This window comes from Stegodyphus dumicola, chromosome 1, assembly GCF_044657685.1.
Source record: "Stegodyphus dumicola isolate Sdum_Otavi_A_Nest chromosome 1, ASM4465768v1".
Taxonomy (NCBI): domain Eukaryota; kingdom Metazoa; phylum Arthropoda; class Arachnida; order Araneae; family Eresidae; genus Stegodyphus; species Stegodyphus dumicola.
Window position 1 is genome coordinate 65,446,528 of NC_140768.1, and position 59,575 is coordinate 65,506,102.

At 34.1% G+C, this 59,575-nt stretch overlaps 3 protein-coding genes across 3 annotated transcripts; all 3 read left to right on the forward strand.

The window, feature by feature from the left end:
• The first annotated feature begins 9,844 nt into the window (after positions 1-9,844).
• Positions 9,845-15,114, forward strand: LOC118187917 (uncharacterized). Its single transcript, XM_035358208.2, has 3 exons — positions 9,845-10,512; positions 13,050-13,198; positions 14,600-15,114. Exons 1-3 carry the CDS (start codon positions 9,854-9,856, stop codon positions 14,746-14,748), a joined length of 957 nt encoding a protein of 318 aa, XP_035214099.2. The 5' UTR covers positions 9,845-9,853; the 3' UTR covers positions 14,749-15,114.
• Positions 15,115-26,036: 10,922 nt separating this feature from the next.
• LOC118187913 (uncharacterized) lies at positions 26,037-33,593 on the forward strand. Its single transcript, XM_035358203.2, has 3 exons — positions 26,037-26,775; positions 29,080-29,228; positions 33,006-33,593. The coding sequence occupies exons 1-3, from the start codon at positions 26,117-26,119 to the stop codon at positions 33,152-33,154; spliced, it is 957 nt and encodes a 318-aa protein (XP_035214094.2). The 5' UTR covers positions 26,037-26,116; the 3' UTR covers positions 33,155-33,593.
• Positions 33,594-35,039: 1,446 nt separating this feature from the next.
• LOC118187914 (uncharacterized) lies at positions 35,040-53,730 on the forward strand. Its single transcript, XM_085815853.1, has 3 exons — positions 35,040-35,739; positions 37,448-37,596; positions 53,237-53,730. Exons 1-3 carry the CDS (start codon positions 35,084-35,086, stop codon positions 53,368-53,370), a joined length of 939 nt encoding a protein of 312 aa, XP_085671979.1. The 5' UTR covers positions 35,040-35,083; the 3' UTR covers positions 53,371-53,730.
• Positions 53,731-59,575: the final 5,845 nt, after the last annotated feature.

The window sequence follows — 59,575 nt, forward strand, 5'->3', positions numbered from 1 at the left end:
AGACGAGCCAGATTTTAGAAGCTGGCAGACTTTTGGAAAAAATCTGTAAACTCTTCTGCCGGTGGTTTCTGTCTCCCACAGATGTTACCAACGTTTGAGTAATTCTCTCTCGAGCTCAGCTTTTAAGAACGAACCCGGGAGAGGCACGTCAAGTGTGCGAACGTGGGGGTCAGTTGCTGCTCTTTTGGCTATTGCATCTGCAATTTCATTACCCAGTATTCCAGTGTGGGCAGGTACCCACTGGAGTTCAGGCCTATAGTATTTAGGTGTTCTTAGTAAGAGTTTTTGTATGGCCCTGACGAGTGGAGTTTTACTACATTTGCCTTGGATTGCCTGGAGGCTAGAGGCTGAGTCCGAATATATACTGGAATAGTTTTTTCCAGTGCGTAGACAAGTGCAGCTTTTAATGCAATCAGTTCAGTCTGAAAAACTGAGTTGTGGTGCTTAAGCTTTCTTTCCCAGGTCATTAAGATCTGGTTCCCAAGTAGAACACAGTATCCGCTACCGGTGCCACATTCTCCTTTGGAACCATCGGTGTAGATTGCAGTGGCGTTGAACCACGTTGGTGACCTGCAGTTAATCGAGATATTGAATTCGGCCGGGTGGCAAGGTGGCTCGGGAATGCTTTGCTCATAGTCAGTATAAACATAAGTCCTATCCCATAAACTTATTGTCTCTTTGAGCCGGAGCACTCGCACTGTTGCACTCTCGCGCTGCGTTAAGAGATGCAGAGGCGGTAGTCCTGAAATCACGTTTAGAGCATTAGTGGGCGAGGTTTTATATCCTCGGGTAATGCTCAGGAGGAATGGTCTTTGTGCTGAGCGTAGCAGATTCTCCATTTTAGTAGTAATCGTTATGCCCCACATGGAGGCTCCATATAGTGCAATACGTTCAGCAACTACAGAGTCTCGTCTACAGAGTCCACGTCTTAAGCATCCTCGAAGAAACTCCCCATGTTGGTGCTGCTGTTCTGAGCATGGAATGAAATATCCTGTGAAGTCGTGCCTTGACCTCCTTTAAATGTGGCATCCAAGTCAATGTGTCGTCAATTATAACTCCAAGGTACCTCAAGTTTCTGACTATTTTAATATTTTTCCCATGAAGGTTGATGCACGGGGTTCTTCGATGGCGCTTACCTGGACAGATAAGCATACCTTGTGTTTTTGAGTTGGCAATAGTTAACTTATGGTCATTGGCCCATTTGGCCATCTTGTCCATTGCTTGTTGTGCCCTAGTCTCATATGCGTTGCGGCTGTGCCCTTTGGTTACCAGCAAAAAGTCATCGGCATAAGCCAGTATTTCCGTGTGAGGATCTGTGTTAAAGAGAGTCAGCGCTGTGTCCGCTACAAGATTCCAGAGCAGTGGACCCAGACAGGATCCTTGAGGACAGCCTCTATTGATGGAACGTGAGTGCACTCCTGCGTCCGTAGTGGCTTGTAAGCGGCGATCACTTAGGTAGCTGTAAATAAGGTCAAAGAGAATCTTAGGGCTACCGATGTCCTGTAATCTCTTCAGTACATCGGGCCACCACAACGAGTCGAAAGCGCCCTGTATATCCACAGAGATAATGAGACTATGTTGATTATTTATTCTGTTATTTGCTCTTAATTTTCGTAGGTGCTGCAGCGCGTGATCCACCGATCTGCCAGGAATGAAGCCATATTGTTTGTCATTTATGCTTTGTCCAGACAGGATATAGTGTTTAAGTCTTTGAAGGACGACTCTTTCTAGTACTTTACCCAAGGCAGGAAGAAGGCAAATAGGCCGGTAAGACATTGGTACATTAGGGTCTTTTTTCGCTTTGAGGAAGAGCACCACCTCACCAAGTTTCGTGCCGGCTGGGAAATATCTGTTGCGCCAACACGCAGTGATGTAGGCATGCAGTAACTCCGGATGCATACTGTTAATGGCTTGCAGAATGCCATTATCTATCCCATCAGGACCTGGTGCTTTATTGGTGTTTAACGCTTTAACAATGTCGCTTATTTCTTTGGCGTTAGGCAGTGGTTCAAAATCTGTTTTCTTGGTATTGTAATATTGCTCAACGCTGGCTCTGATATTTCTTTGTGCGGGATTATCTGTGTCTGCGTTATCAGGTCTAAAGATATTGTCCAGAATGTGCGCAACTACTTCTGTGCTAGTTGCTGCTCCGTGGCTTATTGTGGCAGTAAGTTTAGTAGGTGTAAACATCTTGTCATGTGCAATACGGAAGACAGTTCCGAACTTATTCGCAGTGTTGGTACAGTACTCTTTCCAGGATGAAAACTTCGCTTTTGCAATCTGTCTTTTGTAAGCAGCTCTGTGCTTTCGAAAAATTAGCGAGTGTGTCTCTCTTTCTAAGGGATCCTTGCATGCTTGCATTTTGCGCCTTAGGGCACGGACTTTGCTGCGTTCAGCAGTCAGCGTGGTGCTCCACCAAGGAGTGCATTTCGGGGCTGCGTAATGTTTCCTTTTCAAGACTTTTTCGCACACTGAGAGCAGTGTTTGCATAAGATCTTCATGCATGGCGTCGATGTCTTTACTACTGTTGCAATTGTTACATTGTGCCACGAGACTTTCAATATGGGTTGAAAGTGCATCTTTAAATTTGTTCAGGTTTATATACTTCGTCTTCCATCTGTTTTTTGTTATAAATTGGTGCTCCGAATCTATTCTGAACTCAATGTAGCGATGGTCACTGAACGAGGGAGTTTCGCTAACCTTCCAATTGTGAATATTATTAAGAATACCAGTGGTGGCTAAAGTGATATCAGGCCACCCCTGAGCCCTGGTAGTCCAGTATGTAGGAGGGCTGTCGGTGGGGTTGACGACTGCAAGGTTATGAGAAGTGATGAAGTCAAGGACAGGGCAAGCACGCCTGTTTTCCTCTGGCGCACCCCATAGAGGGCTAGCAGCGTTAAAGTCCCCAGCGATTATCTTATTCCTAGTCGGAATCATCATGACTTGTTCCAGCTCCTGGAGTGCAGTGACAATGTCGTGCGAAGGAGGGAAATACACGCTGGTGATGGCAATCTGACCATAAGGCCCTTCCAGTTGTACAGTAACTGTGTAATCTCCTTTATGCATTAGCAGGGGCGTGAGTGGACCATTGTAGGCGATGGCTGCTTGATTGCCTACTGAATGGTAAGTTTTGAAGTTGCTGAATCCTGTGATCCTGTTGTTAATGGAATGAAATTCTTGTAGTGCGGCTAGATCTACATTGTTTTCTAGAATAACCTGGGCTGCATGGACAGTTTCGGCTTGGCTGCGTTGCAAGTTGCTTTGAAGAACTGCAAAACCATGTACTGTTCTTGGATATGCAATAGCCTGCTTTTCATCTACCACTGCGCCGTTGATTTCATTCTGAACAGTTCTGCCTTGTAGGCTTGACATTGTCTTGCACTAGACGGGTGTGTGGTGTCGAAGCTAGTGCCTTTGGATTTATTGTGAGTTGCGCAATTGACGCAGTGTGGAGTCTTTGCTTTGCAGTTATCCTGGCTATGAGCTTGTCCACAGTTTACACAGGCCAACGCTGCTTTACAAGAATGACTCAAGTGTCCTAGCCGCTGACAATTAAAACACCTTGCAACTTGAAAGTATTTTCTGAAAGCACAAGAGCTGAATCCTATAAGAATTCTTCTAAGGTCCTTAATATCCTCGTACAGATTCTGCTGTAGGTCGACGATCCAGGTGAGGCCGATAGTTGTGCGAATAGGATTTCTTGGATGTATTTGTTCTTCTCTTGCTGAGGGCACCAGGCTCGCAAAAGCTTCACGTATGTCGTCTGCTGTTGCGGATGTGGGGGTACCAAAGACGATTATTGTGGACTTTCTGAAAGAGGGCTCTCTGAGCGTGACTGCTGCTGAGAGTGAAGGCTTTTCCTCAATCGCTTTCCTGAGTGTTTCTATATTTTGTCTGTGGCTGCACCTAATTAAAAGTTCATTAGAGCGTGTGAGCCGCACTTCTTCAACAGTAATGCCCAGTTCCCTGGCGCTAAGTTCAGTAGTCAGTTGTGTTCTGATTTGTTCTGGAGTTCTATCTGTTTCTTTTGCTTTTAATAGGAGGACGTGGTCTGATAACTGTTTGTTAAGTTGCGCAGTTCGTGCTTTTCTTTTTCTCTTTTTGACTTCGGTAAATGGGGTTTCTTCTGTTTCCGTCTGTTCTGGAAGGTCTTCTGGTGTGGCCGGAACTGTTAAAGAACGATTATCATTCACGCTGAGTTGCTGTTGCAGCAGCTGAATTTTTCCTTGCAGACTTGCACAGTACACTTCTTGTTCTGCAAAAGTATTGCGGATAGAGGTAATTAATGAACCAAGCAGTTTTTTCTCGCTCACGCTGAATTTGCGGCTGTCTCTTGTTTGCATTAAAAATGAATGTAGCTGGTCGCTAAGATGATTGATGGTCTCGATTCTGGAAGCTGGTGAATTGATAGTAGTGGTACGCGTCTCAGCTGGAGGGGAAGCGTTCACATTAATCATAGCACCATCTGAGTTTGCTTGGGATTTTGGAGTTTGCGAGCTCATTCTAGTGACTAGAAAATATCTTGCATAAACAATACAAGTAGGTTTAACTCAGCAAGTAATATAATACAAGTAGGTATAACTCAGCACTAGGATGGTAATTGCGTAGAATTATATGCACCGTCGCACTGAGAAATCCTCTCAGTAGGATACAGAGCCTCGACCGCCAGCCCCTTTAAATAAGCATAAACAGGTAATCTAAGAATTAAACAGTTGGAAGTAACTTAACTGAACACACTAAATACTATTAAAAAAAATTGCACAATAAGTATGAGCTAATAGCTCAGAACAAAACATAGGGGAAATGCACAGCGTTAATAAATTATTAAACAGCTACATATAAGATAACCCAATACCAAAAAAAAATATCAAAACAAAGAATTAATTCAATTATACAAAGTACAATGAAATGAGAGAAAACTACGGAGAACTGAGATACACAAATTACACTCAACACGTACTCAACTCGTGTTATTTACACGAGTATGTTAAAATTATGATGGGCAACATATGCTAGGAATATTCAAATAATACAGAAATTAAAATTATAATATTCGATAGGCACAATGTTTGAGAATTGAAATGTTTAAATTATGATGGTTTCAGCGTATACTAGGCATATTCAAATAACACTGAAATTAAAATTACGATGACCGATAAGCACAATATTTGAGAATTAATATGTTTAAATTATGATAAGTGCAACATATACTAGGAATATTCAAAGAATACAATAATTAAAATTATAATATTCGATAAGCACAATGTTTGAGAATTAAAATGACTATGTAATGTAGAATAATAAAGGTACAATAATACAAGACGGACGAGACCACTGAACGTACGTTGCGGAGTTATTGCAAAATTTGCGACACTGTAGATTTTAGCACAGAGATAGTAAACTGTCGCATGCAAGATGAAAACTCAAAAATGCTCCAATGCAATAAACAATTTTAAAATCCTACCTTATGATAATATACATCTATTCTTCTCTTCATAAGAATCCACAGATAAAACACGCAGATACAAATGTTAACACTGAAAACACAGACACTAATGTAATTACCCGAATTGACTGGGTATTATCTAGTAGCGGAACACGGGATGGCCTTGCCTAAATTCACTCTATAACGCTGTACATACAGATGTAGTCACTAATTTAACTGAAGTTTATTAGTTGTATGTATAGATCGGCTTGCAAAATTCAGACTAGAACACTCTTCCCGCGCAGATGTAAACGTAAATTTAGAAGCGTTGAAAAATAATTGCTTGTCATTGAAAAATTTGCTTAAATCACTAAAACCAATTAACTTACTATTTCGTCAAATTTGAATTTTGAGTTGGTGGTGTCCTTCGCTGTGTAAAAAGTTCGAACGAAACTGTATAAAAAGCTAGACTTGGAGTTTTCGAACTAACAGTCCGAATTTCTTCAACTTTAGAAACTTTGGTTCCACTCGATATGCTGTTTATGGGAAAATTAGCTTGGAGGCGCTAAAGTAATTAGCAGCGGAGATATGACTTTGAAAATAAACACACACTTCCATTTGTTATCTCTCCTTATTGCAACTCCATAAGTTCCCTTTGCAGGGGGGAGGCGGGGAAGGTTGCACTGCTGCTCTGCGAAGGTCAAAGTTCACGGGTGGTAGCTCGGACCTATCGAACGGCAGTGCCGCTTCTAGGGAAGTTGTAGCTCCTTGCTTTACACAATGCACGTAAATGGAGATACTTTAATATTCCTTAATAATTTTCATAAGCGTCACACGGTCAAAATCGTTAATCAACATGTACTATAGAGCTTGCTCTTTGCGATGATACTATTTTTGACTATTGTCACACACTATATCTGCATATACACGGCTTTAAGGCGGAGCGATAAAAAATGCTTGCTACTTCCGTTGTCCTATTACTGACTTCTCAGATTACTGGACCGACACTTGTGTCCGGATATAGTAACTGCTGATTGCTTGCAATTCAAATATAGTTACTGATTGCTTGCATCATATATTCCTTGCCAGCGAAGTAATCAAACATACAGAGAGCTAGGTTCAACATAATACCTGTGCAAATAAAACCATTTTACCGCATATATCCATTCGCATCTTATTATTCTACTTTCGCCATCATAAAATCATACATATCGCTCGATGATGATTTCTCATTATTTAGGTTGGGCGGAACAAAAAACACTGATTGATTTTGAAATTCAAACAGTATTTAAAACTCTGTACAAAGTTTTAAATTCATGCTTTGTATAGTTGGAATAACGGTTACATCTCAATGTCACCGATTCGAATCACATCCAGTTCATTGCTTAGGCATTTTTTTTTTTTTTTTTTTGTTGTTGTTGTTGTTGAACTTATCCATACTTGACGCTTCTGAAATATAACTGAAAACTAATAGAGAGCTCTCAGAACCGCGTTAAAAACCTATTTGAGAGAACAGCGGGCAATGGCCTAATGTTCTGATTGTGTTGTGAGTAACTTATAACACTAAAAACTATTCGCTTGTCAAGAGAATGCTCAGTTATTAATACTGATGATGTTGATAAATTTTTAGGGCCTTACTTTTGAACTCTATTTCCAACATCTTCAAGAAATTACAGAAACAGCTTCTTTGTGCTTTTCAGCTGGACAAATGTAAGCACGTCGTTGTAAAATGCAACATGTGGACCAATTCGCGTACTAGTATTACTCACTAACTATGAGAACTCGTTCCATGTTGCAAAGGAATAGTAAATTGAAGAATGTCAAGGAGGTTGGTTATCTCTATTAGCAGACTGAAACCTGTTTTATAATGATACACGGCGTGGATTTAGAGACCACTTTAGTTCAGCCTACAGCTGAAGTTAGCAAGTGAACCGAGCTTCTATAGTCCACTTTTAGAACTAAAACTTTCTTTTAGTGAAGCCAAGACATCTAAGTATGGATGCGAAATTCAACTTCCTTCTCAATTTTCGTAATTCTGTTTGTTTGTAATGCCTACTTGATAATCATTGGTTTATTGGAGAAGTCAAACAACAAGAATCAACTTAAGTTTTGAAAATTTTGCAGGACTAATTTCGATATTTTAAATATAAAACCATATTCCACAGCTGCCTAAGCACAAATGAAAAATCCTAAGTGCAAAATTCATTTGCGCTTAGGCAGCTGACGAAGAAGTTTCTATACATAAACCATCGAAACTAGTCCTGCAAAATTTTACAAATCTTACGCTGGTTGTTGTTGCTTGACTTCTCCAATAATCATTATTCGACGAGTCATTTTAACCTCAGTCACTGACTTCTCATACAAATAAGTCTTCGCAATGCGAACCTCGTTCCTACATATTTCATTGTTACTATTTTCTAGAATAAAGAAAGTGTAACATATCCATGACATCTCAATTCTGTATTTTCTCCTATGTTAATGTGCGTTCCAACAAGACAGAAAATGTTTTTTGTTTCCGTTCTTTTCCTTAAATTTTACAACTTTGATTGGACTAGCTGATACTTTAAGTATTACTTGGTTTCTATCATATGGCAGGCAAATATTTTAAAAGAAATACCTGAATAAACAACTCTTTCAAAACAATGCTTTACATAACAGTATTTTTTTTTTTTATTTTAAACGACTACACATCTTTTACTTCTCATGAAGATTATACAAATCTCCTCTTGTGAAGCTACTGAAAGACAAACCTTGCATTTGTTAAAACAACAATGAGAACGGAAAGCTCAATAAAGTGTATATAGCATAAATTTTAAATTTTATGCTTTAAAATTATATTTAAAAATACTCATCAAAATTTTATCAAAATGCCGTTAAAAACGGCAAAGTCTCCTTTTCAAATAAAAATCCATCATTATATCCTTCCTTATAACTAGAAAACAAAATTTAAATTAATTCCTCATTGATAATGAAATAGTACGTATTCTGACTAATAATTGTATTAAAAAATAAAATGGCAGATGTGAAAAACGCACGTAAACATCCTTTCTACGACTTTTTCATTTGCTTAACCGTATCTCAGTCTCGCATCTGGAACTCAGTACTTCAGTCTGAGTGTGATCACAAATCAACTGATAAAAAAAAAAAAAAAGCTTTACAGAGCTAAATAATTACTGGGTGCTGCAGCATTGTAATTATTAATCTAACGTCAAAATTACAAAGCAATTCCGTTTTCTTCTTAGTTCCTAAGCTGATCTTTATTTCACTCCAAAGGGGCTTTGTCCCAGAAGGACTATTGTTTTCGTTTTGCGATTTTGCGTCGGTTCACTATAAACGTCCGTTTCACTTTTCAAACTGTTGCCACCAAATGTTACAGTCCTGCTTTATATTTGAAGAAATTAAATAATAAAAAATCTGGTACATAGAGCCATCGAATTTTGAATGACGTAATCCTCCTACAAATACGGACATGTGGAAGCCCAAATTTGAAAATTGGAATTTGTTTTATTATCAATTTCCTATTTTGTAAAACTTTAACGAATTTTTGATTAACAAACTGAAAGATTTCAAAGCGAGCAATGCCAACGCTCTAAGGGAAAAAAATTTTATCTCCAGTACGCGAGACTCTGTATCGTAAATTCTAAAGATATTGTAATATCTTGTTATTTAATAAATAAGTATAATTATTGTTGAAGTGGCAACGCCATATTTGTATCAAACCGTTACTCAGTAAGGAGAGATATTGTTTTAAAAAGATTTAGTATTCTGAAGATTTTGCCAGCTAGGAGTAGTATTAAAATTTTGCCACTTAAGAATTGTATAAAATTTGTCTATCACCGAGAACTAGAAATAAAATTTATGTTCTACTAAGAAGATTGTCTGTTTTGTAAATTACTGCAAAATACATTACAATATGCTCAATTTAAAACTATTTTCCAGTATTGCTCTTGAACTGGTTTAAGTGCGAAGAACGTGATATTTAATAAATAAAGGTAACAGACAAAATGTTAAAGAAGCGCTTCTTTAGGCATATATTAAAATCTGAAACCTTTCAGACTTTTCTTTTTGAAATTATTGAAATTGCATGATTATTGGGAATCGCATTATTATTGCATTATTATTATAACTTTCTTATATATTTCATTGAACTTGTGATATGAACAGATATCTGCTCCTGTAGCTGCAATCTTTTTTCTAAATATTTTAAAATGGAGCTCAGCAAGTTTTATTTGAAACAGCTTTTCCCTTTCTCGAGCTTTTAGCTTATCAACTACCTCAAAACTGTTTCACTCGATAGATAAATTCGGTCCACAAGGCACAGATAAACAGCAAATACTACCTAACATAAATGCTGCCCTGATCATTCCCTCACTAAGAGTTCCAGCAATAAAGATACTTTCTGAAATTTTCAAAGTACGTTCAACGGCAATGTTGTTAATTCGAATAATTTCTCTTTCTGCGTTATTCATTGCTTTTGCTTCCTGCGCTATTATGGTTTGCCCTGCTAAGAAATATTTGGAACCTTGCCATTGCAGACAAACGACATATGGTCTCTTTCTCGTATGTACCAATTTCAATTCCAGTGCCAGTCTCTTAAAAGCTTTTAAAATCATGCGCGAATACTACATGACTACAGTCCTTTTTCATAATTTATACATCACTGACGTATTACCGAACGATTTGTTTCATGGCACTTATATCATCGGAGTAACAGTTAATAATTCCACATTAAAGTTCTCACAACCGGCTTTTACAGGCTTAGATGATACTTTGAGGTACTTGTATGTTTTCGAACATTCTGTGATCAAAAGCAAAGATGATTTCATTTTGGCACGCCTTAGTAAACTTGAAGAGTTTAGAATGAAGTTCAATCACCTGCCGAAGATCTACGATACATGGCTGAATGGAAAAGTACCTAATGTTCGTACTCTCGTCTTAGATAACAATGGTATAACCGAAGTGGAAATAACTGCATTTTCTACACTGTCACAATTGAAGAGTATATCTATGGCTAACAATCAAATCAGGAGTGTTAGCAGACCAATGTTTTCGTACCCAGCTCAGCATCTGGAAAAAATCGATCTAACGTAATTTTTTCTCGTTTATCTAAAAATGCTCTGCTTTGAATATGCATTAAATTTAAATGTTTGATTAAATTTCTTGAGTTTGCTACCAGTTTTTAGAGCTGACAGAGTATAATTGGAAATTAGTTTACAACTTTCATCTTGTAATATTTATTTATTTATTATGTATTTCCTTAATTATTATTATTATGATGATGATGATTATTACGTGCAGATTTTTCATATATTAAATTACAAATTTTTTAAATTAAATTTTAAACATAATAGTTATTAATTTTATGAAACGTATATGCTACAAAAGAAAAATATATTCCTTTCCACAAAAAATCTAAATTTCATGTTAGAAAATATTTGATAACGTAAATCATAGAGGTGAGAATTCAGAATTATAATTTTAGCAGTATCTATGCAACGCAAGGAAAAAACAAGAATCTACACATAATTGAAATATACTTCTGATTATTTATCGTGTGGATAAAAATATATTAATTTAAATGCAGAACCTTATGTACTGATATAATATGCGATCTATTGCTCTTAATTAGCTATATTTCTCAAATATGCACATTACCATTAAAATACCAAATTAATTAAAATAATACCAATCAACGAAAATCTCAAAAATTTATATACCATTAAAACTCTAATTTTAAATATGAAAATAAATACAACTAATTTAGAACCTATTAATGTAAATTATTCCACTAATTAATTTAATAACTTACTGAATTTTTAGTTCAACTAAATTTTAATCGCTTTCAGTTTTACAAAACAAAAGCAGAAGTGACTTTTAAAAGGGGCCATTTTTATGAAAAATATACACTATGAATGTAACGCTGAAGGGCTAAAAAATGGTCTTCATTTTCGTTTAATTGTTCTCCAACGGGCTTATACGAGATAACATAAAAGCATTTGCGCCGTGGTGTATAATTGGTACAATAATACTGAATTGTGCAAAATCTTTAGCTTCAAAATCCAATACCGTATGCAGGATTGATAAAATTCTTTCATTTCGAAAATCGCATCTACGATATGAACGCAAAAGCAGTAAACCGCACGCTATATCATTAACGAATCTTAAATTAATTTGTATGATTTGAGTAGTAATTAACTTATGTAACATGTGCCTGCTTTTTTCAAAATTTAAGACAATACTCATACGAAACTTTTTTCATTGATTTATACCAGCCCTGTAGCTGTTTTGTAAGACTAATATACCATTAATACTTATAAAGTAATGAGTTACTTAGAAGAAAGTGCTTTTTTACCAGTGATAAGAAACCTCATAAGATTTTTATAGTGTACTATTTGAATTACATATATTATGTCTGTAGAGCGATATGAAAAGGACGTTAGTCGTATAGAAGTAAATTCAAATTTGTTTTGCAACTAAAATTACATCTAAATTAGCCTCTTTCATTATAGAATTTAAATTAATATTCAGTACTCATCAGTTATGTCAGTAACAGTTTTGTATATTTTTTATTCTTTAGAACAGCTCTGAAATATTTAAATAGCAGAATATGTAAATAATAAGCTATAGACATTTTTGATGCAAACTACTTGATAAATTTAGTCACAATCTTCATTCTTTTAAATATGGATCCTATATACTTTTTCTCACTTACGAATTTATACAGAATTTTTTTAATCAATTTTAATACTACATGTTCTGTAAATGTATTTTTGAGTGTTGCCCGATCCGCATAAATTAATGCATTTCATTAAATAAGCTACTCGTGATGCTTTTTCCGCATATTTTATAATTTTCCTCAAATTTCGAAACTGTATTAGAGAATATATTACTGATCTAAATAGGATCTCAAGGTCCATTACTGATCTAAACTTAATTCTTAATCTTTGCGATTAAATTCAGAAAACTGCTCATCATACGCTTTGGACATAAATGGTGCCGTATGCAGAAAAAAAACTGGCATTCGTTTCAAAATGTGTATCTGGTTCCATCAAAGAGATATGCGGCATTTGCATGTAAATGTAAGAAACAGTTTAAGTTAACTTGTTAATGCATCATGAATGTTTTATTAACTAAAATCATGAATGTTTTATTAACTAAAATCATGAATGTTTTATTAACTAAAATCATGAATGTTTTATTAACTAAAATCATGAATGTTTTATTAACTAAAATCATGAATGTTTTATTAACTAAAATCATGAATGTTTTATTAATTGTGTATTGAAAGTGTTACCGTAAAACTTCGTACAATACTTTAAGAAAATTTCTAATTAGAAACGCGCATATTAAGAAACTATTAAAGAAATAAATTTTATAGCTTCTCTTTTCCAATGTACTGTGTAATTTACAGTTTATAATGAGAACAAATATGAATTACAAAACATGAATTTTTTATTTTCTCTTCTATCTTCTAATACACTGTGTAATATTACACTTTAAAACGAATACAAATATGAATTATAAAATTTGAATTTGTTATTTTCTCTTCTTTTTTCTAATAGGCTGTGTAATATTACAGTTTTGAAATGAATATGAATTATAAAACTTGAATTTCTTATTTTAGTAACAATGAGATTGAGACATTGCCATTTGACTTCTTCTTTTATATGCCTTCCTTGAAACATGTCTTTTTGGCTGAAAACAACTTAAAAACCTTACCAAAAATGACATGGTTACCAGTGTGGGAGAATCTTTCTGATGTTATTCTGACAGGTAACTGCGAAAAATATTTGAAAATAAATGCACTTTTTAGACTTTTATCTTATTCTTATATATGAAATTAAAATTATTGATACATTCACGGATTTTGGTATCTCTTGAATTTAGCCAAATTGCAAACAGAAAAGAGAATAATATTTTTCCTGATTGTATTACTTGATTAGATTTATAGTTTCAAAATATATGATCAAAAATTGATATTTTTTAGGAGTATATGATGTACTGTTAAGTATAGTATCGAAGCGATGCAATCATCGGTCCTAAAGAGCCGTATCATTCCGTAGCCCTGCAGGAACACTTAGTTGATAAAAATATAAATCTTCTAAGTGCAAAGATACTTGCAGATGTCCTTTTTTAAACTCCTAAGAAAATTTTAAATATGAATGAGGAATGCGTGGTTACTATTTTGAACTAGTTATCATTTAATTTTTAAAGTATTATTATAATAGTAATCTTTTAAATTAAACGTAAGGGTGTAGTATATTAGGTTTCTTATTAAGCAAGAGAGGTGAAAATGAGCAATGCCTTCGCCGGGATTCGAGCCTGGACCTGTCGAATACACGTCGAGTGTGCTGCCGTTACAACACGAAGGCATTCTGAAAGGAGGGAGAAAATACCTTAGAAGAGTAAGAACCAATACTTAACGCTGATACAATTTTTTAGTCCTTAGCTGTACTGAAACTCTCATTAATTATATGGGAATGGTTCATTCAGTTAATTTCTTTCAGATCAAATGCACCTTATACTGTTTTATATTAACGTTGCTTTGAAATTAAAAGTGTGCTTAAATGTAATTAATAGAATAGAACATATTCAAATAAACACGGATTACAAACAGAAAGGACAGAAAGAGTCAATTTTTAAAAATAATATTTTTCGTACTCCATCCAATATTTATTTTTATATCCAGGACATTTATTTTATATTTGGAGAAACTAGCATTTTATTTTTAAAGAATTCACTTCTAGCACCCTTTTATATATAATATATTTGAGGCTAAACAAACCTTTCGTTCAAGGTTATTTAACAAAAGTTTGGAATTAGTAAACACTATTTTCTTCAAATATATACTATATATATACAATCAAGAGATAATAATTAAATCGGGAAGGAATGTTAATTAGTTCAGATAAAAGACCAAAGAATTTTAAACTAGTTCTTATATTATTATTTTCCTTTTATCGTTTGTTCTCATTTCAAATTTTATCTGTGCTCTTCTAATTAGCTACTTAGCCACCCTTTCTGATTTGATTATCGTCCCTCATTTATTTAAATCATTTCTCCGCATACTCATAATTAATATTTAAGTGATAATCTAAATTTGAAATTTCTTACTTCTTGTTTATATATATATAGCTGTGTACAAGACGTAAAAATATGTCCTTTTAATTTCAGGAAACAAAATAGTGTGTGATAGGAAATTGGAATGGCTGAAGAAGATTCGTCGAGTCAATAACTTCAAAGGTGACTGCGTTGCTCCTAAAGAAGTAGCCGGAAAACCAATTTGGGAGGTATATTATGGATGGGACAGTAACATAATGTAGTGCTTCCATCATCCAATTACTTTATTTTTCGATCGCAATGAGAGTAAATATTTGTTGATTACTTTCTTCGAAGTATTATTTATAATAAATTCCTTGATTATTATCAAATATTTTGCTATTAATTGCATTTTCTTTCAAATCGTTGTAATTTACACGTGATGCGATATTACAGCCATCATATTTATTAAATATATTTGATATAAAAATGATTATACGTTTAAGACTTTGTAACATGTAAATAGATAACACTGATTGGTTTTTTTTATATTGGAGTATATGGTATTTTGTATAGAGGCTAGGAAAATTATTTATAAATTGTAATCTTGTATACATTTTTTAAATAAAGTATCTTTATTATTTTCCTGATTTCTGAAAACCATTTCCATTTAGACATACACAGTCGGCTAAAACTTTTTAATCAGAATTCATCAAAACCTTTGTTGAGGAAAACAACACTATCCTTGCATAGCCATCTACATACAGTATTTCTGACGCTGTATACTTCTTAAAGTATTAATATAATTTATAAATACTTGTAAACTGGGCAGCTGAAACACTACTTAATTTGTTTGTAAGGTGTTCATTACATTTCGAAATGCTCCCAGAGTTTTGTCTTTTAGGACAATATTTCACTTTAAAAAGGAGAAAATAATCTGATGCCTTCAAAGCATTAAAAAGTTAAATTCAATAAATCCAAACTTGTTTTATATTTTTATATCTGATATACAGTCACGCACAGTAATTCTGAAATAGACTTAATAGGGATCAAAAACAAAAAGGTAAGAAAAACTAAAGCTTTTTTTTAATAGTATGGTATAGATGACTTATTCCAAGATATTATTAATTTTAGATCTTTAGTGGTGGGCTTCTTCGCTCAATGAATAATACGAACGTCCATGTTAAAATCTAATTCTAAATTCCTTGTATTTGTTTAATGAAAGAAAGGCGGCTCTATCAAAAGACCACAGAAACAACAGAGATAGTTCTTTCTGAAGACACTGCTGGTATTTGTTGCTAAAGATTCGCGTATCGAGCCCAGGAAGTGTGGATTGTTTGTTGGCGGTTTACCTTTCATCTGTGTATATAGCCCTGCCCGTCATAGAGAGTGTACAAGATTATTTACATAACGATAAATAACATATAGTTATTTATTGATGCATTTGAATTAACTGTAATTAAACTCTCTAAACTGACTTTGTAAGACGAGGCAATTCCTGTCATAAGTACATTCCTGTCACAAGTGTCTGTATGTAAACTCAAAATGTTAAATCTAACATTATGGGAGCAAGCCGTTTTTAAGAAATATTAAGTCAGAACAAAAACGCTTATAACTGTACACTAAGTCTTTATTTCGACAAGGAAAATCTGATGAATTGACTCCTGCATGAGAAAGATTCAGGACTTCTAAATGTCAGAACTTGTAATATGCAACATTTTAAAAATTCAATTAGGTAGTAACTCCTGGTTTGATATCTTGTCCATTAAAATAATTTTTTTACTGTTTTAGGCCTATAAATTACAGATGTAGTTAGTAATATGAATATAATAGCATAATCACAATTCACAACATTATTCAATTAATATACACTGGTGTGCAAAAATTAAGGACGAAGTCGAAAAATTAGCCTATCAGCTGAACAAAGAGGCAGAGCGGACAGAAAGACCAATCAGGAGATTAAGTAAGGTGATGCACGGTAGCACATGCGCAGATATGCAGGTAGACGTAATGGGGGAGTGTCTGAGTAGTATAAAGCATGTTGTCGGTGTAAGATCAGTATTTCTGGCAAAGAGATTGCACGCCGTATAGCAGTTAAAATCACACCGAGTTGCTGCCTCAGCGAGAAATGGCGAATAATAAATCTGTTAGACGACATCTGGATGCTTTTACCCGAGGTCGAATCATTGGGAAGTTGGAGGAAGGCCGCAGTGTGACAAATGTGGCCGCAAAGTTCGGAATTGCTCACAGCATCGTTTCACGTCTTTGGAGACAATTTCAAACTACAGGAACAGCTATCCGGGGGTTTAGTAGTGGTCGTCCACGAGAAACCACACCCGCAGATGACCGGTATATTGCCTTACAGGCCAGAAGAAACAGGCGGCAGAGAGCGGGAGAAATCGCTACACACACGACACAGGCGACTGGACGACCGATATCGCGTTTTACCGTGGCCAGAAGACTGCACGGTGGTGGTCTGTTTGCACGACGCCCTGTACGGTATAACGCCTGCCCATCGGAGAAGGCGTTCTCTGTGGTGCCGGGAACACCAGAATTGGAGAGACAATGAATGGGGACGAGTACTCTTTACAGATGAGGGCGGATTCAGTCTGAGTAGCGATTCTCATCGCATACTCATCTGGAGAGAGCGGGGAAGCCGCAATCATCCCTCGAACATCATTGAAAGGGACAGGTATGGAGGTGGCGGTGTTCTCGTTTGGGGAGGCATCATGCTTGGTAGTCGTACAGATCATCACATCTTCGACGCAGGTTCAGTCAACGGGACCCGTTATTGTAACGAGACTCTTCTTCCATATGTGCGTCTTTTTAGAGGCGCTATGGGTCTGCAGTTCCTTTTCATGGACGACAATGCACCATGTCATCGCACAGTAGCTGCCGAACAGCTCTTAGAGAGTGAGGATATTGAACGTATGGATTGGCCGGCACGATCTCCGGATCTCAATCCCATCGGGCATGTATGGGATTTTCTAGGCAGACGCTTGGCAGCTCGTACCTTACCACCAGTAACGATTCCGGAGCTTCGATTGGCGCTGCAAGACGAATGGGCAGCAATGCCTCAACAACTCATTGACACCCTCATTCTCAGCATGGGCAGACGCTGTGAAACCTGCCTAGCAGTCAGGGGAGATCATATCCCCTATTAAAGACCGAATGTTTCTTGCTGGACACCCATCACAGGGATGTTTCGGCCTTCAGTCGCATTGCGCTCCATGCTACGTTTTCAATAAAGCTTCTTTTTATCCCTCTGATTTCTCTTTTAGTAAGTGTTGCTTACATTACTCATGTCCGATTTGGAAAGCTTTTGTACAAAGTTATATTGAAAAAAACTGTCTCGTCCTTAATTTTTGCACACCAGTGTATATTGATATTTTACGGAATGAAAAGTTTACTTTTATAAATCATAACGCCTACGCAAAAGATCCTACTTCTCCTTTGCGAACGGAATAAAGAGCTTATGAATATGTATTCAAGTACTAAACTTCAACTGAAGTTTTCAAGCAAAAACTGAGAGAATCTTATATCAACAAATAATTAAACTTGTGTTTATGTACACATATTTTGTCAAGCCTGCTATATCCTGAAATACTAGAAAGCACTAAAAGCTCTACAATCCAAAGAGATAAAGGTAACCTTGAACGAGCATTTATCTCCAAGAGGTTTCAGTTTCCATCATAAGGTATCATGTCATCGTGGTGTAACTGGAAGCACACTCGACGCGTGTCAGGAAGTCCGGAGCTCGAATCCCCGTGAGAACATTGAACATTTTTCACGTCTCCAGCATTAAAGAATCTAATGACTCTAAAGTGGAACCCGTGCTAAAAACGTGGGGCACGATAATTCCTCACCATCACAATCTGGCGGTTGGGTCCCTTCCTCCGCAATCGCCCTTTAAAAGGGGGAGTGCATAAGGTATTTTTCTCTCCTTTCCGCATGACTTCATGGTATAAGTGGAAGCGCACTCGATGCATGCCGAGAGGTCCGTATTTCGTCCCGTGAGGGCTTTGCACATTTTTTCAGTCTCCAGAATTAAAAAAAAACCAAGTGACTTTACAGCACCTTAGTTTAAAACTTCAAGTTATCGTCAGCTGAATTCTGATAACAGCTTAGAATTTTTGCAGAAATGTGAAATCCATAATAACTAGAAATTTGGAGGCGAAGGCAGATTAAATCTTCAGTTTTATTTTCAGCAATATATTGCGGCTAAACACAAGTCGGCACATTAAATGGGCCTGTTCGAAAAGGCTTACATTTTTGATAACTTTGTAGCAAGAAAGCAGCAGTAGACAGATAGTAGTGTAGCTAGGCCAAAGCGTGGAAAGCAAACGGAATTTAAACGGCTCAGAGATGTTAAAAATCCAATCCACAATGAATAAGAATTTGGCGGTCGAGATAGATTTAATTCAACTTTTATTTCAGCAAATATGTTGCGGTAACAAAGTTGGCATATTAATTGTGCCTATTCCAAAAAGCTTACACTTTTGATAGATTTGTAGTAATAAAAGAAGGATCTGACAAACTGCAGTCCTAAGCAAAGCGTAGAAAGCAAGTGCGTAATGTTCAGGGTGAAATTTTACTTCAGACTGAGTTAGTTTTGGTTCTCAATGCATTTTGATTGGATAGTTAATATTGCTATAAAATTACTAGAGGCTGCTTGAGCTTTAGTTCCATTTACATCATCAAAATTATGTAAGAGTCATATGACATGGATTAATCACGAAATGACGCAGTGCAAATAGTGTTTACTATTTTGAGAATACAGAAGGGAATTTAAGCTGTAGATTTAATCTTTTATATATTCTTTAATTTTCTTACGTATACCTTGATGGATTACCTGCCTTGCAAGGAGCATACCTGTACAAAAGTTCGAATTTTGAGCTGACTCTGCATGTAGTTGTTGTAAAAACTAGCTACCAAAGGAATCTTTTGTGTCTTTGAGATATCCTCGTCAAGGAGAGATGCCGTTAAATGTGTAATGCCAATTTCTGTTTCTTCTTACAGCTTCACTAAAAAAGCGTCCGTATCAAACAACATAGGTTTCTGTTACTGAGCAATACCATCCATTGGTTTTCTGATATATTTTATGGGCAAGATGTATTTATCCATATTTATATAAGAATGTTTTACTATTTCTATTTACCTTGCTAGATTTATGCAATGACAATCTTCTTTGCTTGATCTCAATGGTACCAAACACCGACTAGCTGGCACTAGGAATACGCTTCAAGTACCTGGTAGTTAAGAATGGGAGATCGAATAATTCGAGCCTGTTGGCCGTTTAAGTTATTGCTATGTTTTTTTATTTACTTGATCCTATTAAGTAGTCTTCTCTTGCATTTGGAATGTAGAAATGTGCAACGGCGAAGAGAGGCAGAATAAATTTCCAAGAGTACTTATTTTAACTAAACGGCAACATTAGTTTCCTGAAAACTGAAGTCAAAATGCAAAACAGACTATATCCCTCAAAGCGTCGAAGCTGGTCTCCAGATTAGGGAAACCGATATTTTTCTATATGCTTAAAAGGTTTTTTTCTTGACTTTTATTGGATTTGACAGGTTGTGCAGGCTGTCATCAAGCTTGTGCCAGCCAACATCAGCAGGAATCATGCTAGATTACACAGTTAAAATATTAAGGTAAACGCATAACATTGTGTAACTTGAATAATCAAACTTCTGTCTTGATTCCCTTTATAAAACTGCTTGCAAGCCTTCGTAATTCAGAGATGAGTGGAAAGTCTTTTACACCTATTCCAAATACCAGCCTAGGTTTTTATATTTTAGATTCAGTTAAAAATGAGATTAAGCAATCGAGCACTCTTATAGAGCTTCAATCCATATGTTTATTTTACCAATATTTTAGATTTATCAAATTTATTCTTTCTTTGGAATAGCATATAATATTACATAATTAACTGCACTTATTAACGATATGATGACAGTAGAGTCTGATCAAGTTAGAGGCCGCTAAACTCAGATTTGGGTGCCGAAACAGACAGGGCGGCCTGTTATTAATGTGGCATTTAGGAATTAAAATATCTGGATGTTCTTTGAGAAGTTTATAACAAAGTAAGGAAGGGAGTGAATATCGTATTCCTCATCCCCAGATTTCAAAATTGTTTTGAATTTTGTGCCTTCGATGCATCGAAAATTCCATCCAGTAAACCAAACTTCTGTTATATTTTTTTATGTATTATATTTTTTATATATAATCAAAGCTAAGCAATTTCCATAAAGTAAAACATATACATAACGATAAATCACCCAAAATAATTAGAAAAAACATTTTAATTAATTGTAATTAAACTTTTAAAAACTTAATTTGGAGAGCGAGGCAATTCTGTCGCATGTACAGTATCCTTTTGTAAATCCACAAATTGAATCTTAACAATATGCGAGCAAACAATTGCTAAAAAATGTCAAATAAAAACAGTTAATACCTATAACTGTATACCATTACATTATGCCGCCGGAGGAAATCTAATGAATTCATTTCTGAATAAGGCATTCATATATACTAAATGTTTTAGCAGATCACTTAAGTTGTGATCATTCGTATATACTAAATGTTTTAACAGTTTAGAATTTCTGTAAAATTTCAGTTATCTAGAAACTCCTTGTTTAATATTCTGAGTATTAAAATTAATGCTTTACTGTTTTTCTGTGCTATAGATAACGAATGTACAGAGTGATCAGCGAATAAGCCCTGATTTCAAAATTAAATATCTCTACAACAAAAATCGGTAGAATTATGTGATAAACAGTACATTTATTAACAAAACTATAAAAATGGTGTACAAAAGTTTAGAAAATTTAGTTACAAAAATCGTTAATAGATGGCGCTCTGCACTGAAAATTCTTTCTCTGAAAGGAGTCAAAAAATTAATTAAAAAAATAAAGTGAAGCAGCCTTTGCAATCAAAATACAATTTTTTCAAAATGTTCACCGTTCGAAACAATGAGGTGGCGTAAACGAACAATGAAATTTGACATCACATCTTGCAATGTCTCGACGGAAATGGAATCACTTGCAACACCAATCAACGATTCAAGCTCATTTAGAGTAGCAGGATTGTTTCCATAGACAGCGTCTTTCAATGTGCCCCACAGAAAGAAGTCACAAGGACTCAGATCGGGAGAATATGGAGGCCAAGCTATTCCTGTGTCAGTAAATTGAGGATATTTTAACGCAATTACTCTATTCCCAAAGTATTCTTGAAGAAAGTGAAAAACTTTAATTGTTCTATGTGGTCGAGCCCCATCTTGCAGAAACCAGTCGATACCTGGTCGATCCTCCAACGCTAGTTGAGTGCTGACAAATTGTTCCAAAATTGTAACGTAACGTTCAGTAGTTATCGTTTCTCGTACGAAAAAGGGTCCGATAATGCCTCTGGCGCATACCGCAGCCCATGCCATAACTTTAGGCGAATGCAGTGCTTTTTCTTCACACAAATGAGGATTTTCGGTACCCCCAAATCTCAAGTTTTGTTTATTAACGATTCCATTCAAATGAAAATGTCCCTCCTCTGTGAACCAGATGCAGCTCACATCAAATCTGTCGTTGTCGATCATTGTTAGAATCTGATTCACAAAGTCAACCCTTTGTTCCACAGCTTTCATGGGTCTTTCATGGGTCAGCCCTGATGACTTTGGATTTTGTATGGAAACAGCCGTATGCTATTTTAAAATATTTTTTGTGTGCCCGTGTACTTCAAACCTGTCTCTGATGCAATCCGTCGGATGCTTTTCCTAGGATTTTGCTGAACAAATCCAGAAACTTTGGCTGTATTTTCAGGAGTGACTATAGTTTGCTTAGACCCAACATTTCCTTTTCGATCATCAGCCATGCTGCCAGTCCATTCGAATTTCGCGAAGAGCATGCGAATGGTTTTCGCATCGGGTCCAACTGGAACATTGAATCGGTTTTGAAAACTGTGACGTGTTGCCGTAGGCCTATGTTGTAATCGGGGAAATTTCAGAACCAAAATACACGTTGCTCAATGGAATACATTGTTTCACTTTTTATGCTAGTCTCTTTTCACTAGCCAACAGTTGTACTGATCGCTTTCGACTTCGAAGCACATTTTAAAGGCTATTGAGAGTCATTGCAATTAGAGCGCCATCTGTTAAAGATTTTCATAACTACATTTTTTAAACTTTTGTACACCATTTTTACAGTTTTGCTAATAAACGTACAGTTTACCGCATAATTCTATCGATCTTTGTTGTAGAGATATTTAATTTTGAAATCAGGGCTTATTTGCTGATCACCCTGTAAGTAGTAATATCACTAATAGGAACAGTCCGTAATAACACAGGCAAAATTTTTGATATTTTGCTGAACAAAAAGTTTTACTTTTAAAAACAGTACTGCCTAAGTGCTTAACAGCGACCAAGCGGTAAAGTCGCTGAACACTATCTCTGTGAGCGGGCTGCTTGCATCGCACTTGTCGTGAATTTCTCAATGTGTACCGTGTACACGAGCCAGTTTCCCTTTCAACGTTCCCCTCGAAGGCATCCCTGTTCTTAGGCAGATAGTCCTCGAGTGCTTTGCCATGATCATTTAAACTCAACAAATCATATTGGCTGCGCAAAAGATCTCACTTTACCCTTGGGAAAGAAATAAAGAGCTTATTAATATATATTCAAGTAATAAACTTCAACTCAGCTTTTCATGTAGAAGCTGGAAGAATCTCATACCTACAAATAATTAAACTTATGCATGCAGTGTTTGTCAAGCCTTTCATATCCTGAAATACCAGAAGGCACTTAAAGATCTACAAACCAAAATGCTGAAGTTAATCGTGAATGACTTGCTAGAGGCTTCAACTTGCATCTTAATTTAAACTCCAAGCTATCGCCAGCTAAATTCTGATAACAGCTTAGAATTTTTGGAGAAATATGACCAAGTCTGATATGATATTTAAATTGGAATCAAGTAATATATTTTATAATACAATGATGATAAACTATAAATAGATAGTATAGAGAGATACATCGTAAACGATAATTATACATGCATAGATAATTTTATCATACACGCATACATGTATATATTTTCGAAACTGGATCTAAATATTATGATTTGATATAAATTATCAATCTGGTGGAATTTTCCAAATTATTAACTTTGTATTATAAATAACTAAATTTAAATTATTAATAATAGAAATCTTAGTTGCGTTTGAAGGCAAAAGAAACCCATTTCATGTTTTCTTATTTTATTATAAATCATATAAAATTAATAATGATTTATATATCCCAAATTTGACATATTTCTTTTTATTGAATTTTTAAATTACTCAGAAACAAAAATAGAACAAAAAAGGTCTAAGTATCCTGTAACAAATCATCGGTAATAACGAACTACTTTTCTGTTCAAACTCATTTCTGTTCCTAAGCAGTTCTGGCAGTTTGTGGTTTCAGCCGGATGAAAACTGAATTCATTATGTCTTGAAATCTGGGAGTAAATATTTATTGTGAATCTTTTGCCATCAACAGCGATGCAAGGAAAAGTATCTGATTTTCCCGCAAAAAAAGGGGGAAAAATTTATGAAGGCATCAAAGTGAAGGGAGCGGAAGAAACAAAGAAAATCAATGATCTTTCTGGAAAATTTTGAGTTTTGTCTTATTAAAATAAGGTATTTTTGACATCGTAAAAGGAAGCTCATATTTTGTAGAAGATACAGTAAATATCTTCGGTAGTCTGCGGTGGAGAAACTGGAGCTTCCAGAGAGCAAAAATATTTTTCTTTCTATTCGCGAAAAGTCAATCAAAAGCTATTTGGGAGCGAAACAGCAATGAAAAGATACTGGTATGTTTCAGGCTTATAAAATAAGGAATTATTCATGACAGTATATCAGGGTGGAATTTGTTTCTTTTTCCAGTTTCTTTTTAAATATCTAACTTTTGGAATTCTAATATTTGAATTACAGGAATGACTGAAATACAGTTTTAGCCATTAGAGCCACTTTCTTAAATTAAATGCCATTAATTTATACGAGTTTTAGCAATTTCACGCAAGGTTGGTGCTTTTTTACGATGTATATAATCTTAGCAGATGTAATCTGATTACCCAAACTGTTAATCTTTTCCTAACTAGCAAGAAAAATATAATCTATATGTAAAAAATATAATCTAAATACCATTCCCACTTAATCGCATGCCCTTCCCGTCATCCAGACAAGTTCATTTTAAAAAATGTGGGTATGATCATAATGTTTTGGCTCGTCAGTTTAATACAGCCTGCTTTATATTACCTCAAGACGCAATTCACAAATGTTTTAATTATCTGTTCTGCTTTCAATTATCTACTCCTTTATTTAATAAATTTCATGTTCTTCGCACTTAAACCATAAAATTCAATTCAATTCAATAGCAATATCACAAAATATTTAAAAGAAAATATCTTTAGAATTTCCGATTCATAGTCTCGCGCGCTGGAGTCAAAAATGTTTTCTTTTCGTACAGTGTTGCCATTGCTCGCTTTGAAATCGTTGAGTTTCTTAATCAAAAACTCATAAATGCTTTACAAAATATGAAAAAGGTAATGAAACAAATTCCAAATTTAGGCTTCCAGATGCCCATATTCCGATGGATACGTACGTAATTCAAAATTTCATGGCTCTATTTACCGTTGTTTTATCATAATGCGAGGAACATACGTACATTTATGCAGATTCTTCATTATTTAATTTCTTTAAATATAATATAATACAAGATTTTAATATTTGGTGGCAATAATTTAAAAAATTAATAACCGTTTACAGTGAATCAATGCAAAATGCCAAAACGAAATTAATAGCCCTTCTGGGCTAACGCTCTTTGGACTAACAAGAACAAAACGCTAACAAAGTATTCTATAATGACTAGCATAATTCTATAATGATTAGAACAATTTTGTAATAAACAAAACCACAAATTTTTTATTATTATTAGATATATATTGTCTAAGCGTCGGTGAAGAATTTAAAAAGGGTTTCCTAAAAATCAGCATTTTGTACTTGCATGCAAAAGTCTTATTTTTCACAGGATATTATATTAACGTTATTATGCACTTTCTAGTAATTTACTGTATTACTATTCATCTAAAACTTCAGAAAATTTTATTAAATTAAAAAATGTGTAGAAACATTAGGATTTTTTTGGAAGCAGGAGATGTGAAAAATGAGCAGTGCCCCCGCCAGGACTCGAACCTCGGACCTCTCGAATACGCGTCGGGCGTACAGACCACTACACCACGAAGTACTTATTTGATTTATTGAAATTGCACTATTATTGGGAATCGCATTATTATTATAACTTGCATTCATATTCCATTGAACAAGTGATATGAACAGATTTCTGCTCCTACAGCGGCAATCCTTTTTCTAAATATTTTAAAATGAAGCTCAGCAAATTCATTTCAAACAGCTTTCTCCTTTCTCAAGGCACATTTAGCTTATCAACTACCTCAAAATTGTTACACGCGATAAATTGCATTATAATAAAAACAGAATACAGAAATTTTGACATCATCAGATAAACCTTGTGTGCAAGGCACAGATAAAAAGTACATGCTAGCTAGCATAAATGCTACCCTCACTCAGGTTACAGAAGTAAAGTTACTTTCGGAACTGTTCAAAGTACTTTCAAGGGTGATGTCGTTAATTACAGTATTTTCCCTTTCTACGTTATTCATTGGTTTTGCTTCCTCCGTCATTATGGTTTGTCCTCCTGAGAAATATTTAGAACCTTGCTATTGCAGGCGAGTGGCATACGGTCTTCATGTCGTATGTGCCAATTTCAATTCCAGTTCCAGTCTCGTAAGAGCTTCTAAAATCATGCGCGAATACTATGTGACCAGAGTTCTTTTCCATGGTTTAAACATCACTGACGAATTGCCGAATGATTTGTTTCATAACACTTATATCAACGGATTAACAGTTGAAAATTCCACATTAAAGTTCTCACAAGAAGCGTTTACAGGTTTGGATGATACTTTGCACTCCCTGTTCGTTGGACAACATTCTGTGATCAAAAGCAAAGATGACTTCACTTTGGCACGCCTTAGCAAACTTGAAGAGTTTAGAATGAAGTTCGATCACCTGCCGAAGATCCAAAACACATGGTTGAACGGAAAAGTAAATAATGTTCGTATACTCGTCTTAGACGACAATGATATAACTGAAGTCGAAATAGCTGCATTTTCTGAACTGTCACAATTGAAGAGTATATCTATGGCTAACAATAAAATCAAGAGTCTTAGCAGATCAATATTTTCGTACCCAGTTCAACATCTGAAGACCATTGATCTAACGTAAAATATTTTTTATCGATTATTTAAAACAGCTGTACTTTGAATATGTATTAGGTTTAAATTTTTGGATTAATTTGTTGATATTGCAACCAGTTTTTTTCATCTGACAGAGTGTAATTGGAAATTATTTAGAATCTTTATATAGTATTATTTATTTATTTACTTACTTACTTAAGACTTTTATCATTACTATCATTATTATTTTATTATTACTATTATTGTTATTATTATTATTAGTAGTAGTATATACACATTTTTAATATATTAAATTACATGTTTTTAAAATGCAATTTTGAAATTAATAGTTCTTTATGAAATGTAGATGCTAAAAAAGAAAAATATATTATTTTTCATGAAAATTCTAAATTTTTTGTTAGAAAATATTTGATAACGTAAATCACAGAAGTGTGAATTTAGAATTATAATTTATAGTAGTGATCTATGCAGTGCAGGAACAGAATCTATAATCAAGACATAATTGAAATATATTTATGTTTATTTATCATGTGGATAAAAATATATTAAATTAAATGTAGAACTTTAGATATTGATATAATATGCGATCTTTTGCTTTTAGTTAGCTATTTATTTCTCAAATGGCCCCAATAAAACGCTAATTTTAAGTATGAAAATAAATACAAATAATTTAGAATATATTAATGAAAATGATTCCTCTCCTTAATTTAATAAGCTATTCAATTTTAAATTCAGTTTAATGTTAATTGCCTTCAGGTTTACAAAACAAAAGCAAGAATGACAAAAAATAGTCTTCATTTTTATTAATGGATGGATCTCCATCATGCTTATACGAGATAACATGAAAGCTTTTGCCCCGATGTACTTCGTATATTGTGTAGAATCTGTAGCTTCAAAATCAGTACCATATGCAGGATTGATCAAGTTCTTTTGGTGGTTTACACTTCGAGGATCATATCTAGGATACGATCCCAAATGCAGTAAACAGCATGCTATATCATTAATGAATTTTACATTAATTTATACAATTTGAGTACTAATTAACTTATGTACCATGAGCCCTCTTTTTCGAAACGTTAAGACTGTACTCATGCGAAACTTATTTCATTAATTTATACTAGCTTTGTAGCTATTTTGTAAGACTAATATATCATTAATACTAATAAAGTAATGTGTTACTTCGCAGAAAGTGCTTTTTGTCCAGTGTCAAGAAACCTCATTAAACATTTAATAGTGTACCATTTGAACTAAAAAATATGTTATGTCTGTAGAGCGATATGAAAAGGAAGTTAGTCGTATAGGAGTAAATTCAAATAGTTGTGCAACAAAATTACATCTAAATTAGTCACTTTTATTACAGAATTTAAATCAATATTTAGTACTCATCAGTTTTGTATAAACTTTATTCTTCGGAATTACTCTGAAATACTTGATTAGAAGTTTCAGGCTATAAAAATAATAAAGCATAAGTCTACAGACATATTTGATAGAAACTACTTGATAAATATTGTCACAAACTTCGTCCTGTTAAACATTGATTCTATTTATTTTTTCTAAATTACAAATTTCTACAGAATTTTTTAAATCAATTTTAACACCCCATGTTCTGCAAATGTACTTCTGAGTTTTGCACGGTCTGTGTGAATTAAAGTATTTAAGCTAATTATGATGTTTAGTATTTTAAATACCAAACTTTCCACATATTTTATAATTTTTCGTAAATTTCAAGACGGTAATCGAAAATGTATTACTGATCTAAATAGGTTTTCAAGGTCCATTATTGATCAAAATTTAATTGTTAATTTGTTTCTAAAAAATGAAGTAAAACTGCTCATCAAACGTTTAAGTCATAAACAGTGCTAATGGAGAAAAAAAAGGGGCGTTCGTTTCAAAATGTGTATGTGGTTCTATCATATCTATGCAGCTTTTGCATATACATGTAAGAAACAGTTTAATTTAACTTGTTTTTTTTAATTCATCATGAATGTTTTATTAACTAAAATATTTGCTAAATGGGAACAGTATGATTCATCAGGTATAATACTTACAGAAGCGTGCAATGCACAGTATTGAAAGTGTTACTGTAAAATTTCATACCTTATTTTGAGAAAATTTCTAATTGGAAGCGCATATATTAAATAAGTATTTGAAGAAATAAAGTTATAGCTTCTCTTTTTACACTATATTGTGTAACATTTCAGTTTAAAATTAATACAAATATGAATTATAAAAGTTGAATTTGTTTTTTTTTCTTCTAATATATTGTGTAATATTACAGTTTAAAATGAATATGATTATAAATTATAAAACTTCAATTTGTTATTTTAGTAACAACCAGCTCGATAAATTGCCAACTAACTTCTTCGCTTTAATGCCTTCCTTGCAAAATGTATTCCTGGCTGAAAACAATTTTAAAACACTACTAGAAGTTACATGGGGACCAGTATGGAAACATCTCTTTGCTGTTATTGTGACAGGTAACTGCAAAAACGATTCGCAAATAATTGTACCTTTTAGACCTTTTATCTTACTCGTATATATGAAATTAAAATTCTTGATACATTTATGTATTTTTTATCACTTGATTTTACAGAAATAGTAAAACAAAAAAGCGAATAATATTTTTCATGATTAAGTTTACTTAAATAGATTTACAGTTTCAAAATATATGATCGACAATTGATATCTTTTAGGTTTTGAGATTGATTTTGGAGTGTGATTATGGGAAAGCCTCGAGGGCTATCTGCCTAAGAGGAGGGATGCCTTCGTGGAGGATATCTTTTAGGAGTATATGATGTCCTTAAGTATATTATAGAAACCACGTATTCGTCGGTCCTAAAGGGCGGTATCTTTTCGTATCTCTACAGAAACACTTACTTGATGAACTTAATCTCTTAATTGCAATGTTACTTGCAGATATTCCTTTTTTAACTCATGAGAAAATTTTAAACATGAATGCGGAATGCGCGGTTACTATTTTGCTTTTTATTTCTCAACTAATTTTCATTTAATTTTGAAAGTATTATTATAGTAATTATCTTGCAATACTTTCGTCGGGACTCGAACCCGGACCTCTCGAATACGAGCCGTTTGTGCTACCGTTACACCACGAAGGGGTGCTGGAAGGAGGGATAAAATGCGTTATATACTTATCCTCTTAAAAGGAGACTGGGGATGAGAGGATCTTATCTCCACATCCTGGTGGTGGATCGTAGTAAAAATCCTTTCCTTATTTCAATATAATGGATATTGAACCTTGTAGGAAGAACAAAGCTAAATTTTCAGTATGAACAAAGTACTTTTATTTGAATTTTAAAACAGAACCAAAAAAAAAAATAAATGCTGCAGCTCTTAACTATCAAAATTTTAAACTCTTAACTACTACAGTTAAAACTCTTACGACTGTTATTATATTAAAATCTTAAACTCTCTAAACAAAATATATAAAAATCTTCCGAATCCTCTTCTTGTTGCCACACCGTAAAATGCAATTTCTTGTCCTATTATTTATATTTCAAGTTCTCTTTAAGTCACGATCTTTACAAGTCATGATCTTTACAAGTCACGAACTTTACAAATCCCCCCACAAGAAGCACATTCGTCACCGTAGAGACAATGCTGCTCAGAGTTCATTGAGAAAGAGTTAACAGCTAACCTTGACAAAGCATCAGCATTCCCATGTGAACTTCCTTTGCGGTATGTCACAGTCATATTATACCGTTGTAACGCTAAGGCCCAACGAGACAGTTTAGCACCGTGAGGGGCGCTTTGGGTCAAGTAGGTGAGGGGATTGTGATTTCTTGTCCTATTATTTATATTTCACGTTCTCTTTAAGTCACGATCTTTACAAGTCATGATCTTTACAAGTCATGATCTTTACAAGTCACGATCTTTACAATCGTCCAACACCTTTTTTTTTTAGTTCGGGCGCCGCTGTAAAGACATTGCCTTTTTACTTCCCTGTACGAAGTAAAAAGGAAGTATTGTAATCGCGACAACGAAAATATCCATTTTGACCGCTATCGAATGCAATTTAATGATGTTTTTTGCGTGATATCTGTACGTAAGGACAGAATAAAATACTCTTTTCCTTCAAAAAAATTATAAAACTGCTTTAAAATTAATTCTGAAGAGAAATTTTCGTGGCGTCTGTATGAACGTATCTACGTACGTGCGTACGTACGTATCTCGCATAACTCAAAAACGAGTAGCCTCAGAACGTTGAAATTTTGTATATAGGACTGCTATAACATGTAGATGTGCACTTCGTATTTTAGTTGCAATCGGCCTCACCAAACGTATATAAATATATTTATATATATATCCACTCTGTTACCCGGCTCGGTGATCTCAGTTTCTTTACCCTTATATGTTTGTAAATTGTACATTTTTTGCTTTAAAAATGATTGTATTATGTTGTTTTTATCTTCCGGTTAAGATTTTATGCCTTTAGTAAATCTGTGTGCAATATTTTTAGAATTATCAACAATTTTAAAGTTGTCTAAGTGCCGCTAAGCCTTTTTTTTTATGGCGGCCATTGATGTTTACATTTGAAACAGGAGACTAGAGGATTTGTTGCCAATCTAGAGAAACTTAGCTTCGCAACAACAAAGATAACGCAATCATTTATTATTGCCAATTAAATCATGCTTAATTCTTTCTGGAATTTTTTCGAGGAAATAAGTGTTTGAGAGTTACTTCGTAATTTTTAATATAGATATTTTGAGTTTTTATGTATTTTTGCCTTATCGCGAAGTGAGAACTGAATTATTTAAATGAGAAATACTCAATCGTCTGTGAAAAATTGTTTCTTTTTTGTTTTGTTTGCTTAATTTCTTTTATACATCATTTTAGCTTTATTATAGTATTTGAATAGAACATGTGGCAACGATTAGTAATTCTATTCTTTAAATGATATAAATTTTGTGCATTATGAGTTATAATATGAACGAAATATATAAGTTAACTCTTATATAATTATTGGATTATATAACAGTTAACTTAGTTTCCGTTATATAATTATTATATAAGTTAACTGTTATATAATTATTAATACTGTTAAGTGAATCTAGCGCCGGAGTGTCTCTATGGTAAACAAATACTAGAGTGAATTTTAAAGAATGCATTTATTCTATTGTGGTTTATGCGCTGTCGGCGAAGTAGATTTAATTCAATCCAATAAGTTTAAATGAAATGCAAGAAAAAATGCGTATAATTTAATATTCCGTACAAGGAAGTCATGTGGTGTACACATCAGATTTTTTTTATTTGACGCAGGAGACGTGATACATGAGCAATGCTCTCGCCGGACCTCTCGAATACGCATTGAGTGTGCTAATATTACACCATGAAGGCATGCCGGAAGAAGGAAGAAAATAACTTATTTAAAGTTAATGCAACTTTTTGTTGTTTAGCAGTACTTTAACTGCCATTAATTTTATGGCAATGGTTAATTCAGTTAATTTCTCTCGCATCAAATGTTCCTTATATTGTTTTAAATCAGTGTTGTTTTGAAATTAAAATCGCATTTAACTGTAATTGATAGCTGTTACAAACGTTCATCTGCCTTCAGAAAATCGAAAATCTGCGTCGGATTTCTTTCATTAACATAACCAAGTTTCTAATTTTGATTTTTCGTAAAAGAGAATTGCATTCGTAAAAAAGAATTATGTAGTCACGGATTATAAACAGAAAGAGTTAATTTTTAAATGTTAATTTTTAAATAATAATATTACTTATATTCCATCGGATATTTACTTTTATATCCAGGACTTTTATTTCATATTTGGAGAAACTTGCAATTATTTTTTCAAGAATTCACTTGTAGCACCTTTTCTAAATATTGTATTTGGAGCTAAACAGAGTTATCATTCAAGATCATTTAACATAAGCTTTGATTTAATAAATATTATCGTTTTCGATTATATACTTTTATATATACATAATCAAGAGATAATAATTAAAGCAGAAAGCATAGTTAATTAACTTGCATAAAAGACCAAAGAATTTTTAATTATTTTTTGTATTATATTTTTATTTTATTGCTTTTTGGGGGGGGTTAGATTTGAGTTGTGTTCTTCTAGTTAGCTAGTTAACTACCCTTCCTCATTTATTTATCATCTGTCTTTTATTTAAGTAATTTCACCGCACATTGAGTGACTTAAATAATTAATAATCTAAATATGAAATTTCTTATCTCTTGCTTATATATATGTTTGTGTACAAGACGAAAACGCATCTCTTTTTAATTGCAGGTAACAAATTGATGTGTGATTGGAAGATGGAATGGCTGAAGAAATTTCGTCGAATCGATAACTTGAAAGGTCGCTGCGTTGCTCCTAAAGACGTAGCTGGCAAACGAATTTGGGAGGTATATTATGGACGGGATAGTAATATCATGTAGCATTACTATCATCTAATTACCTATTTTTAGATCGAAACGAGAGTAAATCTTTGTTGATTTTTTTCTTCGAAGTATTATTTATAATGTTGTGCGTGGTAATTTCTCTATTAATTCCATTTCATTTCAAATCGTTGTATTTTGCACGTGATATAATATTTTAGCCATCATATTTATTAAACACGCTTCATATCAAAATGTTATACGTTTAGAATTTGTAATGTGTAAATAGATAATATTGATTGAATTTTTTTTATATTGTAACATGTAAATAGATAATATTGATTGATTTTTTTCATATTGTAATATGTAAATAGATAATATTGAGTGGAATATTTTGAGTATTGCTTTGGTATTTTTGTACAGAGATTAGTAAAGTAGTTTATAAATTGTAATTCTGTACACATTTTTTTAAAAATAAAGTTTCTTTATTTTTTCCTGATTTCTTATTTCTGAAACCCATTTTTAATTAGACATACACAGATGGGCAGCAAAGTATTTTTAACAATGTATACTACCTAGAGTATTAATATAATTTATAAATATTTGTATACTATACATTTGAAATGCTGCTTCATTTATTTGTTACGTGTTCATTACAATTCGAAATGCTCTTACAGTTGTGTCCTTTAGGAAAAGATTTTACTTTACGAAATAGGAACTAATTCACATGTTGCTAAAATTAGCAATTAAATCGATAATTAATAAAACAAACATTTTTTTCAATCAAAATCTTGCCAATAATTAAGTTACACGAAAGAACAACAAAACTTCTTTGCCCATTACAGTCTTTCGTTTTGTGTCATGCGGTGACTTCTTTTCAGAAATTGTGTCTGTTGATTCTTTATAAAAATATACCATACTGTCTTTTCTTTTAAAGAAGTTAATTTTCTACTAATTAAAAAAAGGTCACGGAATTTCCTTTTATTCAAAGACTAAAAACTAAGTTTCTCTGGCTGAGGCTAAGTTTCTCTTACTAATGCAGAAATTTTTGATTTCATCTCTGAGTTAATAAATCAAATGGACTTTCGTTGATAGCAACTCTTTATTTAAAAAAATTGGTATTACTGTCTACCATTTGAATCAAATGCTTACTGCTTTCCATTTTTCATTCTTTGAATCTGTAACAACAGGTATCTTCTCTTCAAGTTTAAAAAAAATCATTTAATCTCCTTTTCGTTAGAAATCTAGATTTAAAAGAAAAAGTGTTGTTACGTTCGTTGTTAATCATTCTTTTGTAAATTCACTGGGACTAGTTGATAAACTTTAAGTAATAAAATGTATACAGGCCTATACACACAGGGCGTTACCCAAAACTTTTACTATAAACTAGTAACTGATATTGTTTTGGTTTGTAAGTTACGACCTGTTTTTGTTATTTTAAACATGATTTTCACCAAATCTTTTACTTATTCGTATACTACCATTCTCGTAAAATGTAAAATGCGTTTTATCCTGTTTTGAATTCCTTGAATATATAGATGGTTGCTTTAATGCAGCGATTGTTCAGAAGTTAGTATCACTTGCTTCTCAGTAAAGATCTAGTATATTTACAGACGAATTCTTCTCACTTCTAAACATATGATCTACTCCCATATCACACTTTTCAAGGGATGAGAGCATGATGTAAATGAATTTAACTCCTTTAATGATAACTACTGCTAGAAATACTTCGAAGTACATTTTAAAAAATAGCATTTCAAACAGCTTTCTCTTTTCCCAAGAAATACTGACGTAGCTTATCGATCATTTTAAGCTAATTACTTATGATAAAAAATTGTATAATAAAGAAAGCCTTGGTATTTCTTACTTTATCACAAATGTACTTCCCCGATGCTTAGATAAAGCGATGAATAAGTGCCAGCCGGCTAGTTTTCCAACATTAATTCTCACAGTGAAGGCGCGATTTTAAGCGTGCAGTGTTTGAGAAAAATGCCGTCAATGCAAGTGACTTATTTTTTTGCGCTGTTCCTCGCCTTAGCTTCTTGCGAACCTAAAGCGTGTCCAGATCTAGAAGATGTGGCACCTTGCACCTGTAAACGATCAGCATATGGTCTCCACGCCATATGCGCCAACTTTAATTCCAGTTCTCATCTCGTGAAAGCCTTCAGAATAATACGGAACTACCGTATCAGTAGAGTTCTTCTCCATGGCTTATACATCCCTGATATATTGCCGAATGAGGTGTTCTATGGCATGCATATCAAAGAACTGAATATTCGAAATTCCAAGTTGAAATTCTTACAACCGGCTTTTACAGGTTTGGAAAACACTCTGCACACCTTGTCTCTGAAGAATTCTACGATCACAAGCAACAATGGTTTTGCTTTGGCGCGCCTTACCAAGCTTGAAAATTTAAATATCCGATCATTTCACTTAATAAAGGTCAGAGATACATTGGTGAGTGAAAATGTACCTAATATTCAATTTCTTACCTTAGATGAAAATAATATTAAAGAAATTGAAAATCACGCATTTTCAAGGCTTTCACATTTGAAAGCAATATCCTTAGCTAGCAACCAAATCGGAACTGTTCAAAGGTCAATGTTCCCACATCCAGCTATGCATCTTACAAAGATTGATCTAAGGTAAAAAGAAAAAAAAATTAATTATTCAAGACTTTAAAATATTGCTTATTGATTTTTTGCATAATAAAATGTCTCTGAAACTCCGACGCGTGACACAAGAAAACAGATTCATTGAAATCAAATTGTGAAAGGAAAGACAGCCATTTTCGATTATTCCAAAATTGAAAATTTAAATTCATCAATCGTTTGGCAATGTAAGTGGCAGGAATGAAACTTTTAGTTCATGATAAAGAATAAGTAATAATCTAAAATATCCGAAAAGTCTTTTTTAACTTTTTATTGAGTTAACATTGAATACCATCAAGAAGCAATTATTTCTAACGTAACTTATAATCTTAAAATAATGAGTTTGGATATGTGCTTGTATGCATTGGATAGAGCTCATTCTAAAAGACTAAGAGTTATGATATTTGATGTAGATTTTTTTTCAAATATACGTCAACGTGCATAGGACCAAGATTTTCAAAATTCGGATTAGATTATTTTGAATTAAAATGGTTTGAAATGACGATTAATAAAATGTTCTTTTATGAACTGTTAGATTCACTTTCGCTTAAAGAGAGAACTAATTATTATAGCTCTTTTCGTTTTACAATCGGATATATTTTGAATGAAATTTATTGCTAATTCGTTATGTAATTTTTAAGCTTTCTGAGAATTTTTCGTATTTAAATTACCGATATTTTAAATAAGAGTTCTCTAGAGTTGTTTCATCTCTATAAAGATCACATGATTTACATTGGAAACCGAACATTGTAAAGTTATGTACTTTGTACCAACACTTAATAGAAGAAATGATTTCTTTTCCGAGTTGTGATAGATTTTTTATTTATTTTTTTATCATATATTATTATTTTATTATTACTTTTCTTATTTCTATGAAATCTACAAGTGCATCATGTGTTTTCTAAATATTGTTTTCTTTTCTCCTGCGTGATGAGCGAGTATTCTGCCAATGTGAAATGAGTTATGGAATATTTACGATTGCTGAAGTTGATAATAATGCCTAAGTGCTAATTAATTACATATTTAAACTTCATAATGCATGTAATTAAATAGTAGGAAGCTAGTTGTACAGTTACGTTACATGTATTATGCAGTTTAAATATAAAGTTTAAATTAGAGCTTGATACATCTTATTAGTACCAATATCAAGGCAACATTTATCTTGGTTAAAGTTTACAATTGGCTGACCCTTGTTTTTTTGGCTATTCTTTTTGGACGCCAAGATCGGCGCCAGGAAGGCACAATTTGAAGATGGTCGCTACACAAAACCAAAATAAGAAGTCAAAAAATTTCACAATCTCTGTGTCCATGTGCATATTGATCTATTTTCACTTAAAAAACACCAGAGAATTGCACAAACTAGGCATCGCGCACTGCCTTAACTTTGTCCATGTACATATCAATATATTTTCATTTAAAAAAATCAGGAAGCTAAAACAAAGTTAAAACTATCATGGTAACCAGAAAGGAGGTTTCATTGCCAAAAGTCGTCGCTAATCGAAGGGGCACCCAATTTTACACTAGAGCCTTTATTTTAACTACGTTCCTAAAAAAATGCTAAAATGTTCGAAGAGCAAATAAAGAGATAGTCAAAATAAGCACAATATGAGCATAAGCTTACAGATAGTGTCTATCCCGTAAAGATTATAAATTAAATAAGAAATCATTATAATTTTTTTTTTTTTTTTTTGGTTATTTTTAGCATGAATTTGATCGAACAGTTACCGCCTGACATTTTCGTCGACATGCCTTCCTTAAAAGAAATCATACTTAATGGAAACAAACTTCAAACCCTTTCAGAAACTACTTGGAAGTCAGTTTGGGAAAATTTGCAGTTTGTTTTCCTGATTGGTAAGTATTTATTCGCTAATAGTCTCACTCTGTATTAGACTTTAATACGGAGTGAGTTATTGAGTTTAACTTAGCATAAAATTGAAGTTATTGAGCACTGTTTAATTCTAGAAATTTGTTTACATGTTCGGTAAAACAGCAAATTAAGCATTACTAATTCAGAAGTCAAACAACAAAAATCAGCGTTAATTTACAAAATTTTCACAGGACTAGTTTCGATGGTTTTACCGAACCATCATCTTCAGCTGCAAAACCGCAAATGAACAAGATAGGAAATAATGTTTAGATAAGATAAGAAAGCCTGGACAAGAATAAGCAAGTGGCGCCATCTGTTGGCGAAACCAGAACTAAAACATAATTTCTCTAAAAGCCGAAGGCAAATTTGGATTGGAATTAGGATCGTTAACTATAACAGAAAGATTTTTATGAATGTGAAATGCCTCTAGAAAATCCAGTTCTCCAATGGAAGATGTTTTTTGAATAATTTTGGCAGCAGAAAAATTGAAAGTGTGATTTTCGGACCAACAATGTTGAGCAACAGAAGACTTCTGTGTTTCCTTTTTTCCTTTTTTCTAACATATGCCTCATGTTCTTTGACGCGAAATTTTAAGGCTCTCTTAGTTTGGCCAATGTAAATTAAACCGCATTGGCAAGGAATCCTATAAATACCCCAGGAATTCATATCCGGAATGGGGTCCTTGAGTATAGAAGTTGGAATTTTATTGATGGGAGAGTAAACAACCCGAAAGTTAAATTTCTGCAAAATATGTGCAACTTTATAGCTAATTGATGGAAAGAAGGGAATGACAACAGAATTTTTATAGACAACAGAATTTTTATAATCTCCTAAAATAAGAGTGTGGCTTTTAGTGTGTTGAGATGTTTTTAACTGCTTGATTAATAATGTTGGGTGAAAAGCCCCTGTCAATAGCTATTGCTTTTAAATAATTTAGTTCTTCATCAAGGGCTAGTTTGGAGGAGCAAACTTGAAGAGCACGGAAAACATAGAAATAAAATGAAGCTAACTTTTGTTTAGTCGGATGACATGATTTAAAGTGTGGTGAAAGGCAAACCGATGAAGGTTTACGGTAAACTGTAGTAATGAAGTTGGATGTGTTACGTGTGACCAGAATGTCGAGAAACGGAAGAGAATTGCAAGTCTCAAGTTCAAAAGTGAACTGAATAGCAGGATCAATAGAATTCATTGTTGAAAGAACTCTATTTAAATCATCTTTATTACCTTCAAACAGGGTAAAAGTATCGTCTACGTAGCGGAACCATGCCGGGAAGTTTAAAGTTTCAAACAATTTTGATTCATAATAATGCATGTAGATATCAGCCAGGATGGGACTGAGGGGGCTTCCCATGGCTAATCCCTCAGTTTGCTTGTAATATTTATTTTGGAAAACAAAATGTGTTTGTTTCAAACAGAGTTGAGTGAGAGAAATTAGCTCATCAATTTCGATGCAAGAGAAATGAAATTCGCGAAGTCTGGTTTCTAGACATCTTAATGCCCCCTCCACTGGGACATTGGTGAATAATGATTTTACATCAAAAGAAACCATGAGTAAATTACGAGGAGAAATGTTTTTAACCTTTTTTACAAACTCTATTGAATTTTTTATGGTGTAAATGTTATTGTCTAATAGAGTGGAATATCTAGAAACTAAATATTTAGCTAATGGATACGAGGCAGTACCTAAATTTGATACAATATGGCGGAAAGGAATACCACTTTTATGAATTTTGGGAAGAGCATATAATCTGGCACAATTCGCAACAGATGGGATAAGCGAATGTTTTAAGTTGCTTGAAATGATTTGCGAAGATTTGATCGCAGTTTTTATTTTGGATAAGTCCGAAGGTGAAGGATCTTTAGGGATCGGATTATATGGTCCTTCGTTTAAGAGTTATTGACACCATCGATGTAAGTGTTCTTATCCATGACGACTATCTGGCCACCTTTGTCGGCCTTTGAAATGACAATATCCGGGTTAGAATGAATCTCGCGCATTGTAGCTCTTTCTCTCGCAGTTAGATTTGGTTTCAAAGGTTTATTATTGAATTTCACATTATGAGCGATAAGATGCCTAATCATTTCTTTCTGTGAATCTGAAACTTTACTGAACTTGAAAGCTTTTTCGATAGGAGCCAAAATCTTTGGAATCGAGGGTTTACAGGTTTGTGAGAAGTTAAAATTATATTTTAGAATTCTCTCTTGTTCTTCTGAAAGACTAACATTAGAAATATTAACTATTGGCTTGATGTTTACAATGGGAAGATTTTTTGAACTACTTGAACTGGAAGACTGTAAAAGAAGTTTTTCGAATTTAACTGCAAGGGTGTTTTTATGATGGTTAACTGCATTCTCCGTTCTAGACCAAGACTTTTGTTCAAGGGCAGTGAATTTTGGATATGTTTTAGCGAGTTCCAGATGAAGCTTATAGAGTTCATGTTCAATTTTGGACAATTGTTGACGTGTATCCCTTATCACGGACCGAAGTAAGGTAAGTTTGCAATTTAACAGAATTCTTGAAACGCGAATCGAAGGTTTTTGATTAGATTTGATTTGAATAAAATTGGGGATCAATTTTTTACATTTACATTTAAGTAAAAAGTCAAGATGATTCAGGAATTTTTGCCGTTTCAGGCGTAATTTAGTGAAACGATTAACGGATGAAGGCATGATAAACAATGCAGAAAATCAAACTAAATTAACTGAGCAATAATAAAGTACACACAAAATAGCAGAAAAATCCCTCACTAAAATGAATAGAAAACAAAATGTTTGTAAGCAAAATGCATGAAATCAGACAAGCAAAGCACAATATCCAAATGTACAAAACATAAACATAACTTGAAAATTGCAAAAATGTACTCACCGAAACTCCTACAATCACAAAATGGCGGCCACACCACGTGCAAAAAAGAAAGCAAAATGTAAGCCTGTTTGGGGCTTCTATAATTAAGACACAATAACACGCCGAATAAATACTAATTCAGAAGTCAAACAACAAAAATCAGCGTTAATTTACAAAATTTTCACAGGACTAGTTTGGATGGTTTTACCGAACCATCATCTTCAGCTGCAAAACCGCAAATGAACAAGATAGGAAATAATGTTTAGATAAGATAAGAAAGCCTGGACAAGAATAAGAAAGTGGCGCCATCTGTTGGCGAAACCAGAACTAAAACATAATTTCTCTAAAAGCCGAAGGCAAATTTGGATTGGAATTAGGATCGTTAACTAGAACAGAAAGATTTTTATGAATGTGAAATGCCTCTAGAAAATCCAGTTCTCCAATGGAAGATGTTTTTTGAATAATTTTGGCAGCAGAAAAATTGAAAGTGTGATTTTCGGACCAACACTTTCGCACAACAACAAAAACTTCTTTTACAGTCTCCCAATTCAAGTAGTTCAAAAAATCTTCCCATTGTAAACATCAAGCCAATAGTTAATATTTCTAATGTTAGTCTTTCAGAAGAACAAGAGAGAATTCTAAAATATAATTTTAACTTCTCACAAACCTGTAAACCCTCGATTCCAAAGATTTTGGCTCCTATCGAAAAAGCTTTCAAGTTCAGTAAAGTTTCAGATTCACAGAAAGAAATGATTAGGCATCTTATCGCTCATAATGTGAAATTCAATAATAAACCTTTGAAACCAAATCTAACTGCGAGAGAAAGAGCTACAATGCGCGAGATTCATTCTAACCCGGATATTGTCATTTCAAAGGCCGACAAAGGTGGCCAGATAGTCGTCATGGATAAGAACACTTACATCGATGGTGTCACTAAACTCTTAAACGAAGGACCATATAATCCGATCCCTAAAGATCCTTCACCTTCGGACTTATCCAAAATAAAAACTGTGATCAAATCTTCGCAAATCATTTCAAGCAACTTAAAACATTCGCTTATCCCATCTGTTGCGAATTGTGCCAGATTATATGCTCTTCCCAAAATTCATAAAAGTGGTATTTTTTTCCGCCCTATTGTATCAAATTTAGGTACTGCCTCGTATCCATTAGCTAAATATTTAGTTTCTAGATTTTCCACTCTATTAGACAATAACATTTACACCATAAAAATTCAATAGAGTTTGTAAAAAAGGTTAAAAACATTTCTCCTCGTAATTTACTCATGGTTTCTTTTGATGTAAAATCATTATTCACCAATGTCCCAGTGGAGGGTGCATTAAGATGTCTAGAAACCAGACTTCGCAAATTTCATTTCTCTTGCATCGAAATTGATGAGCTAATTTCTCTCACTCTGTTTGAAACAAACACATTTTGTTTTCCAAAATAAATATTACAAGCAAACTGAGGGATTAGCCATGGGAAGCCCCCTCAGTCCCATCCTGGCTGATATCTACATGCATTATTATGAATCAAAATTGTTTGAAACTTTAAACTTCCCGGCATGGTTCCGCTACGTAGACGATACTTTTACCCTGTTTGAAGGTAATAAAGATGATTTAAATAGAGTTCTTTCAACAATGAATTCTATTGATCCTGCTATTCAGTTCACTTTTGAACTTGAGACTTGCAATTCTCTTCCGTTTCTCGACATTCTGGTCACACGTAACACATCCAACTTCATTACTACAGTTTACCGTAAACCTTCATCGGTTTGCCTTCCACCACACTTTAAATCATGTCATCCGACTAAACAAAAGTTAGCTTCATTTTATTTCTATGTTTTCCGTGCTCTTCAAGTTTGCTCCTCCAAACTAGCCCTTGATGAAGAACTAAATTATTTAAAAGCAATAGCTATTGACAGGGGCTTTTCACCCAACATTATTAATCAAGCAGTTAAAAAATTCTCATCTCAACACACTAAAAGCCACACTCTTATTTTAGGAGATTATAAAAATTCTGTTGTCTATAAAAATTCTGTTGTCATTCCCTTCTTTCCATCAATTAGCTATAAAGTTGCACATATTTTGCAGAAATTCAACTTTCGGGTTGTTTACTCTCCCATGAATAAAATTCCAACTTCTATACTCAAGGACCCCATTCTGGATATGAATTCCTGGGGTATTTATAGGATTCCTTGCCAATGCGGTTTAATTTACATTGGCCAAACTAAGAGAGCCTTAAAATTTCGCGTCAAAGAACATGAGGCATATGTTAGAAAAAAGGAAAAAAGGAAACACAGAAGTCTTCTGTTGCTCAACATTGTTGGTCCGAAAATCACACTTTCAATTTTTCTGCTGCCAAAATTATTCAAAAAACATCTTCCATTGAAGAACTGGATTTTCTAGAGGCATTTCACATTCATAAAAATCTTTCTGTTCTAGTTAACGATCCTAATTCCAATCCAAATTTGCCTTCGGCTTTTAGAGAAATTATGTTTTAGTTCTGGTTTCGCCAACAGATGGCGCCACTTGCTTATTCTTGTCCAGGCTTTCTTATCTTATCTAAACATTATTTCGTATCTTGTTCATTTGCGGTTTTGCAGCTGAAGATGATGGTTCGGTAAAACCATCGAAACTAGTCCTGTGAAAATTTTGTAAATTAACGCTGATTTTTGTTGTTTGACTTCTGAATTAGTATTTATTCGGCGTGTTATTGTGTTTTAAATTAAGCATTATTTTTCCTTCTTATTATTACATCTTATTCTTACAAAGTACATTTTTTTAAATTTATTGAAACTATTCTATTTATATTTTTCATAAAAATTTCTGTACGAAAGTTTTAAAATTTTATTATCTTCTTTGCATTCTAAGACTGCTATTAATTTTATTCATGGAATTTTCTTTACATTGTTAAAAATTAACGCTTGATTTGGGATTAAAGTTAACTGAAAAACTGCAAATGCTGGTGTGTAAAAGGTGGAAGTAATGCATAAAAGAATTCATAGAGAGCAATAAAATTAATTAAGTTCCAATATGGTCATAAAGGAAAATTAAATTCCATTATGGGGCCATTTATAAGAATGGACCGCATAAAAGTGTATATGTTGTGTAAAGGAAAATAGTAGGTGTAAAAACACAAAATAAGCAATATTTGAAATTCTTTAATAATTTTTAAAGTTTTGAAACTTTAAAAATTAATGAACATTTCATATTGATATGCAAATGCAGCCACAATTATACATACCTAGGTTCGAATTACATAATGATAAATTTAAATTTCCTTACTTGATTGTAGTATACAGAAACATATTATTAAAATTCGTATATTCTTAGTTATATAACTTCATTGTTTTATAATGGCCATGTGTTATTTCAAATGATGTGGTGTGATTTCAGACATCAGAAAAGCTTTTTTACAGATATCTCTAAATGAAATAGATCGAGATGTTTTACGATTTCTTTGGTACGATGATGATGGTAGAATGAAGACATTTCGTCACACCCGTGTGACATTTGGCATTACTTGTAGTCCATTTTTGCTAATGGCGGTTATTGACCATCATTTATCCAAAGAATAGAGGAAAGAAAAATATTCTGAAGAGCTTCTTAAAAAATTACAAGATAGTTTTTATGCCGATAATTGCGTAACTAGTGTACAAAATAATGCCGAACTAGAAATATTCATCGAATCTGCAACTAATGTAATGAAAGAAGGAATGTTTGATCTCAGAGGATGGGAAAGTTCTGGCATTCCTGCATTTTCAGAAATTAAAGCATCACCGGTATTAGGACTGATTTGGGACAAAGATTTAGATACCTTAGAAATAGACACCGAATTTTTTTAATTTGATGAAAGAGAAAAGGTAACTAAAAGGAAAATACTTTCACTAGTTAGTCGAGTATTTCATCCCATAGGTTTCCTTGCACCTGTTATGATTCAGCCTAAGATTTTGCTGCAGGCCGCTTGGAAGAGTAAAGAATCATGGGATGAGGAAGTGAATGATGAAATAAAGAAAAAAAAATTTAAATGGGGAACACAACTGAAATACTGCAAAAATATAAAACTTCCAAGATGGTTAGGTGTGATGAAGGAATCCAATTTAAGTATCCATACATTTGTCGATGCCAGTAAGACAGATTATGCGGCATGCATTTTCTTAAGAAGTGAATCCAGTATGGGTTCAGTGACTTTTCAATTACTTCAATACCGGAGTGTTATCAAAGAATGCTTAACATGTAAAAGGTAAAAGGTAAAACATCTTGAGGTGCCTTTTCCGCCTTTTCCAAAAGACCGAAGAGAAGCAGCAGAGGTTTTTCAAGTATCGGTTGTAGATATAGCTGGACCTCTGTTGACTAAATCTAAACAAAAGGTGTGGATAGAGCTTTTTACTTGCGCCGTATTTAGAGCTGTCCATCATGAGCTAATACCTTCACTGAGTACCAATGACTTCATCCAAGCTATGCGTAGGTTTATAGCCAGAAGAGGACGAATTTCTATGATGTATTCAGACAATGGTACTAATTTTACAGGACTAAACAACGCTCTGAACCAATTAGATTGGACTACAATTGAATTTAGAGTCAACAAAATTCGTTGGAAGTTTAACCCACCCTCCTCTCCATGGTGGGGAGGCTTCTGGGAACGCTTGATTGGGATTTTGAAAGATCTTTTAAGAAAAAATCTTGGACGCTCCTGTTTGTCTTGCGAGGAATTGCAGACTCTCGTCTGTGAATGCGAATCTATCATGAACAGTAGACCGTTAACTTACATATCCGAGGAACAAGATCTGAAGACGTTGACCCCTCAATGTTTCTTCAGGACATTCCATTAAATGATGTTCCTGACTTGGATCAAATTGAAAAAAATAATATTGTTTTGAGATGGAGGCATATTCAAAACGTTCGTGAAAATCTAAAACAAAGGTATAAAAGGGAGTATCTGGGTTTCCTTCGTTCTTCAGTTAACAAAAGAGAAGATAAAATACATGTAGGGGACATAGTGTTAATTGGTACAGATTATAAAAAAAAGGCTCCATTGGCTGCTAGGGAGAGTACTGGAATTCTTTCCAAGAAAAGATGGAATCATCAGACTTGTGAAACTACGAACTGAAAAGGGAAACATATTAAGACCAATACAACGACTGTACCCTTTGGAATTGACACCAAACTACGAGCAAGTCGTATCGGAACCTCAGAAGGTTTCGGAAGTCGTAGCTGAAATTCCTAAGCTTAATACTGACTCTAATGAAACTGTTCGTGTGTCTCGCTCAGGACGAAAAATAAGACCAGTTAAAAGACTGGATTTATAAACTTCTAAACAAACTTTTGAACTTTCTGTGTTTAAACTCTAAAATATTGATTTCAATTTGTATTCTAATATTTTGAAATATTTCTATTATTATTTGTACGTTATTGTTATCTGAAATTGTATGTATGTATTATAATGATGTTACTGTTTCGAGTTTGTATCCCCAAACTCAAGGTGGGGAGAATGTCGCGCCACGATCAAACTGCATGAGAGGTAAGTTTCTCTGTTACGGAATGGCAACGAGAGAGATTGTTGTTCAAAAAGATGGATGAACGCATTCCGTTGTAATGATCATTTTTGTGGATGTTGCGTATTGTAAAATGAACCTATTACACTGTGCTAAATAGTATTAAAATGCTATGTATTAAAAGATCTTTCATCTGATCTAAATTTTAACAAACCACTCATTATTTTCTCTTAAACTCACAATGTTCACGACATTATACTTAAAGTGTACTTATAACTGCGATGAGTGACGTTAAATTATGCTGAAGAACTTAACAGTATTACATTAATTTTTTTTTAAATAGACAGCGTGTCGTTCTAAACATTCATACAAATAGCAACACCTGAGTTCACCCGAAAGAATATTTTTTTATAGATAAGACTTGAAGTTCAAAATTAAAAACAGCCGAAATAAGCTTTTAGTACACCTAAGAAAAATTATATGTTTTAATTTTTACTTAGCAAGCAAAAAAATTAGACCCAAAGATTAAAGATATTTCTGTAAGGAGTCACACGTTTTCCTGTTCCCACAGAATTTTTGGTCACACGTTGAAATTGAAAAATCAGTTAAAAATTCGGGAATTTATAGATCAGCTATTTTTTGTTCAGAAGCCCAATAGACACTCTCTTATTATTGTAAAAGACACTTATTACTGCCTCCTGCACACTTGTTATTGTAAAACAAATGTTCCTCTAACATTGTAGAGACATTAGGTAATTGGAAGCAGGAGAGATGAAAATGAGCAACGCTCTCGCCGGGAATTGAACCAAGACCTCTGGAATACGCGCCCAGAGTGCAGACCACTACAGTGCGCTAGAGACCGAACACCACGAAGGCACCCTAAAAAGGCGGGAGAAATACCTTATGTAGTCCCCCTTTTAAAGGGCGACAGGGGTTTAGAGGACCCAATCGCCAAATCCTGGGAGTGGAGAATCATCATCCAAAACCCTTTTAGTTCGGGCGCCACTGTCACGGACCTCTGGAATACGCGCGCAGCGTGCTGAAGGAGGGAGAAATACCTTATAACATAAATGCCAAAATGATGTTCCTTTTTTCCCCCGACGTTTATTTCTGCGAATCCTAACAACCATGGAAAAGTTTTAATAAGTTAGATGTATAACATAAGTAATAAAGCAAAAATGAATGCTTATATTATTAACTTAATTTTCAGTCTTTGTATAATTTTTCTGGTGTAATTGGTATAATCTACCAAATTACCGTAAGATTACCCCTAACAATTATACTAATTTTTTACTTCTTATAAATGTATCTCCTGTATTAGTTAAGTGCAAATACGTAAATATATAGTACTTTTAAATTTATATCTTATATATGTTTCTTAGCAATGTAGATTTTAATGGATTTTATCAGATTTTCAAGAGTAGTAATAACAAGTAGATGTTTTAGCTTTCGCTTCCACTTTCTATTTGGTGTTGTATGTTGCAGAATATTTACATTGATACTCATATATTTTTATGTAGACAGATGTGTGTGCGTGAATGCACATTTTTGTAATAAAATAATAAAAAGAAATCATTATCTATACATTAAGTAAACCACTTTACGTTATGGCATAAAAGTTTTAAAAGACATATTTAATGTGATACAGGGAGATTCAATTAAGCGAGTACAAACTTCAGGGATAGTTAGGTTGCTGAGAGCCGATTCGTAAATACATCGCAATATAGGTGTGACCGATGCATTAATAATAGTGTTTTCCAGACTCAGTTGTCAGCCATAAAAAGCAGCGACTGAAATAGCCGATCTCAAAAATCTCAATGTGGTGTGGTGTGGTGTGGTGTATTTAATTATGGCAAAGCACACTAGGGCTATCTGCCTAAGAGGAGGGATGCCTTTCGTGGAGGACTTTCTAAGGGAAACTGGCTCGTATACACGTTACACAGGGGGAAAACCACGAAAACACCCATGCAGCCAGCCCGTTCGCGGGATTCGAACCTCGGACCGAACTACCAGTGTTCAGCGACTTTACCGCTCGGCCGCTGGTGGGCCTCCAGAAAACTCAATGAATTTATCATAAAATCTGATTCTCAATCAGCTATTTTAGCGATTCAGAATACCTCGCATTCTTCTCCTCTGGTTTCCGACATAAATTCTGGCCCACCAGCGGCCGAGCAGTAAAATCGCTGAACACTGGTAGTTCGGTCCAAGGTTCGAATCCCGCGAACGGCTGCATGGGCGTTTTCGTGGTTTTCCCCATGTGTAACGTGTATACGAGCCATTTTCCCTTAGAAAGTCCTCCACGAAGGCATCCCTCCTCTTAAGCAGATAGCCCTCGAGGCTTTGCCATAATCACACACACGTACCGACATACATTCTCTTCTTGAAATTCCAAACTACAATATTCACACTTCATGGATCAAAGGATATAAGTGCCATTTTGGTAATGATCAGTCAGATAAATTAGCCAAAGAGCTATTAATCGAGATGGTATTGAAATTACTCTTCAATGGCCTTGTTCAAATTTGAAAATTAAACTGAAACAACTTGCTTTAAAATATTAGCAAGATTTTGTGGAATAATCCTTGAATTGGCAGATGCACATATTACTTGATCTCTAATGTAAGCTTCGCATCTCTGTACTCGAATCCTTCATTAAATTACTATATAACAGAACACGAACACTTCCCCACACATTTCGACCCAAGAAATATAGTGAACTTTGACGTTTGTATACGTGGGGAACAGCGAACGTCTGATCATTATACTTTCCCTCGCCCCTTAGCTGAGGACAATCACATAAAATCACAAAAAAATAATTTTTTGACATTCCGAAGGTTTCTAATCAAAGGCAAACATCAGTCTACGAAGTTTCAAAAAATTATGTAACGACTCTTTTCTTACGGCCTAACTCTTAGTGAAGTATGTATAAGTTTCTCATGCTCATATTATGAACTTTTAAATTCCTATGAATATGTTCAAAAGGATTCCACTTGTGAACTTTATAAACTGTAATAACCTGCTTCAGCATACCATTTTAAACTCTTTTTCTTTAAATTGTGTTGGTTTCCGGCCAAAATTATTTTCTGTATTCCCAATTTTTGCATTCTCAAATCCTGAGTTCTCAAATTCTTACTCACAGTGTTTTTCTTTTATGTTATTCTTAAACGATTTGACCCGTAGACACTTCTTTAGTATTGTTACGTTTTTCTCTTCACGTACGTACGGTACGGGTTCATGCGGATTTGGAGTGAATAAAGACGACAGCACTTGATTGAATATCGAAACACGCTTTATTGGCCAGTATTATTCAGTATTATTCAAAATTACGTTTGCAGTCGTCGAAATACTATAAATACGCTGAAACGATCAGCGAAACAGCTTTCAGGTTATCAGGCTATCACGGTGAAGACAGCTTCACTGCAAAGCACCAGAGTACAACTTGCGACTCTGCTTGGTCATTCCCGGAACTTCACATACTCTCGAGACTCTCCACTCGCGATGCACTCGACGATACACTATAGCACAGCTCCCAACTCCTCGGTTCCGTCGTTCCCGGACCTCTACACACTCTTTCGACGATGCACTAACCGCGATACACTACGAGCCTCTTTCGGTGCACTCGATGACCAACTCGGCACTCACTGACTGACTATCAACTCGATGAACACACTCTTTCGACGATGCACTAACCGCGATACACTACGAGACTCTTTCGGTGCACTCGATGACCAACTCGGCACTCACTGACTGACTATCAACTCGATGAACTCCGCACGGACTAGCTCACTCTCCGCATACCATCAGGTTTTATATAGCTTTTGGCTTGTGTTCGAGAAACAATCTGGGCTAAACCGGTAAGAATTCGTACCAGAAGGTTCTCCATCCGTCTATGACATATCGCCGATTTTGTCGCCAAATGGGCGAATTCTCGCCAAATAAGGCCTTCTCTTGCCATTTTCTGGCAACCATAAACCTGCTTTGCGGGGAAGCTATCTTACCGCGCCTGTATATTTCGTAACATTATTATTATTACAGTTCGTTATAACATTGTGTTCCGAATACTTATTTGTCTAATTATGTTTGTCTGTTATATTTTCACATCAAAACAGATATTCTAACTTTAATTTGGAAATTTAAAAATTTTAGTTCTAACTTTTAAATTGTATTGAAAATATATTGTAATCTCTTATGTTCTAAATTATTATTTTTAATAAATACTGAATGCGGTGGGATGGCACGATGTACCATAATATGTAAACTCTAGATGCTTCATTTGGTCAATTCTTCAACATTTCTTCATAAACAATTATAAAGCGTGTTTAGGATTAGTTGGTACGGGATAACGTTACCGATTGATCCATGGTTCATCGCTAGTGTCCCCCATACTTTTACCTGCTAAAAGCATTCAAACTTTCTTTTATTTCTTATGTTCTTTTCTCTGAACACATGCACATAAGTGATGCGTTTCCATCCCTAATTTCTTTGCGAATCCGAATCGTCTTTGAGTAAATTACCCCAGCCTAAAATTTGTACACACTTAAGCGAATTACCCTGTATACATCATATGTAACAAAAGCAAAGAACAATAGGTAAATTATAATTGTATTATCCTTAATATAAATTTGACAATCAAATATCTCTATATTTAAACTTATTAGAAGTCAATAAAAGCCTGCTTTTTTTCTTTTATTATTTTGCATTTGAGTACTTTTAGATCCTTTTTTTAGTTACTATAGAGCATTTCGTATAAAAATTGTCTTAAATAGTTTGCCTAAATTTTACGTATCTGTCTTAGAAATCTGCTCTTAAAAAATGTAAGCAATTTAAGATTGCTTTCACGATTGCTTGCTTAAAACATTCAGAAAGAAGAATGTTTTGAAAATGCAACTTATATTTATTGCAAGATCATTCATTCCTGGTGATAGATCAATTTTAACAAGATTTGAGGAAAGTTTTACTATGCAACGTTAAGTGCACCATGTAGTTCTCTTTCCTAAGATATCTAATATATTGTTCAATTTTGATGCACACACACATAATGTGTGAAAAATGAAAATACTGGTACAATTTACATTTAACTCTTAAATTACGAGGGAATTAGAAAACACCAATGTGTTTCTCAGTTCCAAACCTTATTTTGCATCCTCCAAAGACTAAAAAAGGCTTACATATGACCAAAAACTTATCGATTAGCATTAAATTTATGCTTATTTTGCACGTTTATTTATATTGTATACTATATCTGCACGGTAACGTAAGCAAGAGAAAAGAAAAAACATATCAAGAGAGGAAAAACACATCAGAAGTAGTATAATAAATTTAAGGTTATCACCAAGTTGCCAGTTTGCAGGATAAATCGAGTATCTGAGTAACTTAATGCGGATTGTTTGTCACTTGTTACTACGGGCAGAAAAAAAAAATGAAGCGATAATATGATTTGTTACTTTTATTTACAAAAATAAACATTCACGCATTGAAATCAGCAGAAATGTGATTATTTTAATACAAAACAGTGAATACGATCAAAACCGTAGTCTAGATTGTATTCTATTTAAGATACAATTCCTTTTCTTTTCGTGTTTGTCTCTAATTTTTTGGAGTTAATTTCAGCTTAGTTGAGTGCTTTCATGCGAAATATTCTGTGTTATTTAATATTTTTATTATTATGCTATACACGAGAAAAATCAATCGGAGATAGAGGAAGATCTCCCTTAATTGTAGTACTCGATCTTTTGGATAGACCAATGGTTCCCAACCCTATGCTCGCGGGTACCCTGACCCCCACCGATCATTTAATGTATGTCTGCCGCCTCACAATAAACAAGTTTTAGTTTTCAAAAAAATTCTATGTGAAAATTTTCTCATTTTTAATGGAATAGAATTTGCGCCCAACACAGATACCAGCACCAAGGGAAACGCGACCGATCCGTTTTTTTTATGTGTATGTATCTCTATCCAACTATAAATTTATCTTGAAAACGTAAATAGTGCCAGCTGTCCAACAGATATTCTAGAATGTTCACTTTAGGGACAAAAAGCTAGAGGACCTCTAGGATAGATGAACTATTCAGGCATAAATCTCTTCCGCAGCAGGCGTTTTAAACAGATGCTCACAAGTCCGGATCTTACAAACAATAGGAGATGGTTACAAAATTGCTAAAACAGAAATTACAGCAAAATTTGAATAAAATTGCTGAAACAGTAAAGGCATATTATAATTCATCTTATACAGATATCTTTTATTTTTACTTTGTTTGCATTTGTCTCACTGCTAATGATACGAAATGAAATCTTCCCGTATACATTTTTTTAACTTGGTAAATGTAAATTATTTATAATACATTTATATTTATTCTAGTAGTAATGAAATGCAGTTGATGAAAAAATGCGTTACTTTCAACATTAAATTTTATGCGCTCATGACATACGTATCTAGCACTTGCACATGTGTACATCATATGTAATTAAAGAAAAGAAAAATATGGGAAACGTACCCAACATTCGGACCCAAAAATTTTAAAAGCTTGTTATTCTTCTGCTAATTTGTTCAAACTGCTGTGAATATTTGGAACTTTCCACAAATGCACTCGTACAGCTCTTTTCAGTAAGATAGAACACAATCAGTAGTTACCACTTTAAACTATTAAGGAAGTTAAACACAACGCAATGCAAAAGCGTCTAAACAGCGAAGATGGCAGGAAGGTCTTAATACTCCGAAGTCAACTCTGAACTGAAAAACTGAGAGCTGATGTTTTCTCGTGTCTTATGTAGCTTTACCCCAGTCCCTGGGAAATCTCTAGCATCTTCCATTTCTCGAAATTTGTGGGAGGCATATATGGTTAAAGTGTCTTATCAGGGCCTTATTATGTTCATATGTTACGTAGTTTCGCTCATGGTTATGCATTTACGCTCTTGGGACCACACGAAAAATGTGGCCAAATAGTCGCCACTTATGATTCTCACCAGGTTTGGCGGCAAAACGCAGTCGCCTAAACTGTCATCAGCTTGGCGATATCTTGCCAATTTAGCAAGATACCCATTTAATTCAATGTTAAATAGACTTGCCCATGTAACCTTATTTTTCCGGCAAAGCTTCCCTTTTTCCAGCATTTCATGTTACCTTATAATACAAAAGATACTACAATTTCCAATATAATTTTACCAAGATATTTACATATTATGCACAATTCGGAGCAATATTTTTAAATGAAAACTAAAATATGAAATGCCTTTTCCTGTTATTACATAGCTGATTTGTAAAATAATACATATGTTTTTATTTCAGACAATCAAATAGTGTGCGACAATGAGTTAAATTGGCTGAAGACACTTCGCCGAGTTTATGATTTAAAAGGTAATTGTGCTGCGCCTAAGGAAATGGCAGGGAAATCTATTGCCGACGTCTACTATGAGACGTAGAATCGATAATGTCGAAAGTAGATCATTCCAGACTCAACTGAGCTTTGTTATTTGTTTACTGTTTTCCTCTAAAAGTGTTATATTAATACTTTGATTTCTAATGCTGTTCCAGTAGCTGTTTATGGTCTATATCCTTAGTTGTTACGCTCTGTTTTATTCGAAGTTGTTTTATTTAGTAGTTGTTTAACCACCAGTTATTTATTTTATGAAGAAATGATTAAAACGCGCATGATATAAACACAAAACACAGCATGTTAGTTTCTGGTTATGTAACATAAAGCCTGTCAACTCAATTGCATGCAATTAAATATTCTTGATAAATTTTCAATAGTGTATGTATTCATATTGCTCGATATTAAACATCTTTATTCTATTTTATGGTGTGCTAAATAACTTCAAGAAATACCTTAACTAGACATTTAAAGGTCATAAATTTAAAACATTCACAAATTGTCTGGCGTATCATAAATTTGTATCTGCACGTGGCAGATGTTGGTGCAGTAAATGCAGTCACATTCTTTCACAATAGCATTATAAGGGAAGAATACGAACAACGTATGCTAAGTTCCATCTGTTGAGCTCTAAACACATGGTATCTATTCAACCAGCATAATCCAGTCCAACAATATTGGTAAAAATGTTGTTTCGAGAAAAAAAAAAATTATTAAAAACTATTTAAAATATCTCAATAGAAAATCCTCTATCACCGAAACAAACAATGCCAGACTCAAAACGTTATCTAAAAAAAAACTAATGAAAAGGAAACACATTCATTTAAATAACGAAAGAGTTCGAAAATTCGATACAATTTTATGCCAGTTAAGTAGATTTCATTCTTTCCTAGGAATTCTCTGAATTCTATTCATTCTATATCGCAGTTACCAGTCACTTCTGTATTTTTCATTTTACCAGCGCTGTGCTTGTACGTCCTCGTTAATAGCATACACATTTTTTCTGGACGTATTCGATGAACAAGCAGTTTGAATAATCGTAATTAGGGGTTCTTGAAGCTGAGGAGCCTTCCTTTCTAAACTGGTGGAGCATTTACAGTTTTCTTATTGTCTGTATTTGACATAGTATTGCGGAGTGTGGGTGGACGTTATCTACAATTGAAAGTATTTCGTTGCACTTTGCTTTTCAAGTGACATTTACCACGTTGCAGTAACTGATTTTTAATGTTCGTGTTTTATTTTATTTTCAAGTTGATTGTACGTGTAATGCTGAAGTATTTATACTGTACGAGAAACTATTTTTGGATTACAAATTCTAGTATAGTAATTTCTATACTGCAAAAGCTAACCAAAATTTAAAAAAAAAAACTAAATATTTAAGAAATATAGATATTTCTAATATTCATATGGAGATATTCAAATCCACTCACAATGTTAATGTAGTCGTTACTCGATCAAGACACTTCTTTTCTATGTAAACTGCTATGGATCCCTTATTTTCAAAAATTTCTTTAATACTAGAAATGTTCTTCTGCTCATTTATGATGCAAATTTCTACCACAAATTTCATTTGGTTTCTTCTGACGTCGAGATGGGGATTTATTAATGTGTAAAGGCCGTAACATTTTAAACCACCAAAACAACAATTTTAGCATAATGACACAAAATTGAACATATCTTTAAAACCATTGCCTGAATTACAATGAAATTTTCAGGACTTATAAACAAAATTTCACAGTATACAAAAATGCATAAATAATGACATTTATAATACCAACAATAATAATTAAACAAAATAATAATAACAAAAGTAATAATAAAAATAAAAACGTGCATACAAACAAACAAACAAAGTACTCCTTCTGATTTGTGTTCTTATTAGTTTAGAAGTCCGACTTTTTGTGGTACAGTTTACACCATGCTTCGAAACACAGTCGTACTTCATAACCTGTTTACCAATAAATATTCTTCTTCAGTTTCCCATTCTTTACGCACACTGCACATCGTCTTTGAGGCTTAGAGTTTTTCAATGAAATGCCTTTCCCAAAGACGTTGTTGAGGAGAATTTATAGATGGCTTACCACCACTTGTAAACCTTGGAACTTGAGGTCCATATTACAAGAGCTTTTGTAAGATCCAACCTATATTCCAATTGATTTATTTTGGTCTTGTTAGTTTAGATAATATACGCATTATGAGCGTACATTCATCAATCTCTTGAAAATCATGTAACTTTTTTCCTTCGTGTTAGTTACAGCTGCATCCCTCTTTTCTTTTGTAACAAGCGAAGCATTATGAAACTTTCCTAAGAAGAGGTTGCATCGATTTCAAAACTATTTTCTACTTTTCAAATCATGTGGGATTTTAATATTGGTAGTAATATCTGTACCCTTTATCCCATATACAATGAAATCCCATAAATAACTTTACGATGATTCACAATGTTCAGAAGTTTTGATACCAAACTTCGCTGCCATTTCTGGAATAAGTACATTAAAATTTAACCTACCCCTTCACAAAGCAATACTTTATGAAAGCAAAAATACACTTTTGAAATGTTCTTTTAACATTTCAGCAAAATCTTGAATTCTGAAAATTTTTAGACTCTGGAAATGAATCTCATTTTATGTGATCAACAAAATGTAAAAATGTCCATAGGAGTTCAAATCTGTTCCTTCATATCGTTTTAGGAAATATTGGGGAGGGGAAATCTATCTCAACAAATAAATCTTTGCTAAAATAACTATTTATAGATGGCTTTTGAGCTATGCCCATAAGGATAAATATTCCAAAAACAAGCTAAATTTCTTTCACGATAAGTGGCTGCCAATTGGGCATTCGTGAACGTAGTTTCATTGTACATTGCTTACTAATATAAGTTAGCTTGTCCGAAAATGAATACTACACCTCTTCTGTCAAACACCAACAAAAAGTATCAAGAACATTAGCGGCTGCTTTTCAGAAACCACACATTTAAATAAAACGCGCGTTTATTTCCTTTGAAAGAGTCGTCAACTTCTCTCCAGTTACAGGTTACGTTCGATAACGGAGTAAACGAGGATATAATTCCCATCTAATTCGCTTTCGCTATCACTTACTCTGTCTATTTCCTGCTCAGCATAGTTTAATTCACTTTCACTTTTAGTTACAAATGAATATATTGAACCTGCACTCTCACCTTTCTCTAGAAACGCACGAATTTCGTCCGCTTCGATGCCCTTTACCCGCTACTGTAGTTCGATTCCTGAGCAGTTTTTTTACGTAATAAAGTGATACAATCGCACATAATTTTACGTAATTGGAAGGAAGACAAACAGATGGCGGCACACTGCAGTCTACTCTTGAGTTGCATGCGTTTCCGTTCCATGTGGGAAAAAAACAGTTGCAGAATATGTATAATTTCATCACTACTGCACAGGACTTATACTATGTGTACGTCGAAACCGGCTTGAAGAGTTAATGTTACGGCCTAGTGAACATAACTTAATGAAAGTAATACTAATAAGTTTCATATTTCAAAATATTCGTGTAATTCGTATTTTCTGAAAATTATACTAATCTTAGCGAAAAGTGCCTGAGCTGACAGGCACTTTATTGTACTAAGAATTTCGAAAAGTATTTTCTATTATACCATGTTTATAGTTTTCTAAAACCTGAATTAGAGTTAAGTGGGACGTTATTTTACGCTCTATGCAAATCTTCAACACAATGCATAAATATCTTTTAGACCAATGAATCAAATTCCATTTACTAAAACAAAGAAATCAAATTCCATTTACTACAACAAAAGAACCAAATTCCATTTACTAAAACAAATGATTCAAATTACACCTACTAAAACAATTTCCTGCATTAAAAGATTACAGAATACGTCTTTTGCGAAAGATGGATTGTAAATTAAAGATATTAATACACAAGAAATTACTTAACAACTTTGTCGTAGGATGTATAAAAAAGCTACGTGAGGCAGACCAGTAGAGTTACCATATAAAGGAAAACAGACATTCCATAATAACGACAGAAAACTGTCGATTGTCGATTAGATTGGTCAAAACACGAAAAATCGGCAGCAATGTTTTTTTGGGGGGGCGGAGACAATGTTCCAGCGTCTTTCTTTCACTGGTTAAATTTGAAAAAAAAAAAAAAAAAAAAAAAAAACGCTTTGTCAAATATGTGATTGCCAGGCAGGGAGATGTATTATGATGCTTTGAGAAAATTTTTGCAAGACGCCGTTTCTCATTAACAGCAGGGCAACTGGCGTCGCATGTCTCTGCTGCTGCAAGACAGCCGATATCCTGCCAAATCGCGTCTACTACATGAAGATTGACTGTACGCCCGATGATCTGTGGTTTGAGTTCCTTGTACTTACTTATCGCATGTCAAAGTGCGGTTAAATTGAGCCCATGGACATCACAATTGAATACCAGATCAGTAGGGCCACATACGTCTTACCGATGAGTCTCGATTTAACATCCAGAACGATTCCCGAATGGCAATGATATGGCGAGAACAAGGGACACGTTATCTGGCACCAAGCATCGCCCGAAAGATAACATTACAAAAGTGGAGGCTTACATTTATAGGGTGGAATAGCAACGAATGGCCTCACCAACCTCTATGTGATTCTTGGTGGTTTCGTCACGACCGTCCGATATCGCGACGAATTTCTACACCCTCTTGTGCGCCCTTTTCTAGCTGCAATGGGTACCGACGTGATATTTATAGATAGCGCATAGAGCTCGAGTTGGGCAGTTAAATGGAGAGCGAAACCATTCAACATTTGCCGTAGCCTGCTAAGTCACCGGATCTGAATCCCATACAGCATGGGTAACACATGTTGGGACGGCGGATAGCAGGTTGTAGTGTGTCGGTCAGGCAGTCTCGACGAGTTCCAACATTCATTGCTGCAGTAATGGACGCTATTGCCTTAAAAAACTATCAATGACACTATTACCAGCTTACCTTGCCGTTGTCAAACATGCATTTCAATTCGAGTGTATCATACCCGTTATTAGCTTGAAGTTTCAATTGCGCATTCTTCCGATTCCTTTGGTTTTAGCTTTGTGATGGTCGTAATACGTGTATTTTTATGCATTCTTGTTTTAGTGTTTGAGATGTGGTTTGCTTTATTGTTTTGTAGGGTTCCTCTCTCCTTTTGTCTAAGATGAACGTCGAGGAACCTAGTGATCTATACAGCGACTTAATCGCTGAATTCAAACAATAAAGACGTAGACTCGAGAAGGGTTCAAATACCCTTTATTTCAAATACGAATAACAGGAAGCCCCTACTCGGGCATTAACTCAGAATAAGAAATATGAAACTAAACTCTAATTAACTAAAGGAGGCTTAGCCGAAGCTAAACACAATTATCTAACTTAGTTGGCACTTAATTTAATTAGCCGCCGAATATCAAAAGGCAGGTAATAATACGGCCGAGCGTAGCAGGTTCAAGAGTTACTTAGGCCGAAGACAAACAGGCACTACTAAAGATTCCTAGCACTCTCTACAGAAGTTAGTAGAACCTTTCTTAAATACTTCTTCTAACTCATTTGCATTCTGGTAGAGAGTCGTAAGTGGAAACAAGAACTGATATGAAAGGGCTTTGAAATTAAAATAACTGTTATAAAATTAAAATGTACCTTACAGCGCATATGCAAAACTGATATGTAATCTATATGTATTGCCATTACGTACTACTAATTCTCTAAAAACAAGACATCGAAGTCGAAAAATGGTCTAATAAGAAGAATGAACTGAAGATATGTCTTCTGGGAGAAAGTATAATTTTAAAAGTTAGAATCTCTGTGCATGAAATATTACACGATAATCCCACAAGAGGGAAGAATCCAAACTTGAAAAATTATTAGCTTCGCAGTATTGGATAACTAAGCTGCCCAATAAACTCACGAACCAAAATATAATCATCCGTTATGTGCCAGTGTAATTCGTATTTCCTTTGAAGTGCTTTTACTGAAAATTACTGAAGCGCATTTTCTAATTACATGTGTCGAACTATACCTGTTAAACTGAAGTAAAGTTATAAGCATCTAAGTTTTTTATTCTCTCATTTCTGTGAGATAGCTCAGTAATTGTTCTTATTACTCAAGCCATTCAAGCAGTTTTTAAAGATTTCTATAAAAGCAGTTTTTAAAGTACACTATAAGATTTTGCATCTTAGTTCAAGATGCAAAAATTTAAATATTTTCATTAATTAAGAGACCGCTAACAAATATATCTAAAACGCTTCTTTAGT

Bases quoted from the DNA above. Each gene is read 5' to 3' on its own strand.
- LOC118187917 (XM_035358208.2), top strand. From the start codon at position 9,854: ATGTTGTTAATTCGAATAATTTCTCTTTCTGCGTTATTCATTGCTTTT. The intron at 10,513-13,049 runs GTAATTTTTTCT...TTCTTATTTTAG, and splicing joins CTGGAAAAAATCGATCTAAC to TAACAATGAGATTGAGACAT. The intron at 13,199-14,599 runs GTAACTGCGAAA...TTTTAATTTCAG, and splicing joins TTCTGATGTTATTCTGACAG to GAAACAAAATAGTGTGTGAT.
- LOC118187913 (XM_035358203.2), top strand. From the start codon at position 26,117: ATGTCGTTAATTACAGTATTTTCCCTTTCTACGTTATTCATTGGTTTT. The intron at 26,776-29,079 runs GTAAAATATTTT...TTGTTATTTTAG, and splicing joins CTGAAGACCATTGATCTAAC to TAACAACCAGCTCGATAAAT. The intron at 29,229-33,005 runs GTAACTGCAAAA...TTTTAATTGCAG, and splicing joins CTTTGCTGTTATTGTGACAG to GTAACAAATTGATGTGTGAT.
- LOC118187914 (XM_085815853.1), top strand. From the start codon at position 35,084: ATGCCGTCAATGCAAGTGACTTATTTTTTTGCGCTGTTCCTCGCCTTA. The intron at 35,740-37,447 runs GTAAAAAGAAAA...GGTTATTTTTAG, and splicing joins CTTACAAAGATTGATCTAAG to CATGAATTTGATCGAACAGT. The intron at 37,597-53,236 runs GTAAGTATTTAT...TTTTTATTTCAG, and splicing joins GCAGTTTGTTTTCCTGATTG to ACAATCAAATAGTGTGCGAC.